At 41.2% G+C, this 70,137-nt stretch overlaps 5 protein-coding genes and 1 long non-coding RNA gene across 6 annotated transcripts; 1 reads left to right on the top strand and 5 right to left on the bottom strand.

Annotated features, from left to right (window-relative positions):
* Positions 1-12,114: 12,114 nt before the first annotated feature.
* LOC110560482 (C-X-C motif chemokine 15-like) lies at positions 12,115-16,732 on the bottom strand. Its single transcript, XM_021656437.2, has 5 exons — positions 16,600-16,732; positions 15,908-16,037; positions 14,009-14,092; positions 12,822-12,878; positions 12,115-12,661 (listed from the first exon to the last, which is right to left on the bottom strand). The coding sequence occupies exons 1-5, from the start codon at positions 16,655-16,657 to the stop codon at positions 12,559-12,561; spliced, it is 432 nt and encodes a 143-aa protein (XP_021512112.1). The 5' UTR covers positions 16,658-16,732; the 3' UTR covers positions 12,115-12,558.
* A 5,050-nt stretch (positions 16,733-21,782) lies between these two features.
* LOC110560483 (C-X-C motif chemokine 3-like) lies at positions 21,783-23,693 on the bottom strand. Its single transcript, XM_021656438.2, has 4 exons — positions 23,420-23,693; positions 23,210-23,333; positions 23,037-23,120; positions 21,783-22,398 (listed from the first exon to the last, which is right to left on the bottom strand). The coding sequence occupies exons 1-4, from the start codon at positions 23,487-23,489 to the stop codon at positions 22,353-22,355; spliced, it is 324 nt and encodes a 107-aa protein (XP_021512113.1). The 5' UTR covers positions 23,490-23,693; the 3' UTR covers positions 21,783-22,352.
* Positions 23,694-34,693: 11,000 nt separating this feature from the next.
* Positions 34,694-35,610, bottom strand: LOC110560485 (platelet factor 4-like). The gene is made up of 3 exons (XM_021656440.2): positions 35,388-35,610; positions 35,027-35,159; positions 34,694-34,902 (listed from the first exon to the last, which is right to left on the bottom strand). Exons 1-3 carry the CDS (start codon positions 35,488-35,490, stop codon positions 34,800-34,802), a joined length of 339 nt encoding a protein of 112 aa, XP_021512115.1. The 5' UTR covers positions 35,491-35,610; the 3' UTR covers positions 34,694-34,799.
* Positions 35,611-37,940: 2,330 nt separating this feature from the next.
* Positions 37,941-39,418, bottom strand: Ppbp (pro-platelet basic protein). Its single transcript, XM_021656439.2, has 3 exons — positions 39,180-39,418; positions 38,756-38,885; positions 37,941-38,620 (listed from the first exon to the last, which is right to left on the bottom strand). The coding sequence occupies exons 1-3, from the start codon at positions 39,313-39,315 to the stop codon at positions 38,530-38,532; spliced, it is 357 nt and encodes a 118-aa protein (XP_021512114.1). The 5' UTR covers positions 39,316-39,418; the 3' UTR covers positions 37,941-38,529.
* A 7,818-nt stretch (positions 39,419-47,236) lies between these two features.
* On the bottom strand, positions 47,237-49,355 carry LOC110560486 (C-X-C motif chemokine 5-like). The gene is made up of 4 exons (XM_021656441.2): positions 49,149-49,355; positions 48,888-49,023; positions 48,678-48,761; positions 47,237-48,376 (listed from the first exon to the last, which is right to left on the bottom strand). Exons 1-4 carry the CDS (start codon positions 49,255-49,257, stop codon positions 48,316-48,318), a joined length of 390 nt encoding a protein of 129 aa, XP_021512116.1. The 5' UTR covers positions 49,258-49,355; the 3' UTR covers positions 47,237-48,315.
* Positions 49,356-50,378: 1,023 nt separating this feature from the next.
* Positions 50,379-59,543, top strand: LOC132652818 (uncharacterized). The gene is made up of 3 exons (XR_009590374.1): positions 50,379-50,527; positions 52,059-52,203; positions 58,056-59,543. It is a non-coding gene; the product is annotated as an uncharacterized LOC132652818 (long non-coding RNA).
* Positions 59,544-70,137: the final 10,594 nt, after the last annotated feature.

The raw sequence follows: 70,137 nt of genomic DNA, 5'->3' as shown, positions 1-70,137 counted from the left end.
TATTTTGCTTAATAGTTGTTCTATTCATGCAATGCCTTGTAGGAGTACTTTACACTCAATAAATTTTAAGTATTTATTTTGTCTCAAGTATAAATTAGAAACTTCAAAGAATAAAGATGTCTGCTCCTGGGAGTCTCCCATGATAGAAAATGTGAGTTAATGGATGCACAGGAGAATCTAAGAGGGTCCAAGAGAGTTATGCAGATGGTGAAATAACACATGTTCAGAAATCATGAAAGGCTTCATGAAAGCAAGAGAAGAAGTTTGAAAACTTGGGAAATCTTTTTATTCAATTAGAAATGGGATTGAAATCTCCAGGTTCTTATAATTGATATTCCTAGGCTGTTTCAAATTACACTTATACAAAAAACAAAACAAACAAACAAAAAAATAGTTTTAAAAGGTCGACGCTGCACTTGTGAAAAGTTTTTAAAAGTTAAATAGTCAAAACACAACAACAGCAACAAAAACCACGATATCCTGTGCGTTCTCAGGGCCACTCGATGCTTGTGAAGTTACTTTATGTGAAGTGCTTTTCTGGACTCTCCTCCCCTGGGTCATCTCCATCGTTTTGGTCACAGCCACTTTCCTCATCGAAGTCTGCAAACCTGCCTTCTCTAAGCTGCCCTGGTCACACCCAAATCCATCCATGGCGGCTGTTTGCATTCCAAGGCTCAACTCTTCCTTCTCCCACTGAATTGATGTTTGACTGTGTTTCATGCCTTTTGGTTACTTCCTATATATTGTCTGCCTTTCCTTCTTGAGTGACAATTGTTTATACTTCATAATCTTATTTTCAAAAATGCTTTGTAGTCTTATCACTAGGCCCACAGGGAGGCACCACAAATCTACTCCTTGCTGTGTGTGTGTGAGCCTAAAAACCAATGTGCAAAGAAACAATTGCAGGCATGCTCTATAAGAAGTGTTACGATTATTCACTCAGCGTGGTGCTCATCTGTGACTTACACGGTGTCTAGGAACTGAAGCATCCAAGTCATGCGGTTTCCCAATGCTAACATATCCCACTGACTAAATTTGTGCCATGTTGTAGCAGTGACATTAGTTAACTAAAACAGTCTAACTGAGGTTTGTGTGTGTTGGAATCAGAACAATACAAAATAAAAACCGCTAATGAGTGAGAGTTGCATACGATGTTGACCCTTTTGTGAGTCAGGGTCAACCCTGATTTGTTGACCCTTTTGTGCTGCATCCATCTCACCCCTCATCTAAGATGATGCACTTGGAATCGTGGCAACATCATTAGGGGATTTCCAGAGTCCCTGCTCTTTTGCCTTAAATACATTTCACAAAGACAGACAGATGTCACAGAGGCAAGTGTAAAGAACAAGTTACTTGTGACCTCTTCGTTGGAACCAGTGTGATGCTCCATGGTCCTTGGTGCTCCACAGGTGTGCAATACTGGCGTTCATGAAGTATTCGTCAGCTGTCAGGGAACTGACCTGATATTCATGTTTTACAAACTATTCCTTAATGTTTTTAAATTTATTCCTTTAACACAGATCTCTTTGAAGGAGTTTGATTACACATATCTGAAATTTCAAACCCAGATATACTATATATCTGTCCCTGCCTTGGGACCCTTTGGGAGGCCACCAACCACATGCTGGTAAGTCTTCCACCATCCGGAAACCAATTGTTACTTGCCTCCATATTGGTCAGTATCATTCAGGTTACTGCCTGGCTACACCTATCCTTGTTGCGTAAATCTCCCTGATGGGCTGATTAAACAGCGCATACAATGGTGTTGTGAAGAAACGGATATTCATGTATAACTGGTGCAGTCAGACCATATAGAAAAATCTTATGCCATAGGCAAAATTAAGGTATCAAATATAACACATGAGAAAAAAACTTTTAGAAGGAAACTTAGGGGAGATGGTTAGTACTAGTCAGAGCAATGATGATCTTCTGACTGTGGCATCAAAAACAACAAGAGCCAATTATACAGCTGTTATGCATCAAGCTAAAAAGCCTCCGTGTAGTGGAGGGGCAGTCAACCTAATGGAAAGGCAAGCCCCGAATGAGAGAAAGCATTTGCAGGCCTATGTTCTGTAAGCAGTTTATACCCAAAATATAGGGGCGTGTGCGTTCCAATGGCAAAGAAACAGATGAAGCAATTAAAACATGGCCAGAGTGCCCCAACTGGCATTTTCCCAATGAGTTCATGCTAATGACTAGCTTGGACATGACCAGGTTCTCAGTGTGATGGTGTGGGCTGAGAGGGATTGAGAGAAGGGACAAACTGGTAGTCAATTTCAGGATACTAATCTCTTAGACAACTACTAAGTTATAACTCAATACATATTTATTATCTCTAAGGAATGCATGGAAGACAAGACTTGGTGAGAAAGCTATAAGAGTCTGTAAATCAAAAATCACAGCTAGGTAAACAGACCTAGGAAGCCTCCAGTAATGCTTGCACTTCAAGAGGTCGGTCCTCTTGAAGTGAAAGAGCTAAGAAGGATGCCCAAATAAGAGTTTGGGCACCAGTGACAGCTCCTATTTGTCATTAGCTGGCTCCTAAGGAGAAACAAATAACTCTGTTAGGTGACCTTGTCTTCCTGTCATGAAACAATTCCTCTGAGCAGAATACAGGCCAGTAGTTACTTCTGTTAAGCAAATCCCAGTCCTGTATGAGCGCAGAACAACTATGAATGCAACCCAACACAAAACCATAAACTTACTTAAAAATGTGAGAGTTTTGTGATTATTTTAAATGCATATTCATCATGGGTTCTTAAACATAAACTTTATGGGTAACAAGGCCATGTGGCAAGGTTGAAAGGCTGGACACACGTGTAGATGGGCACACTTGTAGAGTGAGATGTTTTTCTTCTAGACCTAAATTTTAATCTTGTTTTGAAAAATTTAACTTCAGCGGAAGTCAGAATCAGGCCTAATGGCAAAAGATCCAGAGACTTATTAAAGGAATGAAGATTAAGAATGCTTCCAGTCATCAATATCAAATAACAGCACTCTGGAGAACTACCAACTTCAGGGGAGGGAGGAGAGAGGGAGAGGGGGAAAGAAAGAAAACAGCCTATAAAAACACAAAGAAGAAACAAAAGTGTTTATGAGTTACAGATGTCACTGTTATGTAACCAGACAAAGCAAAGCAGAGTCGGACACAATGTTTACATTCAGTCAGCATGTTTTTAATGAATATGCAAATGTCAAAAGTATTTCTGTAGGAAGCCAAGTGCATGCTAAAATATAAGGGAGGAAAGGATGCCAATTACCCTCATAGTAGCTATGCCCATGGCGAATGCTAAGAATAAACTACACAAGAATCTGGAGAATAGAATGAGAAAACTGTAGAGTCCTATTAAAGCATATATTTGACCACACATGTATGCAGAAGTGCATACACACACACACACACAGTTATATCTGATCTTTAGATTTAATATTGCAGATATAAGCTTTGCCTATATTAATCCATAAATACAGAATACCAGTAAGATGTGAATGAGTTTGTTTCCTTGGATGTGGACAAGTTGATTCTAAAGTTCGCTTGGCAATATGAGCATTTGAAAAATGACATAAAATTTTTACATGCAGTTACAAGAGGTGTTTTACCACTCCCAGATACCAAAGTATGCAAAGGCATAAGATTTTTAAGTCCTAGATATCATCTGAGAAAAACAAATCTGGGAATTAAATCTTCACAGAAAGTGAATAAATGCTGAAAGGAATATTAAAAGCCAATATAAGGGGAAGGAGGAAAGAAGCAAAGTTGGAGAAAGTTGTAGAAAATTTGAGCAAAGATGAAGCTAAACTTCCTCTGCCTCCTTGTAGCAAAGGACACTGCAGATGGATCAGACATTGGAACCTGGAAAACGAGTTTTGAAACCAGAAAGTGCTAGGTGAACATACAGGGTTTAAAACCCACAATTTAATGATGCTAAACATAAGTCTCCCGCTGTTCAAAAAAAACTAAATAAAGCTGGCAAGTACATGGTGAGTAAGTATATTACACAGGAATATGTTTATTCTTATTAATATAAATATACACTACAGACTTGGGCGAATAATCAAGAGGAAGATTTCCATGGAAACAATGACTACAAATACATGGAAAGAAGCCCAATATTACTCACAGAGAATACAGACTCAAACAAGGAGTTCATAGATATTGATTAGCAGCCAGGCAGAGCCTCAAGGACAGCCCTATCACAAGCATGCTGGGAAACAGGCATTTTCCTAAGCCGATGGAGGGAGGCTGAGCTAGTAAAAACTGTTTGAGAAGGTTGGGAAATCTTCATCAAAATCTAAAACATCTGTGGGTTCTCTGACTGAAAACTCCTGTTTGTGAAGTTAGCCCATAGATACCGTTGCACTGGTGTTCAAGGAAATTAATTCATGAATAGTCACCCAAGTCTGGAATGAGCCAGGTGTCTGTGAGGTTAAACTAGCTGAGGCACAGAATGTCCTGTACTGAGAAAGTGAATGATTGTCTGAATGAATGAATGAATGAATGATTAAATGAATGAGCGAATAAACTGAAAAGGGCTTGCGTGTGTTATAGAGTTCACTTATGCATGCAAAGACCATTTCTAGGAAGATAGACACAATAAAATTGGCAAAAGTCATCTCTAGGCAAGGAAACCAAATAATTAAGGGCTTAGGGGTAAGAGAAATTTTATCTTTAGTTTTATTTCTTTTAACAACACTTATGGTTTGAAACTAAAATGTTCGCTGCCCACTCCCGTTTTGAATGCTTATCACCTGGCTGGTGGGGTTGGGGTCTTGCTGGGGAGGTAGGCCACTAGCAGTGGGCCTTTGAGTGCTACGTCTTGGATCCTGGTTCTGACAAGCCCTTCCCTTTTGTTCTGCCACAATGTAAATGTTTTTGCCACACTCTCCAGTCTCCACAGGTCAAGAGGCCAAGCACTCTTTCCTCCCTGCCCTGCCATGGTGTACAAAAATCATTTCAGGCAAAAGACATATTCTACCCCCCACATACACATATGCAAGTTGTTTCTTCCAAGCATTTTCATGACAAAAATGCATAAGTAACTAATACAGACTATGTAACCCCTACTGCTTGAATTTTTACTGTGAACGAGTTTCTCCCAACAAATATAACATATGCACCTGTTCGTGGGATACATTTTCTTCTTAGTTTAAAAACTTTTGATACTGTTCCTGATTTCCCCCCTCTCTCTACAACTCTTCCCATGTGTCCCTACTCCCCCTTAAGTCCATGACCTTTTTGTTATTGTTATTACCTACTCACAGGAGACAGATGTCTGTCCAGACTGAAATTGTGTTACCTGACATTCTTCTACAGAAGACTGACAAGGAGCAACAATCAGGATGTCTCAGTCAGCGTGAGGATTAATGATTGTGTCACCTAGAAGAAATACACCTACATCACCCAGGCACACAGAGGGTCTCACAGAGGGTGGGTGTAACCAGGATTGGGCTTGCCCTGTTCACTGAAAAGGAAATAGAGTTGTACTTGCAGATAAATATCAGAATTCCTGGCTTTGTGCCCTGGCTATGTTACTAGCTGCAGGGTTTATAATCTTTGGCATGATACTTAGACTTTGTTGATATGAAAGCTTTCTTTACAAAATGAGGTTAAATAGGAAGCAACTGGAACTCACAGTGTTAGCTGAAGTGTAGATACTTTGGACTTGAGAGGTACGGGAAAGCATTCCGGAGTCGAGTATTCACTAACTCAAGAGTCAGTAAGTGCAGGTCAGGGGAAGGGCCAGGAGTCAGGGCCAGGGGAACTGACCTGAGTGGGGGTTATAGTGTAGAGTGGAAAGTGAGCTTTTAGGAAGGCTGAGAAAACTTAGGACTTTTAGAGAACGCACTGGTGAACATTTGCTTCTGTAATCTTTTAAGTCACCTTCAATAAAGTACATTTTTTAAAAATTTTAAACAGTTTATTTTTTGGACTTTTTTATTTTTACTAATTATAGTTTATTCACTTTGTATCCTCCCCTGTATCTCACTTCCTCATTCCCTCCCAATCCCACTCTCCTTCCCCTTTCTCCACCCATGTCCCTTCCCAAGTCCACTGATAGGGGTGGTCTTCCTCACCTTCCTTCTGATCCTAGTCTATCAGGTCTCATCAGAAATGGCTGCATTGTCTTTCTCTGTGGCCTGGTAAGGCTGCTCCCCCCTCAGGGGGAGGTGATCAAAGAGCAGGCCAATCAGTTCATGTCAGAGACAGTCCCTGTTCCCATTATTAGAGAACCCACTTGGACACTGAACTGCCATGGGCTACATCTGTGCAGGGGTTCTAGGTTATCTCAATGCATGGTCCTTGGTTGGAGTATCAGTCTCAGAAAAGACCCCTGTGCCCAGATTTTTTGGTTCTGTTGCTCTCCTTGTGGAGCTCCTATCCTCTCCAGGTCTTGCTGTCTCTCCCTTCTTTCATAAGATTCCCTGAACTCCACCCAAAGTTTGTCTATAAGTCTCAGCATCTGCTCTGATACCCTGCAGGGTAGAGCCTTTCAGAGGCCCTCTGTGGCAGGCTCCTGTCCTGTTCCCTGTTTTCTCCCTCTTCTGATGTCCATCCTCTTTGCCTTTCTGAATGGAGATTGAGCATCTTAGCCAGAGTCCTCCTTTTTGATTAGTTTCTTTAGGTGTACAGATTTTAGTATGTTTATCCTATATTATATATCTAATATCCACTTATGAGTGAGTATATACCCTGTGTGTCTTTCTGTTTCTGGGATACCTCACTCAGGATGATCCAGCTATACCATTCCTAGGCCTATATCCAAAATATGCTCATGTATACAACAAGGACATTTGCTCAACCATGTTTGTAGCAGCTTTATTTGTAATAGCCAGAAACTGGAAACAACCCAGATGCCCCTCAGTTGAGGAATGGATACAGAAATTGTGGTACATCTACACAATGGAATATTACTCAACAATAAAAAAACAAGGAAATCATGAAATTTGCAGGCAAATGGTGGGAACTAGAATAAAGTAGATTTTAATGCTGACATTTTACAGAAGTCTGAGACTAAGAAGGGACCTGCATGAAATTATGTAAATTAAAAATCACAGAATGAGAACTTGTCTGCTTCAAATAATTTTAATAATAAATTTTTAAGCAATTCTTCCCGTTAACTCATTAAGACCAGTTGATGGGTAAAGTAGTAAGAAGGATAGATGATTTCCTTCCATATGTTTAACAGGTTACATTTTGAAAAAACAAGTCTGAATATTGAGAGAAAAAAATCACGTAAAATGTGTCATTTTGTACATAGATTCCACACTGCAAGCCAAGAGGCTGGAAAGGTTGCTCCAGGGCTAAATTGATGCTATGCAAGGATAAGTGTATAAGTTTGGCTCTCTATCACCAATGTGAAAAGCTGGACATGTTGACATTTTCTGTAATCGAAGGGCTGGGAGGGCAGAGAGACAGATCCCCAGAGCTTGCCCACCTTATCTGGGTGAGACTGTAAGGTTCAGACTAAGAGAGAGAGAGACTGTATAAAGTAAGGTAGAGAGTAGCAGATGGAGATATTCAAAGGTAATCTCTGGTTTTCACACAGGCATACATGAGTTCACACATGCATATGTGTCATAGACACACACACACACACATGCATGTGCACACGCACGTGCGCTGGTGAAAATAGATTATGGTAAAAGTCATTAATAAAGTCCAGTAACACGTCACTGGACTGAGTGTTGTTCCATCTGTAACCACCTCACATTTAGGCTTAACTGATGACGTAAAACGACTCCAGTGACCTGAATATCATTTAGAGTTCTGCATCTAAAGAGAACGTATCAAGCATAGCAATGTGCCATTGTTAGCTAGGTTTTTCTGTTGTTTTTTGTTTGTTTGTTTGTTTGTTTTTGTTTTGTATGCAGTGGAAGCCTAGCATAGCTATCTCCTGAGATGCTCCAACCCAGCAAAGGATAAAAACAGATGCTGAGACTCACCTCACCGTCAAAGATTGGCTGGAGTTCTGGGAGCTTTGTGAAACAGTTGAGGGAAGGATAGAAGGACCCAGAGTAGACAGGAACTTCACAAGAACTCCAACACAGCCAACTAACCTGGGCCCAGGAGGCCTGGGGAGACTGAAGCACCAACCAAGGGCCACTCAGAGACTGGATTTAGGCTCCCTACACTTGTATACCCGATGGGAAACTTGGTCTTTATATGTGTCTCCTAGTAAGGGGAGTGGGGGCTGTTTTTGATCTCTTCCCCTTGGTGGGGTTGCCTTGCCAGGCTACTGTGGAAGAGGCTATGTTCTGATCCCACTTGAAGTGCTGGGTGGGTTAGTGGGGGAAGAGTTCTAAGGGGTAAGAAAGGGTAGAGAGATGAAGAGGGAAGAAGGGTGAGATCAGGAGAAGAGGAAGATGGGACTAAGATTATGATGTAAAATGAATAACTAAATAAATAGAGTTAAAAGTCTAAAAATAAAAATAAAGAAAGAAAGAAAAGAAAACTTGGCAATGTGATTGTCGTCAGTAAATAACAAGTAGCAGTCACGTCTTAGGAAACATTTTCTTTTGTAGAGATTTCGCGTCTCCTTGCATCCCCTTTCTAGAGCACAGACTCCATGGCAGATTTTGCTTAATCCTTCTGTGGTATTTTCTTTGGTGGTTGGAGCCTTCAAATTCGTGACTCTGTAGCAGAGTATGAGTTCAGTTTTTATGTTGTTTCAAGTCTATTCAATTTCCCACTCATAGGGTTTGTCTATCCCAAACAATTTCCACCCACTATTGTTTCAAGTGTCTCTTTCTCTCTCTCTCTCTCAAACTCACTTGGTAGAACCCTTTTTGTAAATAAGTTAGATAAAAAGCTCTCATGCTATGCTTTTATTCTTGCATTTTCTTTTATTCTTGCATTCTTCTCTGTGTTTGTCTTTCTTCTGCGTCCTAGATAATATTCTCAGATCTCCCAGAACAATTGTTTCTCTGGTTTAGTCACATCTGCTGCTGAAGCCATCCCTAGAGATTTAATCTTGTTTAATTGTGCTTTTACTCCTAAACATTCTCCATAGGTCCCCTCTGTGCTTTGTTTGCTGTTTCTTTTCCTTTTACCTTTCTGGTTGGACTTCTGCTCCTGAACACTTAGGTTTCTTACTATCTTGTCAGTTTTATATGTTTCTATTTCTTCTTTGATCTCTAACTATTTGAAACATTTAAAATGGGCTGTTTCAATGACTGTAACCCTTGCGATTTTTAAATGCTATGCCTGTTGTGGGTTTGGCTCCTAGTTGGAGTAGCTGGTACTTTCAGAGTTTAATGAAACTTGAACCATCAACTCCTTCAACATGGCATTACTTGGGAGTACCCTGTGAGGTCCATGGTGAAGGCATGCCTACAGCTTTGGTTCATTTTTGTTAGACATTGTTCTGAGACCCGTCGTGGTCCTAAGGTGTTCCAAGACTACACAGGTGCCATAATGAAATCCCAAAGCTATTTACTAAAAGATACTACATAGAAAGCTGGTTTGACTCCCCCACCCCTTGTTCATGCTGAGGCAGGCTTGCTCTGTTTGCTCTAGTAGGCATGTTTAGAAGGCTCTGACTTTTAGAGAAGGGTCTTTGGTCCAACCTTTCATCTTGCTAGGACACGCAGCTCTGCTATCCAGCTTAACATGAGGTTTAGGTGTCAGGGGCTCCTTCAAGCCTCAGCTAACTATGACTGTACACTGTAAAATGCCCACTCTTGTTTACAGGTTTCCCCTTTTTGAAGAAGATGAGAGAAGATACTGGGTATTTTTTTTCAACATTCCAAAAAATCAAGCTATTTATTTAAAAGAAAATGTTTACATTCAGTATTTCCGGATGATCTGTAGTATAATGGCTTCCCCGTGGACATACGGAGATCTCCTAGAGCCAAAGTACCACACAAACCCTCTTTAACTTTAAACATGTACAGGAAGACCCCACAATGCTGCCTGGCAGCTACCTCGGGAACTGCCTGTCTTACCCTGGGAGTCCCAGTAGCCATGTTCCCGCTCTTTTGCCCACAGGGGGCCTGACCTGTGGTTCCTGGCTCAAACTGTGCCAACTGATCCCTTGCTTATAAAAGATGGAACTTCACGCACTGCAGTACTTAGAGTGACTACAGTGCTCCATTTTGGCTTCTTTTGTTTGTCTCGGTCTCAGTTGTTAGTGTGTAGCTTACATGTATGATTATCATTTTTGATGTAATAATAGCAAGAATAATATTTCCTACTTCCTTTGGACAATTAAGTGGTTTAAATTGTACATACGCTTGTGGATACAAATCTGAATAGATGTCATAACACTGGCTTCACCAAGCACCAATTAGAAAATCACTACATAATTTTGATACTAATACTTGTTTTACTTTTTATGTTTACTTTCAAAGCAACTTCAGTATCTAGTCTCAGCCACTCTATAATGGACAGAGATCATTTTTGCCATGCCCCACATTTATAACTGAGTATAAGACAGCTCCTCTGAATATGAAGGAGTTCAGAATTCAAGTCTCTGCTTTCTTACTGGCTTTTTTTCATGTATGTATCTCATCTCTCTGATGTTTCTTCTGGGGCTAGATTGCTCAGTCACTTGAGTGCTTTTTTTGCAAGTATAAAAACCTGAGTTCAATCCTCAGAATCCACACACACACACAAAAAGAGCTTTCATGAATATAACTTTGACACATGGAAGTGTCAGGCAGGCAGATAGATCTCTGGGTTCACTGAGCTTACCAACCCTGACACTATTTGATGAGTTTCAGGATGATGAAATAACATGTCTGAAAAAAACCAAAAACAAAACAAACAAACAAAAAAACCCCACAGCATTTAAAGAGATAAGATTGTCCCCTGGCAGCCATATGTACCTGCACCCAAACACACACACCCACACCCACACCCACACACACACACACACACAGACAAATGCACCCATTTATACACACAACCTTAAGAACAATACAGTAAAGTTTCTTCTGAGGAAGTATTTTTTTCTTACCTACGGTATCATTAGGATGTGAAATGCCCACTATGTCATTAGAATCTGGGAACTATTTCTTTATTCTGCAATAACAGACCACACATGGCCTCACTTGAACCATCGGGTCACAGACACTGGGCCACAGGTAGTTAGACCAATACTTTCAAATGAATCAACTCAATCAATAACATCTCTTCTAAGAATTAAAAATGGAACTTTAGGGAAAGGAAGTGAGTTCTGTGAATCACTTTCCTTGCAGAACAGAGAAACAGAAAGGCTAAGGAGGAAAAGGGGTAGCAATGGTTCTCTGGAACAGACAAACATACAAGAGTTGACTAGAAAAAACAAACAAACAAAAAAAAAAAAAACAGAGGTTCCAGTGCCTATAAACAGTTCTCTCTTGACACAGTGTTTCTGCTGTGACACCAAGATAATATCATTCATCAGTTAACACTCTTCCATCAGACACAACAAATAGAAAGCATATGTTTGTTCATTCAATATTTATTGGTGTTCTATACGCAAAGTTAAGTGGTCAGAGCTGTGCCTCTCTTTCCCAGCATGTCACGTGTCTGCAGTGGTGGCCTTGATGTCACCCTTAAGTGTGGAAAGTCTTGAACTTCCTAGTTTTGTTCCCATCCACTGTGCTCTAGTTTAGTTTGCCTATAATATTGGCCACTATCATCTAGAAAGGTTGCTTAACTTAAAAACAAATTATTGGTCTGGAAAGATGACTCCCTGAAGAATAATAGTGCTTCATGGTTCATTAAAACATGCAGACGTGAGCTCCAGTTCCTAGAATCCATGGAGAGGCGAGGGCAATCATATGTGTAGCCTCTCTTCCCCTGTGTGACAAGAGAATGTCTGGGACACTGGGCCAGCCGGCCTGGCATTCACAGTGGAACATCAGTCCAGAGACCCTGCCCCGAACAAGGTGGAAATCTGGAACTGATACATGAGGCTCCACATACCCCCACATTCACACACACAGACGCTTATGTACATACACAAACACACATAAACGTACACACAGAAAAACTTTAAAAATGAAAAGTAAAAACTTTTACATTTAAAATAATTATTCTATACAATTGATGATGTTTTCATCTGGAGAGTTTTGTCAGTCAACAATAGCCATAAATAGCCTTGGTATGTTTGTGTGTGTGTGTGTGTGTCTGTCTGTCTGTGTGTCTGTCTTTCTGTGTACATTTTTGAGTGAGGGTCTCACAATAGCCCAAGTTTATGTGTAACTGGATGTGTAATCCAGGCTAGCCTTGGATGTATGATCTTTTTGCCTTAACTTCTCAAGTTCTAGTATTGTCAGTCAACAAAAGGGTGTGTGATGCTGTTAAATGTAATGTGGAAATAAAGTGAGAGAAGGAAAACCGTGACCTGTGATTGTCTGCCAGGAAGTCAAGAAGGTAAAAAAGACAGTGGTCAGCTGTGGAAGAGGCTGAGTCTAGAGAGAAAGGCCCCACCTACTTACTAAGAGAGACTTGGGGTTAGTTCTTCCCACATAATAATAATTTCATCATCTCCATCCCCACATCTCTTTTCATAAGCTAATCAGGAGAGTATACACAATGATTTGAGAGAGGAGTTCATCGCAGTCCTCAGTTCACACAAATGGGTTTTCCTCTAGAGAATATTCAAACTTAAAGAGGTGCAGAGATTTCATTTCTGTTGGATGTCCCATTCCCTGGTGGTCATCAGTAAGGAACCTGAAATACAAACAGATCAAATATAACTACACAGCTGCTTAGGACATGGGGAGGGGGCATGGGAGGAGATGAGGGAGGGAGGGTGGCATTGGGAGGGGGCTACAACTGGGATACCAACTGAATAAACTGTAACAAATAAATAAATAGAAGGGACAGAGACCTCCTCTCAGCATTCATTACTGTTGGATGTATCGTGTCATTGTGGTCCTCAGTTAACCTGAAACACAGACGGATCAAATATAACTACACAGTTTCTTAGCATTATTCACTCCTGCTTAGAAAACATACACATTAATAAAAAAGAAATAAAAGATAAAACAAAGCCCATTCTGTTAGTCAGTTGAAAGTAAAACAATAGCCATAATTAGCCATTTTGTATGCGCATTTATGCTTCCCTCATTGGTCAAATTCAGAATAATCAAAAGCAAACAAATACCTACACGGAGTCAATTATTCAGAACAGCAGGCATAAGCGATCTCGCTGGTGAGTCTGGAAACTAAACCACACCCCTAGGACCGAATCTGGTCCCCCAAGCAGGCTAATGTGGCCAGTAAGGTGGCCATGCTGGTTACTTTTTGTCACCTTGGCTCAAACTAGAGTCACCTAAGTTGGGAGAATCAGTTGTTCTTTTGTCTCCACAAGAGTGGTCCGTGGCCATGTGTGTGGGGACGTTTTCTTGATTAATAATTGATGTGTGTGGACCTACTTCCTGGGGTTTGGGCCACTCGTAAGCATGGTCCTGATTTATATAAGAAAGCAGGCTGTGCAAGCCATGCAGAACAAACCAGTGACAGCTTTCCTGCATGGCCTCTGCTTCAGCTCCTGCCTCCAGAGTCCTGCCCTGACTTCCCTTAGTGATGGGCAGTAACCTGTAAGCTTAATTTAAATAAATGGTTATGTTTTCTCCCACAAGTTTTTTTCCCTTAAAATTTCCTTCAACAACTGGGCCAATAGCCTACCTAGTTGGTTGACACGAGACACATGATAAACAAGTTTACATCACCCTTACATTCAGTCAAGATATTTATAACAGAGGTCAAGTTGCTGTCACCTTCAGTAAAAGGTGTGGACTAGTGACTCTCAAGCTTGGGAGTGCCATGGAGTTATTTAGAGATGCTGAAGTCGGTGTTGGGGCTCCATCCCCATCATTTCTGAGCCAGTAGATCTGAAGGGAGGCCAGAGATGCTGGTCTGGGGATGCTTTGGGGGTCTCTAGATTATGTACATTCTAATCTCATCATGGATTTGTTTTCATGTGCAGCATATCTGTGTACATCTATGAATATATCTGCCTTTAAAAGGAAACTGACAGAACATGAATATGAAGATTCTCGTCCTTCATCTTACCTGTATATAATCTTCTTGATAAGAGCCTCCACCCATTTAGCCTTAGGATCCAAACAAATTATATCCCCATATTTCAGTATCGCTCTGCAAAAATAAAGTATTCTGGTTAAATAGTAACTGAACTTATTTAGTAATATATTGTATACTCAGTATAGAACTCTTCATCATATCAGTACGCCTCACTAATTTTTTAAATTTTCAATTTACTTATTTTTAATCTAAAAATATAGTCTTGTTTTACTATATCCATACCATTTTTTCAGAGATGCAGTTTAGTTATGTATTTGTTCATGTGTATATATGTCATAGTGTGGGTTGCTGGGTTCAAACTCACATTGACAAGCTTGTCAGCCATGTGCTTATATATTCTTTATTGATGTATCTCCACTGATTTTGTTAGATTTTAGGGACCCACTTAAGATTCTTTTATAGCACAAATTTTGCTAGTTCTGTACTCTACTTCACAAAACTGCAAAGCTCTACAAAGATATTAGGATCGTTTTGTAGTTTCTTATATAAGGCTGGATGATCTTACCATATTCTGAGTCAACGCACATTGCAGGAGTTTAAAAATTGAAAGCAATATGACTCCCGGGCATATACCCAAAAGACAGTCCACCATACAACAAGGACATTTGCTCAACTACATTCATAGCAACTTTATTCATAATAGCTAGAATCTGGAAGCAACCTAGATGTTCCTCAACCAAAGAATGGATGCAGAAATTGTGGAATATTTACACAATAAAATACTACTCGGCTATTAAAAACAAGGAAATCATGAAATTTGCAGACAAACAGGTGGAACTAAAAAAAAGATCATCCTGAGTGAGGTAAACCAGAACCAGAAAGACGTACACAGTATATACTCACTTCTAAGTGGATATTAGCTGTATAATACAGGATAACCATACTACAATCCATACACCTAAAGAAGCTAAATAACAAAGACGACCCTAGGGAGGATGATTAATTCTCATTCAGAAGGTCAGATAGAATAGACTTTGGAAGTGGTTGAAGAGAGGGAACAGGAAGGGAGCCTATCATAGATGGTAGGGGAGCAGGGCTTCCCCTTTCTGAGGACTAAAGGAGGGGAGTAGGGGGGAAAAGGGAGGAAGCAGAAACTGGAAGGAGATGAGAGAGAAGGCTACAATCAGGATGTAAAATGAATAAATCACAAAAAATAAAAAATAAATAACACAACCTAAAATTTTCTAATCATGAAAAATAATATGATCAAATTCTTATTGATTAACCAACATAAGCAAAGTCAGTTACAAAGCATTATACATAATGGTGCAAACTTGAAAATATCCCTATTAAAGACAAAAGCAAGCCAAGGAAGCCTGCTGTCACGACAATCATCTCAACAAAGCCGGAAAGACAAGCAAAAGTAATAAGGTTTTCAGAGGAAATGAAACTGCCTTTACCCCCAGAAAGCAGGAGCACCCAAGTGAAAAGATGATGCCAACAAATGCAAATTAAATGCTGTCTAAGCACAAATAGCTCAAATTTTATTAAACGTCTTTTGTAATAACATTAAATTATGCAAAGTACCTAGAGGTAGTTTTGTGATTTTGTGAAGAAAGTATGGAGAAAATGATAAGCATTTTTAAGGATATTAAATAAGACCTTATAGATCATGAGGTGCACACGTGTAATCCCCGAAATCAGGATGGTAAGTTCAAGGCCATTATCTCTCTCATGAACACTTAAAGTGAGCACACAGAGATGTAAAGGGAGGCCCTGCCTCAAAGCATAAGAGAATGTAAATATTCTCAGTAAATAAGGAGCAAATCCATATTCCTGAGAACCACTGAGGCACATTCTGAAAGGAGATAACAGCTAGCAAACTTCCCTGAAAGAAATTTCTCTTTCTTCCTTATCTCTACTACTTACATGACTTCATCTCTGCTGCAGTAAATAGTCTGGGGTATCACCTGGATGTTTTTAATGCATTTTAGAGGAATCATCTCAGACACCATCTTAGCACAACGACACCGTAACTCTTGAGGGTCACAGGGTTGAGCTGTAGGGAAAAGAGTAGAAAACGCCTCAGCAAGAACAAATACATCACTAGTGCCCAAGTCTTTCCTCTGACTTGGGAGCTAATACAGCAGGACACACGGGCTGATCACATAATCTTATTATGACAGGGAAATGGTTGTTAAGTGCCTACCGTGTTTAAGAAAACTACAAATCAACTAAGTGACTGGTACATTGCTTAAAGTTAGACATGGTTAATAAGAACTTAAGCCTTAGTAAGTATGTGTAAATTTCATCAATCTAGCAGATTATTCTAATTAAATACCCTAAATCTGTTTGCAGGAATTCTCCTACTGTCCTCTCTACAAAGAAAGGCGCAGGTTGTTATAGGCAGCTATTTCTAGTAAGCCAAATGCATTCTTTCACTCAACTCTCAAGGACGCGCTATGAACTCCACAACTGCAATGCGCACCTTCCTAGGCTTTAATTTAACCATTTCTATGATTTGCTTAATGGCCAAAACACCTCATACTATTTTAAATGTGCCTTATTTTTTCCCAGTACCTAGATGGAAAAGGAAAAAAGAAAAAGCCTCCCTAGCTTACCGAAGAGGCCTAGGGAAAGGACAGCCATCAAGAGTGCAGGCCAGCCTTCAGCAGCCATGTCTGTCTGTGGCTTGACTCTGGTCTGGATGGTAAAATTGGTACCACTAAGGTGCCTGTTTATATGCTTCCTGCACCCCCTGGGGATCTCTTTTCCCTTCATGCACTCTCCCCACTAAAGAGGGAAAAGTGGCCACTTCACAAGCCAATGAGGAGGCTGGGCTTAGTTTTCAAGCTGTATTTGAGAAGTTGAGAGCAGGCTGAGAGGAACTTGATGCCTACGGATACAAATCTCTTATTTCTTGAAGCTGAAACTGTGTAAATATAAGGAGTCAATGTCATTGCAGTTGATAAGTGGAACCATAAGGATAATTTTTACACAGCCTACCTTGTGCAAGGAAGGGAATTAAATATTTGCTTTTGGCTCTTGTATATATTTGTATGGACCTGCTTGGGGTCTAATAGAATTTACCATGCTGAAATCATATTTATAGTATCAACGACAAAGGAAATAGAGTCCAGACTAAAACAAGCCAATACATTTTATCCTATTAAGAATAGCAAATGACAGCTCTCTGGGGCTTAAGTATGCATAAGTTTCCTGGGCTTTAATATTAATTAAGCAGCAAAGGACTATGAGTTTTAGTCCCCTCCCCCTTAAGCAGATAACTGATCTTAACTATCTAAAATGGACTGCTCTTTGTTTTAACATATAAAACAATAAGATGAGCTACCACAGCCAGAGATATGTGGCCTAAATGGCAGGAATGTCCTGACTTAACATCCTGGGGAATGCAAGTCCAAGATCAAGGTGTGGACAGGTTGCTCCTTTTTCAATGCTGTGAGGAAAGAAGATGCTACAGGCAATTTTACTTGGTGTGCTGGCGGTTGCCTTCCAGTTTGCAAGAACGTTTTCTCTGTACAAATGTCTGTCACCTTTGTGAGATGTCATCTCAAATTCTCCAATAGGTTGGGATCTTACTGACACTTATCCTTCATTTTAAAACTATTCAGTATTTTCTTTTGAAAGTGACACTTACCCTTCATTTTAAAACTATTCAGTATTTTCAGGCAAGTTAGAGATGACAGGATTTGTAGCTAGGAGATATTGATGATTACCGTTCTTTCTAGTAGTGCATACATTATCTTTCAGTGCCATGAATACCAGCAGGTTGTGAAGTGTGACCAACAGCCTTGGCAATAGCCTGTGATGTTTGGGGATTTCCATGGTGCTAACCCTTTGACAAATTACTCAACAAGTTACAGCCCGCTCCTGCCAATGGAGGTTTTACTTGGTGGCATAAGATGCCTGATTCCAACATTATCTTCCCTATTAGTTTGGTGACTCCGTTTACATCCCTCCCATACGTGTATATATTTTAGGAAATATCTACAGTATTAGGTTTCTGTATGGCTTTTCAAATGGACCTTGGTGTTAGTTGTCTATCCCCATATTCTCTCCTTTACCTTCCTCTTCCACCCCCACTCCCTATTTAGTTATCCTATTGTAATTTTCCACTTGTCTCCACATCACAATATAGCAACCAATTCCATCAGCTGCGTGTTTAAAGACAGGATCTCCAGATGAGCTCACATTCTGAGGTATTGGGTATTGTTCATTCTCATTGAGAATTCATTACGTATGAGGACCTTTTGTAGACACTATTTATTGAAAGAGAACTTAAATTGAATTTTGTTCTTGAGACTGTCACAAACTGTTTTGGAGAGATAGACTCCCCCCAGCCCGAAAAAAACAACTCTTAAGCCCAAAGAAAAATGTGTGTTTACTATAACCCAGATCTGGAATGTACCTCAAAGGCACCTGTGTTAAAGGTTTCATTTCTAGTTTGGTGCCATGAAAAATAGTGGAAAGTTTAAGAAATGAGGTCAAGTGGGAGTTTCAGGTTATTGAAACCAATTTCCTACCTAGCTGCAAAAATATTGGAGTTTTACTCTATATTTTTCACTTCTCTAAGCCATCTGTGCTCTTCTTTTAATGATGACTAAAAACAATGAATTTTAACTAAAAACAATTATTTCAACTATTTCTCACTTTCAAAAGAAAATATTGAATAGTTTTAAAATGAAGGATAAGTGTCAGTAAAATCCCAACCTATTGGAGAATTTGAGCCTGGCTGTGGCTTAGTAGACCTGCTTTCCCCTATTTTAGGGACTAAAGATCCAAGTTCAGATTTCAGCTTTAAATTCAGCCAAAAAATATAAAAGAAAAGGAAGAGAGAGAGAGAGAGAGAGAGAGAGAGAGAGAGAGAGAGAGAGAAAGACTAACACCTGGTTTCTTAGGCAATTTATGAGCTTAATGTAAATTATGGAAACTTTGTTTTCTTGGTTTAAATTGGTTTCATATTCTCTTCAGAATAAGAATTACAAACACTCCAAATAGCTCCACAAAAGGCCAATAGCTCAGCTGAAACTGACCATGGAGTGCTGCTCCACCCTGACCTCGTTGGCCATGCTACAATGTGTGAAATCTCCTACCAGATTTCATAGATTTCCTGAATCATTTCACATTCCCTACTCCACCCCAACTCCCCAGTCTCAGGTAGTCTACTCACTAACAAAATATATGTTTTGCCTTAAGGTCTAATTTCTGGGAAACCCAAGTGTCCAAATTCAGTTTCCTTTGAAATCGGAATCCAAGGCAAAGACTTATCACAGAAAGAAGCAGTAAGAGAAAGCAGAGCTGGAGGGAGAGGAAAGCAGCAAAACAGCACAATAATGAGGAAGCAGTGTGGACAACTGAGCCTGGGACATTTGTAAAACATTCCTCCCAATGGTCCCTCCATTTAAGTTGAGGAGTGAAGGCAAACTGCCAAATCTCCTTCAGCAAAATACACACACTATCAGGCCAGAATGAGTGTACTCTCCAACTCCTAACTGCCCTCCTCTCGTGAGGGTTGAAGGATGCTTTTGAGAGCCTTTACATCACAGGTTTTCCTCCCAGTGAGCTCAGCAAACCATCTGTCATGTCTGCTTTTCCTTCTGATGAGGACGCCTCAGAAGAGAAGCCAGAGGACAAGGACCTTAAAGTTGAAAAGTTGGTGATTGGGGAACACATGGAGTGGAGCACCAAGGATGATAATCAGACAGGCTCTTTTGCTTATGCTTTGTTTGGGTAGAGAAAGGGAATTGTTTGTTCTCCTGGACTGCCACACTGTACTGTTGTGATCTTTCGCCTCTACCCTCTCTGGTGGTTCTTTGGTTACTTCTGGTAGGCTCTGGAGCACTCCTGAAGCAGAGTTCCCAAGGACAGGGTGATGTCAGCCATCTTTCTCCCTCTTGGAAGTCTTACTCAGGAGCCCCATCTACCTTGCCCTTGGTGTTCCCAGTGAAATGGTGCTGTTGCATCATTTTCATTTCCTGTTGCCTTCAACCAGTGACTACCATTTCACATGCCCTGTGTACCACTTCTTAATCATTAGAGCATTCCGGAAAGGAGAATCTGGCAGCTTCTAGGTCTCAGGGAAATGGATGGGGAAACTGCATTTTGTATATGCATTTCCTTGGAAACTGAGATATATACTTGGGATTGGGTTTAGGAGGAATAGCAAAAATCGTAGTTTTGAACCATTAATATTTAATCGCTTCCTTACTTCAGAAGATCTGTTCTTGCTCTTTCTACATTCTATTTAGAAAAATAAATCAATAAAGCTGAGTGAAGTCAAGAAAGTCTCCCAAGGTTGTGATCCAATTGTCATTGACTCCAGAGTCAATCTCATCCTTTGAAACCTGGTTTTAACCACCCTATGGATGTCTCCTGCCCTTCATGAGTCCTATGTTTACTACTGACAAGGACATGGCAGCCTGAATAGCAAGGTCTAATATTGGAGGGTCTTAGGTATGAATTATGGCTTTACTGAACTCCTGGTTTCCCTCTTGTAATGTTTTCCAATGTCCAGGCACTTTGAGTCAGGGAGGGAATGCTTGTGTTACGGAACTTCTAGATGGGCTTCACTGCATTTATTTCTGCTCAGTTTACAAAACGTTTCTTCCTTCCTGAATCATTTGTAACCAATAACCTTGTTGGTAAGAATATTATTATAAAATTCAACTCTTAGGTATGAGATGCAGGGAAGCCCACAGATCTAGTTTCTTGCTACTTTGTGGCCTTATTCTTTAGGATACTTGGAACAAATTAGAAGTTCTCAAATATTCAGGCTGCTAGCCCTGCCTTCTTGCCTCTGAGGGAGGCCTTTACCGAAATTCAAGGTTGTCTAATGAATTTAATTCCTAAACAGGAGGGAAGCACAAACTTCCCACGTGCACACACAAAAGGCTCTCATTTCCAGATTTGGAGTTTAGCTTTTAGATCAGTGAGATTTTTTTCCCCACAGTTTCATCCTTAGAAAATGTAGTGTTGTCTCCATCCTGGGCTGAGTTGTACACAAACCACTTAAAGACTTCCTTTCAAGGTCTATACAATGCCACTAAGAAGGGTCAGGGCTGATATAGTCAAACCCAATGTATATATACCAGTGTTTTACATATTGATATGAAGAATTAGAGCATTAAGTTGCACAGTAATTTCATACATATAAGATAGAAAGTTGAATACAAATCTCAGACCATTTTGTAAAGTGAAGTACTCGGCCATGTTTTTTCTACTTTCAGTGACACAAGTTGAGTTTCAAAGGAAAAAAAACCCAAGTTTGCCACCATTTCATTCTCAACTTCATTAAACTGCTCATAGTAGTTAGAAAAATCACTTTTTCTAACTAAAAAGCAAAAGCAATGGAATTAGGTCCTTGATATGGCTACAAGAATATGCATATTTTAAGGAACAAACTCAGATGGCAAGATAGCAGGCAACTTGTCTTTCTTTTTTTAAATATATGTTGTTTGTATCCATGTATGTCTGTGTACCAACCAAGTGCCTAATGTCTGTGGTGGAGAGAACAAGGGATCAGATGCCCTGGAACTAGAGTTGGAGAGGTGGGGATTCTCCTAAGAGTCATCCCTGGGAAGAGCATGTCCTTGAGTGGAGAATGAGAACCACCACCATGTGAACAGAGGCGTGACTTACTATGTGATTTATTTTTCTAGCCAAGCGAAAAAGAGAGACCCTGATGTAAATCATTGGATTATCTTTTAGCGATCGCCCCACAAGGAAATGAAACAAACATTACTTTTAAGTATTTTATTTTCAAATTATTTGTAAAAATTCCAATAAATATTTAAACCTCTCAGTTGTAAGACATGGAGGCATTAAATAGGCATTGTCCCTTACTTAAAATCACTTACTTAAAATGTCTAAGGAATATATAGAACATTATATGCTTAAAGCTTCAACAGAACGTTGACCATTCATTGTGACACTGTTAAACCATGTTAATAAAGAACAACCGACAGTCTTTTATAGTCACAAAAGTAGATGTGCACATACATTCTTCCAACAGACCTTACTTGTCTGTTTCTTGACTGTCCCAGCTGCCATCAAATAGTCAGCATGGATTGGTTGCCTGAGAAATATTAATACAATTCCCTGAGAGAATCTGAAAACCTTTAACCTTCAAATGATATTAAATAAACAGTAAATAGAACGACATCTTGCAAGTAGATTCTATTTAACCCTTAGATATTTTACACGTACAATATTAACATAGAATTTTGGGGGAAATAAATAGATGTGAACTCTCAGGAGTCGATCAAAACAAGCAGATGAAGGCACATCCAGATGGCCTTAGGAAGGATGCTTTTCCTCCTCTCCTGTTTGCTTTAGAAGGCGGATCCTCCGGGGTTCAAAGGGCTTCCTCCTTACCAGGCTCAGCTGTAGCCGCTGCTTTCCTGAGAAAACAGATGTCATTAGGTGCATGGCTGAGCGGGGTCTGTGCCGTAGAGCACACACCTCACTCCTAGCGGATGCGCGCCTTCAGGATGGAGGTGAAGTGCGGAGCCGAGGTCGCAAAAAATCTAGAACGGTTGCCTCTCATCTTTTATACCAGTCCTCACTTAGCTCATGAAGTACTATTATTTTCCATTTTTACTAAGTCTCGAGCTAAATTTTCCTGAACTATATGGGTAATAGGTTTTAGTGGATACATACATACATACATACATACATACATACATACATGGATGCATGCATATTTTCTGAGCCACTGCAAAATCCCTGGTTTTCCTAACTTATTATTATTATTACTATTATTATTATTTTAGAGCTAACTGGGAGCAGGAGGCCAAGGCAGATGAGAATGTTTTAAAAAGCAGGTTACTCCCTCTTATACAATGGAGATAGGCTCCAGGTGGGGATAAAGGAGCCTGGAAAAACCCTTCTTTGCATCACAGTAGACGATTTATCAGAAGGATCATTATAACTGTGAAGATAACAACCACGACTGTAGTTCTGTGACTATCTCGGCTATAAGGAGACGGATGCCAGTCCTCAGATGAGGGTCACAAAGTGCAAGCAAAGCATCACTCACATCTTCAGGATCTTTCGGATGATTTTCTGAAGCCGAGGGCTTTCGGGGTTGAGACAGACTTCCTGACCGTTCTTGAGAGTGGCTCTGCAGAGAGAAGCGGAGACCCTGGTAAGGCAAGAGCTTCCACCGGGGTGGGCCTGAGGCAGGAGGAGGCTGCCCTGAGGGACACTCACATGACTTCAGTCTGGGTGCAGTGGGGTCCCGGGGAGGTCACGGTCAAGCTCTGCACGTCCTCAAACCTAATCCTTTGCAGGCTCCTCAGGCACTGACAGCGCAGCTCACTGGCCACTGGAGTCCCTGCGGGAGAAGACAAGGGGTCGGCGGTGCTGAGGGTGGCCGCGCCCGCCGAGGCTCGTCCCGGGATGTCAGCCCGCGGCCCCCACCTGTGGCCAGCAGCAGCAGGAGCAGGAGCAGCAGCGGAGCGCGGAGGACCGGGCGGGAGGGCGGGGTCATGGCTCTGGGCAGCGGTGAAGCTGGAGTCTGCGGCGTGGGAGCTGGCTGGAAGAGCTGTGGCGCGATCTGGGGCTCCAGGGCCCCGCGAGCCCCTTTTATGCTGGAGAGCCCGAACCCCAAGCTGGGAAAATCCCCCGGGCTGCAGGTCTCTGTGTCAGAAGATAGTGCCACACCCCTGAGACACTACCGACTCTTCCTCCCGCCCTGTTTGCCCATTATGAGACCCTGGGATGTTCGAGTCCCGCCTCAAGCCTTCCCACTCCCCCCGCCCCTCCCCCGACCTCCTCCAAGGACTGCGAGTGTGCCCATCGCTGGAGTGACCTCCTGTGAGGTGACCCTTGATGCGGGGACTCCGAAGCATTGGTGCGAGATAAAGGCTGGCAAGAGCTGAGAAAGAAATCCGCCACTGGGTGGCGAGAGGCCAATAGAGAAAAAACAGTTAAGTGACAGCTTGGGGCTGAAGGGTTTGCGCAGCAGAAAGAGCCTGAGGAATTGAAGTTCCCACCTTGTCATCTTGTATATACATCCTTTCTTAATTGTGTTTTCGGTGAGGCTTCAAAGCTAAAATCTTAGATGGACACCCAGTGATTTGTTTTATTTTGACATTTACACACACACACACACACACACACACACACACCATTTTATACCCTCACATCCACCACCCCCATTACACTCCCCTATTGCCTCTCTCACTTCCAGCTGGTTCCTTACTCCCTCTCTTTATGTCTGACATCATACAGGAATCCAGATCCTCATATGGGAGAAAGCATGCAATGTTTGTCTTCCTGCAGCTGGCACTGCTTGACATGGTCTCCACTTGACATGGTCTCTGGTCCCGTTCATTTTCTGGCAGAGGGCAATTTCATACTTTAGGACAGAATAAAATCCCACTATGTGTACATTTCCTTATCTCTTCGTTTGTTGAAATAAGCATCTAGGCTGCTTCCACATCTTGCCTTTCCATTTTTTTTTAAGACTTTGCATACTTCACATACATCCGAAACTAGCTCTGTCAAAAACTCAGCCAACACTGCAAGCTCCGGAGAGCGTCCTCAGTGCTCCACCTGTTTCATCTTTTCAGATACATTTATGGTATCCTTTCTGCTTGGTGGAAACAGAGATCACAGGTGCATTGTGTTCGTTTCAGTGAAAGGGGAGTGAGGGGGGGCGCTTGTAGCATCTTCTGTATGTACCCTACATGCCTTCCTGCCTCCCTCCCCAGTGTAGGAGCTTCTGAAGTTGAAATTGTCCCTGGACCCGCTCCTGTTAATACAAGGTGTTCAGTTTCATCTTTGACGTGTACAGGACTGCTGGCCAAGCTCAGGTCGGGGTGCAGGCTGTGGTACTCCCCTCCTTTGGTCTTTCTGAAAAGCGGAAGCCATGGGCAGGGAGTGGACACTTGGTATACAGCAACTCTGTCCTTGGGGCAGAAAACCCTGATGCAGGAGCCATAGAAAATAAATCACACCTAAAATCCCATTCCATTTACTTCAAATCTCCTGAAGTCTTCAAGCATTGGGTGTTGCCCCTCTTTCTCTAGAAATACTGATGGGTCTATTTTTCTGAAGGAGAATTTCATGATTTTTCAACTTAAGACCTGCATCATTTTTGGCCTTAGGTTTTAGAAAACTTACACTCAGCATCAGGGTATGGAGATTTTAAGAGTAACTCTACATGTTGGCTTAAACCTCTCTCACAGACATGTGACAGGAGTTGGGGGGATGAGTATCCTATTTTAGAGGTTCACCTCTCCAAGACAGTGTTCCACACTGCCCAGAACAAGCAGGACAAGCCAGAGCCCTCAGGCCAGCACGGGACATGGAACTCTGCCTGTACCAGCCTTACAGGCTGGCTCTTTACAGGTGTGTGTTAAATAAATAAAAGAGACGTAGTTTTGTCCAATATTTGACTAAAGGCAGACCCAACATGTCATAATCCCTTCCATGAGAGAAAAACAGAACCTGACAGAAAGGTGCGTTCCCTCGGTTGCTTTCACGTGTGATTTTTTTTTCCTATTATTCGTTGGCCCTAGCTCTCAGTATCTGCGCAGAGTTTCCTGTGGGGGCAGCAGTGCGCCTTTAAGATGTAGAGGCAGACACTAGAGCAAAATGTCCCTACCAAGGCTGAGCACCCGAAATTCCTGATTGTGACTGGTGCTCAGAGTGGAAACACAACCAGACAGAAACCCTGGTCAGGAGGGGGAGGGCGTGCGGGAGCGTGGTGTTGTGGTGGACACTAAGGATGTCATGTGCTCTCCAGTACCTTTTTCCACTTTCCTCTTAAACCCTTCCCCATCACTCCAGTTCTTCACAGAGAGCATAACAAAACAGCAACAGCTAACGGAGGTTCTCAGCTATGATAAGTGTGGCAGCCTTTTAAAAAATAAATTGATTGACTGACTGACTGACTGACTGACTGACTGACTGACTGACTGGTTGATTGATTGATTGAGGCAGGATCTCTGTTTGTAGCCCAACTGGCTTGAAATTTACTATAGAGTCTAGGACAACCTTGAACTTGTGATAGACTCTTGGATCCACCCTTTCAAGTGCTGCAAGTACAGACATGTAACAATTCTTCTTAACAATATTGACACTTTCTAAAGTAAAACAATCAATCAGAAGTTTACAAAAAAAAAGACAAAAAAGATAAAATAGATTGTGTTTAAAAGTTTTCTGAAAGAAATGGTCATGTATACTCCACTGGATTAAAGGTGTGCCCTACCACTGCCTGGTTCAAAATTATTAATCTTTTTATTAATCAACGTAGAGGTTTTTTGTTGATATAATTCATGTATAAATGCATTCTGATTACTCTTTCCCCCAGCTCTCTCTCCTCTCCATCTTACCTATATTATCCCCCCCACACACTCCTAACCAATCTCTGTCCCAGATGTCATTCAGTAAGATCCTATGAGACTGATTAGAAAGGTTAGAGCAAAATTAAAATTTGTATCAGGGAAAGGGGAGTGAGAAAAAGTCTGAAGGCAGTGAAACGTGTGACTAGCTCATGAATAATAGCACACAAATGCCTGTCGCTCGCTCCTCTTCTCATCACACGCTGTTCCTAAGGCTGAATGGCAAATTTGCCAAAAATGCAGAAGTAAGTTCTTTGAAAGTTGAAAGGTACGGCACATTGTTTTCTAATTGTAGTTGTAATGTGTGCTTATTTTTATAAAGATTAGAAAGTCAGAAAGGCCTATCTATTTTTCCTAATCACTCTTAACTTTTCTCCCTCACATTTTTATCTAATTTACATTGTTATATTAGTCCTTGGAAAATTCTGGGGTCATTGCTCATTTTTAGATAAGGAAACTAAGACTTAAGGGGGCCAAGCACCTTGTTTAAGATTACATACATGATATCCTAAAGAGAGAGTGCTTGATTCAAGTTTTTTTTTTTTTTTACTCTTATGCTTATTTTATTTTAAATTTTTTGATTGTTTCTTTTTGGGTTTTTCATTATACTATCTCTCTCTCTCTCTCTCTCTCTCTCTCTCTATATATATATATATATATATATATATATATGTATGTATCATCTAATCAATAGCTTTTCCCTATGTCTCCCTTTTGTATCTCTTCTCTTATACACAATTACATGTTTATATATTTCTACTAAATATTTGTTTAATAGTATATGCATACCCACAGTGTACCAATTAGACAATTTCCTGAAATGAAGGAAAGAAATGTGTACTTGAAGTGTCTTATCTTAACAGATAGTAAAGGCCTAGCAAGGGGCCTGTGACCCCAGCACTCTGGAACCTGAGGCAGAAAAGATACTTAAGGCTCAGTCTGAGCTATATCACAAGTTCCAGGCTGGCCTAGCACACACAGCGAGATGATGTCTCAACTTATAAGGATAATTGCACAATTGTTACCTCACGGCAGGAGTCCACAGGAATAGGACTCATTGTTCAGTAATGAATGACTGGTCCCTTTGCCTTTCTGTTCCACAACCCAGGAAGTCATGTCACCCATGGCCTGAATTGACATTTTCCCAAAGTAGCTCTAGTAGTTTCAATATAACCACATTACATGAGAGAAAGATCTTATCTTTTCTTTTTTTTAATCTTTTTTATTAATTCTTTGTGACTTCTACATCATGCGCACCAAGCCCTGTCCCTCATCTCCCTGTCCCTCCATAACTGCCCTCTGCTCTTGCAACCTCCCTGCCCACAAACAAAACAAAACAAACAAACAGAAAACATCTTGCCGTGGTATCTGCAGTGTGTCATGGTGTGTCACAGTACACCCGTTTGTCTCAGCAGCTTCATAAATGTTCATTGCAGTGAGTCATTGTTCTGGTTTGAGGCCGCTACCTTCTGCTACAATATCAATACTGGGCCCTCACTGGACTCTTGTAGGCTATCCTGTTGTTACCCTGTGCCATGGAGAGCCTACAGCTTTAGTTCGGAACGACTGGCCTCTTCATGTGCTCCAGGAGTGCACAGATGGAGTAGATGTTGGGGTAGACAAATTCAAAGAGTAAAACTGGTTCTGGGTAATAGCTGAGTCCATCTATATGCTAGCCCTCCTGTACCTGAGCAACTAGAGCCAGCTTCCAGGCACCTTCCCAGGGACAGTGGGGCCAGCACACCACTGCAGGGACCACGGGGTTGGGATGAGGCCATTTCTCCCACACTGCTTGGCCAGTAAAGACCTGGTGGGCTCTCCTGTTCTCACCTGCACCCCTGCCACCAAGGTTAGCTCTACTCCGCTGTCCAGGCAAGGAGCTGGGGGTGGGGGGTGGAGGGTGGGTGCTCTCCCAAGTACTGAAGCCAGCTAAGGGTGGGACTGGCTCTCCAGCCTAGCACAGAGGTGCACCTCAACTGCGCCCACACCACCGCATGCTTATCTGATTTAAATGATTGAAGTCATAACTTTTCTATTATTGAAAATAGATTATTTTCTCACATAATATGTTCTAACTACAGCTTCCCCTACGTCTATTTTTCCCACTTTCTCTCCCATCTGGATCAACCACTGTTTTTTCTGCACCTCAATAAAAGAAACCAGGCTTCTAAAGGATAATCATAAAATGTAACATACTAAGATAAAACGAAAAGTAACACACTGAAATTAGAAGAGAATAAACAGAAGGAAAAGAGCCCAAGAGAAGGCACAAAAAACAGAGACTCCCTCGTTCACTCAGGTACACTATAAAAACACTAAGCTGAAAGTCATAACATATACCCAAAGGACCTGGTGCAGACCAGTGCTGGCCCTGTGAGCGCTGCCTCAGTCTCTGTGAGTTCATGTGAGCTTTGATTGTGTTGATTTAGAAGGTCTTGTTTTCTTGGTGTCCTCTCTCCCCTCTGGCTCTTGCACTCTTTCTGCCTTCTCTTCTGCAATGTTCCCTGAGCCCTAAGGTGAGGGATTTGTTGGAGTCACCCTGCTTTAGGCTGTGTCTTTCAAGGTCTCTCATTCTTTGAATAATGTCTGGTTTGGGTCTCTGTATTTGTTCCCATCTGCTGCAGGAAGAAGCTTTTCTGATGATGGCTGAGCAAGGCACTGATCTATAGGTAAAGCAGCATGTCATTAGCTGTATTATTATTATCATCATCATTATCATCATCATCATTATTATTATTGGTAGAACAGTAACAATTGATTTTACCCCACATCCCTGAGCTATCTAGCCACAGTTTCTTGCTTGCCCAAGCACTATCAGGTCTGAATTCCATCCCCTGGAGTGGGCCTTAAGTCAAATAAGATGGAACAAACATGGATGGGTCTTGAATTGTTCCACTCTTTGATAAGGAAAACGGTTAGGTTAAAACAGCTAGCTACAAGACTCTGGGTAAGCATGGCACATGCTGTTTCTTTTACTGAGTTGTCACACACAAACACACACACACACACACACACACACACACACAGGGGCATGTTTCACCCACCCACGACAAGCAGGGTTTCTTTTAAGCTCTTCTAAGCATTTTACAAATATTGGCATACTCAGTCATAAAAACAACACTCTAAAGCAAATATTATTGTTATCTTTATGGAATTTCAAATAAGAAGCTAAAGCTAAGAGGTTAGACTATTCTTCCCTAACGTGTCATTGGGCCTGAAAACCAAACCCAAAGAGAAAAAGCTCTGTGATATATAATTAGTAGTTTCAGTGATTTTAAAACTCTGTTCAGTGATACAAACTTACCCATTCTAAAAGGAAACACAGCAAATGGTTGTACAATTCATAGTTGTGTTTCAGTAACTGCATAATTTTTCTTCTATAGCAATGTGTGTATACTTTGATTTCTTTAATTTGATCACAGCAACTCCCATAGTCTTTGCAACTTTTATAAATTTAAAATTGTGAGCTCTTAAATTGACTTTGAATGGCACCCAAAGAAAATTAATGAACATAAATGCTCTACCACCTAGCTTTCAGGAAAGGAAATCAGATTTTTTTGTTGTTGTTGTTGAGTACATACTTAGTCAAATACAAAACTCCAAAATATCTTCTGCTTTAGTTGAGACACTTCATCATGTTTCATAGGATTAAACAGTTTGCTTTCAGCATTAATCATGCTGTCTGAATCTGTCATGTATTTCTTGTAACTGTAATGGTCTTCAAAACCGACTCAACCCTGACGTAAATGAGAGTTCTTAGTGGATAGCCAGGGTCTGGGTCATCCACAGACGCTGCCAGAAGGATGAAGCATGTTGTGAACAGCCAACACTTGCAGATTTGCAGGGGTAGACTCCTGGGAATAACTTAATCAAAATCACCTGCTTTGTAAACGAAACAAAGCAAAACAAAAAGTTGGTGTCGAAATATCATTACTTTCTCATTAACATGCCATGTGAATCAATGAAATCTCCACAAATCAAAATTAAAATGTTTTAAGCACGGGAATGCTGTAGCCTAATACAATAGACAAATTCACCTTCTTGTTTCACCAAGCACTTCTTAGGGCACGTGCTTTGCAAGAATTGAATGCTAGACTGTTGGGAAGTCTCTTAACCTATATAAGCAACATTCCCTACAGTTGTCTCCTAACCTGTGCATGGTGGCCACTGCATGGATAAGATCATGTCACTAGACTAGAAAAAGAAAAGAAAAGAAATAGAGTATTGCCAGAAGTTACAACAGAAAAGAAATAAGAAAATTTCTCTTGGGAAATATTACATAAGAGATTTCTCTTAGACATAAAAAAGTATTGTGACTTTGATATTATATAAATAAAATTTTGGGACTTGAAAAATGAATGTATTAAACCTCAAATGAAAGCTGCACACACAGCATGGAGGCTGGACTTTTATCTAGCAAAAGTATGAATCATTATAAAAACTTGATTTTTAAGTGTGTCTTTACAGTATTTTTTGACATTTATTATCTACCAACTTCTGATAAGAAATAGCTTTGCTGATTTTTTTTTTTTTTTTTGCTTCTAGTATCTGGGAGGGGGGGTCAAGGAATGTGAGGCTCAAGCAGTGTTTTAATGAAAGCATATTTATTAAAGTAAAGTGAAAAGAAATGGGAGAAACAGTGGGAAGGACTCCAGGAGAGGCAGATCCTCCAGCTCTTTTTGAAATTAGGTCTATCTGATACTCGTTTCAAAGAACTGGAGTGTTGTTGAGTTAAGACTGAATTAAATCTTGGACAGACATTTCTGACTAGCTAAGAACACTGAAGATATTTAAGGCATAGTAGAAGCTACCCTGGAAGTCGAGAAGTGATGGCCTGGCTTTGCTTTCTACAGATGTGTTAAGCAGAGCAAGGAGATGTCTGAGCTCATGTTAAGGTACTGGCATGTGATTGGAGGATGTGGACGGACAAATGGCTGAATGCTTGGCAACCAAAGTGACATGAACCGAAGCACCAAGCAAACCATGGGAGGTGCTGGGGAAGGCTGTATTCGATGTTATGAGTAACTTGGTGCGCTCTCTGGACATAATAAGATCATCAGTTGAAAACAGTGTCGTTCTGTTCAGTTGACTTTCCATCTGTTAGGTATTTTGCCTTCAACCCTCAACGATGCCTGACTAACCACCGTTAGTGTTTCTCTCTTGGTAGTTACTATTTGATGGATATTTACTCAGTGGTATTCCATCAGGCATTCATCTGCATCGAAAATGAGGAAGGAGGATGAGACCCGATGCCCATGGACTGGTTTAATGCATTGCGGTTCGGGTTAGTAGCTATTCTGAAGGTAAAGGAATACATACAAGGCCTCATTTCTCATTTCTGAACAACCCCTGCAGTTTTGTCCAGAATTCCTGGGGAAAAATAGGGATTCCCCAACACAGCTGATAGAATGGATTGTTCTAACTCTGTCTGAAGACTGTGCTCCTTCAGGTTGGATTCCTTTGACCACAAATGCTTACATAATGACACAAATATTGACAGAAAAATTGTTGTGTCATATTGCCTCAGGGAGGAAGATTATTTTAGCAGTTTGAACATGTCTCTCTGCCCTATACTGAACACTTAATCCCCAGTGCTGAGAGATCGGGGTTTTAAGAGCTGATTACACTATGGGGGCCTGTGTCTCACACAGGGACAGTGCTGTTATCACAGAAGGGCCGCTGTAGCTGATGTGGTTACCTTGGGAAGGGTGAGGTCAGAGTGGTCTCTATTTCTGCCTCTGAAATTTTCTCTCTGTCTTCCTCTTCCTCCTCCTCTTCTTCTTCTTAGCTCTTCTCCTCCTTCTTTTCCTCATCCACCACCTCTTCTCCTTTTTCTTTTTCTTCTTCTCCCCCTCCCCCCCTCCTCCTTCCTTTTCCTTCCAGAATGCTATGGGGCAACAAGAAGACCCTCAGGAGGTGCAGCCCCTCAATCTTGGATGAGGAAACATCCATAATTAGAAGCCAAATACATTGCAGTAAATTATGATTCTGTAGTATTTTGTTACAGTAGCATAATATGATGACTTGACCTTGTTACATTAAAAGTTTGTCTTGCCCCATCCCTGTTCTTTATTAGAAAGATGGTTTAGCCTCACAGCCAGAGTCATACAAAATCATGTGTATTTTATAAAATTATGGTTTCATTATTTGAGTATTTCAGTTATTACTGAGAGTAAAGCAAACAAACAAACAAACAAAAAAAACACCATTAGTGTCAGAAATATCTGCAGGAGGCTTTACATTGAAATTTCCAGTTTAAAATATGTCCCTTTCTTGTCTCATTTCTATTATCTGTAATGAACATGAGAATACTATCGATGCTTTTCTTTAAGCCCAAGGAGCCCCTCAATGCACCATGCGTTCCAGAGCAAGTTGTTTTTAACCACAAAAGCCTTAGAAAGGGGAAATAAAAGTAAAGATTACACAAACGAAGATGTGTGGAGGGCAGCAAATACTTGTGTGGTTCTGTTTTCTCGATAGGGGCCATGAGTGTGCCATGAAGGCTGCGCCCGTGGGCATTTTCCGCTGATTGGCTGCAAGTGCCACCTGGGTTGCAGGGTTGGGGGCAGGGGAGTTCAAGGGCAACTTAGCTCTACCGTTCCGTAAATGTTTTTGGAAAAGCAGGAGACTGCTGCATATCTTGGGATATCCCAGATGCCACAGTCCTCTTGCTGGTAGAGGGGCTACTTGAAAACGCTGTCAGGATTATTAGGCCAGCATGATTCTGAAACAAGGATTTGTGAGACCCCATTAGTTGACACTCAAAAGCTGGTTTGGTCTCTTTGACACATTGAGTCCTGTCTACTTAGGGTGTCAGAGGCAGGAAGCAAAAGGGAAAATGAACAAAAACAGGCATTTGAGCCTCATCTCATTTCTAGGGCTTTCTCTCATAAAGTTCACTTGATTTGAAGAACTCTTAGTGTGAGTGTAACCTTTTCATTCCCCGACTCAAAACTGCCCGAACACATGCCTCACCGCTCTAACCTAACTGGAATGGTACTTTGAGAACAATATCAACAGCATTTTGTGATGGGAAAGTGTCATGCTTGTATCTGTGATATGTGTTTTGGAAAGATGATTTGTGTCACGGTGCTTAAAAGCAGCACTGAAAGTAAAAATCACCAAGAACCAATTGTGAGGTCACTGTATATTCCCCCTAGGATAGCTGTACCTTGAGAGCTTATATGAACTATGACTATTTATCTAGAGCTATCTGCTCCCTTCACAGACACAACCGCACATGTAACTGTTTTCTCTTAGTAGTTTAAGCCCACAGCTCTGCACTGCCCTGTTAGGTTGAACGTGATTCTCATGTTAGGTTGCGTTCACTCCTGAGCTACTGTCTACACCTTCTTCTTGGGTCAGTTAGATTTTGCCTTCCTGCCCATTAAAGTAACTTGAACAACACTCTCACCCCCAAGATTTTCATGCCCTATGAGTGTCATTTCACATGACGAAAAGGCTTCAACAACATATGAAGCTTATTGAGATAAAATGTTTATTCTAGATTATCCAGCAGGGTGCTAAGAACTTGCAGAAGTTTTTATGAGAGAGCAGAAGAGAGAGGAAATGAGAGATGATTATTGAATATACACCTATCCCAGAGCCTTTCTCTCTCCCCAATGTGTGGTAGTTGTCTTTTGAAGTACGAGTATAAAACCAGCTGGTACCTCTCCTGGTTCCTGTGGCTGCTTAGTAAATATATTATGGTAGGATGTTAAGGAAAACTGAAATGCAAATAAGGTTCTTCTGAACCCGAGAATACTGGGGAAAGTCTACAGGATTAGAGCAACAGTGAGATGATATATTAACAGATCATCGTAGAACTCTAAGTTTGCCAGGTAAAGAACACTTACTGGCAAGAATGTGAGAACAAAGCTGTTTTTAATAGTTCTTTTTTTTTAAATATAAACATTCTCTAAGAACCAATTAATGGAAAGATGGTCTCACATAATTTCTTGAAAGTATCAACATATTAGCATTATGTATTCATTCTAATTTTATTTTTGTTATTTTCATGATAAAATAGAGTATAGATCTTAAAATTAAATCAAATTTTGATTTAGATGCTTATTTTAAAGGCAACTTAGTAATGCTTTAGCCCCATTAATTGTTTTTTTTTTAAAAAGCTAATTAGAACATTAAAACTAAAACGTAATTGTGAGGCAATGTAAATTGAGTAAATATGGAAACAGTCGACACCTGGAATACAACCCATAATGCCAAACAAATGCAGCCCTTAGAAGAAACCTTCCTGCCAAAAATCTGAAGATGTTTTCTTATACGTGACCTGTCGGCACTATTTTGGCTCCATTGCGAAGAAATGGCTTCACTTTATGGCAAATTGGTTCTATGCATTTATTTAAGTCTTGAAGGATAACATAATCAGAAGATCGTAGTTACATTAAAAGTAGACAAAAGTCCAGTCCCCCATGTGACATGTTGCAGATTCAGGCAGTTAGCACCCGTCTCTCCAGTAGTTTCCTGACTACTTTCTTGTATAGGGGTGCTTGCCTATCCAGGCAAAATTTCATCCCATTCTTCAAGGTGGCTCTGTCCGGGGGAGAGGGGAGAAACGTACTTTTCAGAGCCTTGGTTGGAAGAAGGGAAGAGACAGAGACGGGAAGGAAGGGCGGAGGAGGAGAGGACGGGCCTGGAAGGTGTGGGCAGGACTCACATGAGCTGGGGAACTGCGCAGTGGCGTCCTGCCTTGATCACCTCCAGGCTGGTGATGTGCTTGGGATGGACCCCAGAGGAGACGGTCTTCGCACACATGCAGTTAAGATGTCCATCGCTTCCTTCAGGACTAGCTGAGGGCAAAGGGGGAGGAGAGAGGAAGGGGAGTAGAGGAGGTTGTGGTGACCGTATCATCGGCCAGTGGGACCTCCGTACCATTTCCACGGGCTTGGTTATAGCATCACCTTCCCACTCAGAAGGAGGGTGAAGCGCAGTTGGCAGGCCTATACATCATCACAGATCACCTCCCCACCCCTGACACTCCTGGGCTGTGCCCCTAGGATCCCTTCACCCTCTCTCACCGCTGGTGACGGCAACGGCAACCACGGCTGGCAGAAACAACAGGCCCAGAAGCAGTAGCTCAGGGCTGGGCCGGAGACCCCGAAACACCGCAGCAGCACTCATGTCAAGAGGATGCCACTAGATCCAAGGCCTAGCGCAGGGAAACTGGGGCCTGGGGCTCTAAGTGCTGGCCAGTGGCTCCTGGAACCTTCCAGGCACTTTTTATCTTCACTGCCAGCCCAGCCGGAAACCTGGGATACAGGATGAGGAACTGCTCTGCGGAAGCAATGGCATTTGGGGAACAGTAATTGGGCTCTGGCCAGCCAAGATTAAAAAGAAAAACAGCAGAAAAAAAAAAGCTGAGGTCAGCTCTCTTGACTAGCAGCTGGAAGCAGGACCACATCCTCAGTGTGAATTTATATGAACCGTTACAGAGTTAGAAAGAGCAGGACTTGAATTTGGCAAAAGGTATGCTGGATGTGACAGAGAAACTTCTGCCGTCACCATACGGTTTACAGAACATATACACCTTCAGGACCGATATGTTGCCTTCCCAGCTTCCGGTTGCATTACCCCAAACTGCCCCTTCTCCTCTGCCTTTCCTGCTGTCACTCTTTCTGCTGATTACTAGTGAGTCTGACTGCTGTGTGGTTAGAGATGTGGGTTGGAAAATTATTTTCTGCCACTAAAAAGGTTAAACCGAGTGTCTAGGCAGTGACCTCTGAATTCCATCCTCGTGTGGAAGCATTCCCTCTGGAAGATTCCAGAGGATCTCCTAACTCCTGTCCAGTCTACTGCAGGAAGCGGGGTCGGTTGTCATTACTCTCTAGGAAAAACAGCAAAGTTAAACTTGAATGCATTGCTCTGATAACATCTTTGAGCCTAGCTATTTCTCTAACCAACTCTATTCTAGATAATACTGGATAAGAGAGTTTGCGGGGACAGTTGGAGATCTCGGTATTAATTTATGTCTCATATAATTATGCGGCCCTTTATCTGCCCCACCCCCCTAGTGATATTGTCAAGCATAATTCCCTGGGACATATGTTTCTGAACACTCAGCATCAGCTGCAATGGCGGCTGCAAGACATGCCATAAGCCCTCTCTAGTTAGGGAACTGAAACCCAAGGCCTGTGCCAGGTCAGCAAAAAAAGGAATGGATTTCAGCAATAACGTCAGACAAGCCTTTCTCGACACTTAATGGAAAGAATCCAGATGAGTGACACAAAGGTAAAAGAAAAAGTCCTCTCGAGAAGAATAAGAGAATAAGCATAGTGCAGACACTGCCACGTGGAGAACCAGCCTTGCTGGCTCTCATTGGGAGACCGTCTCAGAGAGGCACGAGATGCCACAGATGTTCTAAATAATTGGAGCAACGTTAGCAAAAATTATGCCACTTTCCGTTCACTGCTCTGGCACACATTTGTGGGCACTGGTGTAACTGTTACTGAGTGTTCATTTTACAGATGGGATATCCTAGGGCCTGAGGCTCTGGTGGTGAAGAGACAGGACAGGAAGCCAACCACCATGCGGAGTTTGAGTGAACTATGTGCTTAGCCTGTAAGTGTGCCCCAAAGTCCATACAGATTGGAGTTGGTGAAATTATCTCTTCCTCCATGACCCCCAATGATTCTTCTTTGTAGTAGGAGAGTCTATATCTTGTGTACCAATTTACCATGATATGATATGTAATGTCATCTTCTTAGAGAAGAAGGAATCCATGAAAGTGTCGTGCTCTGGTGGTTAAAGACTAGGATTTCAAATATGTGCTCTGATCATTTTAATTTCGAAGGCAGGTTTCTTTTGGCTCTGTGGAGAATTGAACCCAGGACCCCTCACTTGCTGAGCACCCACTCTACCACAGAGCTACATTTCCAACCCAAGGCAAGTCTCATGATTTCTTAAACTTCAAGTTTCCTCCCTTTCTGTTCTGTAACATGGGGAAGGCTAGCAGTTTTGATAATAGCAAATTCCTGTCATTATGTGGGTTATCGTGTGACACACAGTATTTAAAGCATTTTGAATTCAGTTCTTTTAATTCTCACATCGGTTCTACTAAACAAGCAAGAGGCCATTCCCATTTTAAAAAGCAAGAGACTAAGTCACAGAGCAACCTGACCAAAATGAAGCCACTATTATGTGGCTCTAGAGGATGGACTTAAGCCAGATTAACAGGGACCTGGTAAGATTAGTTAATTAATATATGTGGGACAATTAATATGCCTAGCATTTTTAAAGTGATAGATTCTTGCTAGTCTATGACATTAAAATGTCATAGATCATCAGCTTAATGACCTTACCTGACTATAATGTGAAATAACAAATTTTTAGGGCCTATGACTGTGGCCCAGCGGCAGAAGACTTGCTTTTTATACATAATGCCCCAAGTTCAGTCTAAGAGAGAGAAATAGAAGGAATATAGTGGAGCATTAAACAGCAGATAAGACCTATCACATTTCCCTGTTGTAGACAATAGTGGCATTTTTATAAACAGAGTGTGTTAATCCCTTTTTTGTTTCACATTTTTGGTGCTACTGATGTTCATTATAAAGAACAACCATGACTTACAGAACTTAGAGTCTATGACTTTATTATGTTCAGTTTGAAGGTTAAAACAAATGTTAGAGGTTGCTTGGAAACAGGCTTTGTAGGGCTAAGGAGACTGTAAAAACTCAAGAATCCACTGAGCAAATATACCCTACTTGGCTACAGGCAATTCCTATTTTCACTGACCACTGTGAAATTTGTCAAGAGCAAGCAAGGAAAGGTATACTGAAGGGCTTGGAGGGAAGAAAGGAAAGGGGAAAGTGGTGCCATTATAATCTCAAAACTAAAAGAAATAATTCAAAAAAACACAGAAAGAAAACTTAACGCAATGTGTCTGGAAAGAAAGCTTCAAATAAATAAATGCAAAATATAGCACAATGTTTAGCCAAGAATTGCAGAAATAAGCCATAAATTACAACTTAGTGTGTCATTTTCATCTACTTTGTGTCATTCTTCAAAACACCTTCTTAGAATACACTGTGATTTCTGAGAAAGAATGAAAGTGTATCCCAATTCCAGAATGGAAAATGACTCTAGAAAGTCCGGAGTTCAAAAACCTCACCCCTCCTCCCCCCTGAAATGGTTTGGCAGGAAGCCGACATTTGCAGCAGCTGGTCAATAGCCTTCCAAGATTTTCATGACCAGTTTCTTGACGGCAGGAGCGTCTGGGTCCAGGCAGGTTTTCCTCCCATCCTTCAGCGTGGCTCTGCAACGGAGAAAATGATTATCTGTGTAGAACAGCCTCTCCGTCAGAACCTGTCCGTGAAGCGGGAGGGAAGCAAGTAGGTGAACAGGAAGGGTTCCCTAATGGCAGGGACAGAACAAAGAATCGGGGACTTACATCACTTCCAAGTTGGCACAATGAGCTCCTGGCTTGAGCACATTCACGGAGGCGATATTACGGAGTGGGATTCCAGAGACTACATTGGGACATCTGCAGCGCAACTCAACATACGGTTCCACGTCATCCGCTACGTTGGAGCAGAAGATTTAATTCGAGATTATACATTATTTTGCTCCCTTTCCTAACTTGTAAAGGCCGTTGTCCCTCTTTCACACAATGTGACAACGACCTGTAAACTTTTAATGGCACGTGTCTTTCGCATACGAAATGCCCGTAAGTATATATTAGAGTCTTAGCGCATCCTCCAAACGCAGAACCGCTGACGCAGTCCCTATGCGCACAGCCCCAGTCCCCCCCCCCACCACCACCACCACCACCACAAGCCTCTTGGATACAAGCAGCCTTCCTCATTCATCTTTACCTAAATTTCCCTTCCGTTGTCCTGTGGTCATGGGAGCCAGGGCGACAAGGAGCAGCGCCAGCAGCGCCAGCACCCGTGGGTTGTGAAGTGGGCTGGCCTTGACGGAGGAGGGCGTAGGTCTGGGTCTGAAGCCCATGGTGGTGAAGAGTGAGCTAACTGTGTCCTGAACCAGGAGACTCGATGAGAGGACCAGCTGCTGCCCACAGCACCGCTGCTACGTGCCTTTATATGCCTCCTGACCTCTTTTTTTTTATACCACTGAAAGAGGTGGGGAAGTGAGTACATGTGGTTATGTAACCATAAAAGGTTGGTCAAGTTGCACCCAGCCCACACAGACCAGACGGGTTAAAAACCCTGCAGAATTCGCTGCAACTTGTGCGTCATTTCACTCACATTCCTGCTGTCACTCTCAACTTCTGACTCTTACAGATGTGTAAGCACCCGACTTAGAGGTAAGACCCAGGACAAAAAAAAACACTAAGCATTTTCTCTGTGTGAGCAGGTAGCCATGGCCACGCCCTTCCTACAATGCAGTTTTGGGGCTTAATAGACACCAGGCATACTTTCAGTCCCACGCACGTGGTCTTTGAGAAGAGCTGCCCTTCTCTTACCAAATAAAAAAAGAAAAGTCCTGTGCTAGCTCTTAATAGGTGTCAGAATTGTGGGGTGAAACTAGGAGTCACTTGCTATAAAGGAGTCACTTGGGGTATGAGTTTATGGGCATCTACCTGCCTTCTGAGTATATTACCATTTTAAAACATCATCCAATAAGCCCATTCTCCTTTACATAATAAGCTACTTGTTACTACTGTACGGGTGTACATGAATATCAAGATCAACATATTTGTTGTTTCTCATTTTTAACAAAATATTCATACATTACAGAGATATGAAAATTAAATATGTTCTTTCTTCTTCATAGTTACTCTCTAATACTGCTTTTCAAAGGTAGGTGTCAGTAGCTACTATTGCTAAATAGAAATTCGGTATTTCCGTTCTATCTACATTTATGTGTATAAGTATATAGCCATGGAGACACACATTAAATGCATATACATGGAAACATCTCTCTCCACAAAGGAATGATTCTATAGGGGTCATTACATCATGTGCTCATCTTCCAAAACTCTGGGTGAAATATGAAAGATTTTAACATTATTCATAATCTTTCATTTTCTGGCCACCACAAACAATATTTATTGGTTTCACTGTACATTTTTTCTCCATATTTAATGATACTAAACTTCTTTCCATGTTCAGTGGGGAAGAGTTCTCTAATTCTTTGAGAGGATCTATATGCCCCTCAGGTACATGGGGCTGTTACTCAGTGTAGACCAAGCTGGCCTCAGACTCACTATAGAGGAGTGGTTCTCAACCATGGGTTGTGACCTTTTGAGAGTCAAGTGACCCTTTCACAGGGGTCACATATCAGATATCCTGCATATTACAAACTACATTACTATTCATAATTAATTACAAAATTACAGTTATGAAGGAGCAATAAAAATAATTTTACGGTTGGGGATCACCACAACATGAAGAACTTTATTAAAGGTTCACAGAATTAGGAAGGCTGCTATGTAGCCTAGGATGGCCTTGAGTTCATAATCCTTTTCCTTCAGCTCCACACCCCCAAGTGCTAAGATTGCAGGCATGTGCCATGATGACCCTTTTTACGTCAATTAATGAATGTATCTTGTCACAAAAAAAAGACATTATCAGCAAAGTTTATGAGGACAAATCAAATTGTCATGCAAATTTTACAAGCCTTATTCATCAGCCTCGACACAAAACATCTATTTTGTAGTTTCTGTTTATTCAAGAAATATTAAACAACTATTATGTGCCAGACATTACAAAGTTCTTGTGTGATTATTCATCTAACGTTTACTTTCTCAGGAAAGAACTAAAATATTTGCCTAAAGCATTGGGATTAAAATAATACTCTATATTCATTACTGTTAATTGCTAGGCCTAATGGTGATTCATTGTGACAATGTAGAAAACATATTTTATGACAGCTTTTCAATTAAAAGCAGCTAGTTTATATAAAATTATAATTTTTATAAATACTAAAAAAAATTAGCAGATAGCAGAGACTTTTAGGTTTAAAATAACTTTATACCCTTTGTAACTTTGTCTTTCATTGTCACCCTCAGTTATTAAAATGTGTGGTAAGTTATTTTATCTATTTTCCCCCATGAGCTACCTTATAAATAGCAATCACTCAGGAAACAAACAAGTTTCTATGGCCCAAAATAAAGTCTATCTGTTAGCTATTATTTTATGGATACTGGAAGACCATTTACTCATTAAAATAAAGACATATTAGATCCTCTCTGCACAGAGTATTTTGAAGTCCTCTCTCTCACTTTCTCTCTCTCTCTCTCTCGTAGCTCTTCTAAGTATTGAGTAAATAACAGTTGGCACAGAAGATACTAAGGTTAGTAAAATTTTCCATTTGCTAAAGTTCCCTAACTCATTGAAAAATGAGGCAGCAAAAGATGTTCTGTGAGAGCTGGAAGGAAAGTGCTCTCTGTTTAATGTGGAGTTGACAGAAACTGTGGGGATCTCAAAGAGCATTGACATTCACAATAACTGAGGGTTCTCCTTTTTGCCCAGAGGGAAGTTCAGATGAGGAGGGGTGTGTGTAGGGAGAAGAATCTTTCCAGACACTGCTGCTATGAATTTTTTCAGCACTGCTATGTCTTCTAGGCCTAAGAAAATTTATTTTTAATAGCGGCATTTAATAACAAATAACTCAAATAAAAAACAAATAATGCGTCCGTTGAGCATCGAACTCATGAACATGACTCACTTGTACTGCATGGTCATTGTTGGAGGGCATTGCAACCTAAGATTATTTCAGAACCTGAGATCCTATCATTACTCAGTAGCACTAATTTTCTTTTTCGCTGGATGCCAAGTCCACTCTTAATTTAGTGGCTTGAAATAATTCTTCTTTCTTTGAAGGTTGATGATGAGGATGATGATGATGATGATTGGAGAGCTGCTTGTTTGTCAGGGTGCTTTGTTACTGAGTTTTCAGCAAAAAATATGTTCTCACCCTGGCCTTCACCTTGAGACAGAGATAAGCAGGATGTTTTTCCAAGTTCCTTCAACCTGTTTGAGTGAGGATAACACAGAGAAGTGGTAGAGGTAAACAACTTTGACCTCTCAATGAACCCCTTCATTGTATTGAGGCAGTTTGACTAAAGACAATAAATTGTGGAATAAACCAGGTGTGGCAGTTTTTACTGACAGTCCTCTTGAGCTGATCCCATGTGTTGTGTGGTTTTGTTGTTGTTGTTTAATTTTCTTTTCAATCCTTGCTCCTCACTCAGGAACTGTTTGACTCTGCCATCAGGTCCCCGCAAATATTATTATTATTGCATTTGAATATTTGGTGTCCTCTCCCCTGTGCTTTGTTTTTTAGTAGTAGCAGGTATGGTTAACCAGCCATAGACATAACTGAAAACTCACAATGGCCACCTCTGCTTAGGAGCTGGCTGGTGCTGGCTGCTGGCTGCTACCATGATCCTCTCTTTCTTCTCTTCCCTTCTCTCTCCTCTCTGCCCCTCTCCTCTCAAGAAAATCATAGTCTTATGCTGGTGGGATTGTTCTATGGATAAAAGTGCTTACACCAAAGTCTGATAACTCATATTTGATTCCTAGAACCCATGTAGCAGAGGGAAGTATCAACCCTCACAAGTTGTTCATGTTCTTCATGTTCTTTGGGACATGTGTGCCTCTTCCCAGAATGAATAAATGTGTGAAAGAAAGAAAGAAAGAAAGAAAGAAAGAAAGAAAGAAAGAAAGAAAGAGAGAGAGAGAAGGAGGGAGGGAGGGAGGGAGGGAGGGAGGGAGGGAGGGAGGGAGGGAGGGAAAGAAACCATTGCTCCATGGGAAAACACTGTGTTTTCTAGAAAAAGATCAAAGTCTGACTATTTCATCATAAGCTTCCTCAAGCCGCCAGGATCCTGCCCAATGCCTGGTCTGCTATGTAATGGCATTTAACTGACAAATGGTTATAGGCAGAACAATTGGCCATACATTTGATATTCAGAACTAGACTTGAAAGGCACTGGCTCTGGTTGTGTACTATACCACAAGCTGTAAAGGGGAAATAGCCAGACCCTTCAGAGAAGTGAATCAACTGTTTCTTTTTATCCAGCCAACAAGGAAATCAAACAAGTATTGCTATGCATTTGAGAAACATCCATTAGGATTATTTTTTCACAGTGGACATGGGAATGGCATGTCTTGGAAGACGTTCTAAATACGTGGAACAAGATACTAATATTAATAGAAACAAAATCTTACACTTAACCTGTAGGTCTCCCCCGTCAGTATTCCTCTTTACATATGTGAGGTATGAACAGTTCCTCTCGGGACATGAGTATTAATTCTGCTGACTAAGAGGGAATCAAGTATCAGTCCAGATCATATACACAGTACAAATTGTGCTTCTCTTCCTTGGTTTAGTCACAGAGGTGACTATAATTCCCCCGGTGCTCCTTCTGTGTGGTAAATTTCTCATTCTGTGACATGCAGGAAGGATTTTCAAGTTAAGTGTGTGAGAGTTTACCCACAAAAATTTGTTTCCTCATGCAAGCATTAGAAGCAATGATAGAAATACAAAGCCACTAGTCATATTTTACCATAAATCTGTCATACCTTCAAGAATTAAATGTGTCACACCCAGAGGCAAGCAGAAAGTCTGACATAATGAACAAGAACATTACAAACTGAAAATCGCCTGAGCCAAGGCAGGTACATAGACTTAATTTTAATCAGCCACATGAGGCCTATTGGTCTCATGTGTATGGGAGAGTTTCCAAAAGATAAGAGAGTGAAACAGTATCTAGAGGTTAGTGTGAGGAATCAATGAGGCCTATCCTTAGAAGATCAATGTTAGATTAATTTCTCCCAGATATGGAGGAAGCAGCTGTCACAGCTGCTTCTGTATAGACTACACCATGGTACTGAGATGCTATGGTTTGGCTTTCCTGTAGACACGGGAAAAAGAGGCACAGTAATCAACACCTACCACGAACCAGGTTGCTGACTTTAGGACAATATCCAATAGCTTGGGCTAGAATGTTATTAGCTCATTTATTCAGTCTGCGCCACACATTGGGGATGCAGAGAGAAGTAGACTATGGTGGCTGATTTAGAAAAGTTGTTTGTAGATTATGATGGATAAACCCACAGACAGTAACGAAGCCCATTTGTTCCCAATAGAAGGACCAGTTGTAGAATGTCTATGATACCTACAATTGTCAGTAAAATACAAATTCCAGTGAGTCAGTGGTCTAGAAACAAACAAAACTTTTAAGTTTCACATCTGGAAAAAAACAACATAGAGTCCTAGGAGAAAAAGAAGGAGGGAGGGTGGGATTGGAAGGGGATGAGAGAGGGGGTTACAACTGGGATACAAAGTGAATAAACTGTAATTAATTAAAAAAATAAATTTGTAAAAAAAAACCAACAACAACAAAATTATGCAGATAAGGCAAAAATAATTGGGAATGTTCATTTATTCACAAACTTGTATTTTGTCATTCAAAAAGTGTTTGCTATGTTTTCATTTATTACTCACAGACACATAATAAGAGAGCATTCTATTCAAAGACTGTTCAAAACACTAGAATTTAGAGTTCAAGCATTCATGGTATTTCCTACAAGTTGGCATTTCCTACAACTCATGGGATAATTACACACATTATCTGAGAGACTAAAGAAGCTACTGTGCAAGTTTAATGGCTTTTTAAAACTTAGAGGGATTTTCCACTTTCCTGTATCACTGAAAAACTTGTCAACAAAGGCATACCTTTTAAACTATTAGACTGTCTCATATCCTTGTGTCTCTCCCTCTGTCTTCCTCTGCATCTTTTGCACAGACACATCAGCATATGATGCTAGAAAAACATATCAGGTGAATCAATATTTTGTACGTAATGAGAGAGATTATATGATAAAGACAAGTAAAGATTTATATAGCTAATAATATATTAATACACAACAATGTGTGAAAATTCACGCAAATATTAATATATAAGAGTTCAGTTATAGCTGGTGTATATTTGCGTATGAGTTAGATTAATACACCCTCCTTTTGCTGTTACTAATAATACAGCAATTAGTATTGCTATTTATACAAATCACTGCCTCATGCTGGAGAGAGAATGACACTTCTTTGGCCTAGATCATAAATATCTACTGTGCCCTAACTACTTTTGTTAGGCACTGCGGTGGAGATGGTAGACACTACCCTTGCTCTCGTGAAGATCACAGTGACATCAGAATAGACAGACACTAAACACTTCTGTGTACAAAATGTTACAAACAAAAAACGCAAAATTCCATGAGAAAACAAAGAGCAACCTAATCTAGGGCTGGGTGATAGAGGTTGTTCTGAGGAAGACTGCCAAGTGAATGCTGGGAGAGATGCTATGGGTTGGGAGTTTTCTTGTAGGCAAGAAAAGAGGCAGGTTAACCAACACCTACCAGAAAGTGACTTTCTGGACAGTAGAAAGTCAAGTTGCTGACTTTAGGACAGTAGCCAACTGCTTGGGTTAAGATGTTATTAATTCATTTAGTTAGTCTGTGCCACACATCGGGGATACAGAGATGGGTAGACCATGGTGGCTGCTCTAGGAGAGTTCTTTGTAGATTAGGATGAAAAAAAAAATAAACAAACAAGAACAAAGCAACATTTGTTGTAACTCAGTGATCTGGTATCTGAAAGATGTTGAGTTGGGAAAGGCAAGGAAAAATGTCATAAAAGAGGCATTGCTGGAACCAAATGGTGAAAGATGAGTAAGTCTGGTCTTGTGGGCAGAAAAAGGAGCAAGCCTCTTGCAGGTAGAGCCATAGCAAATGAAACAGGGCACCAAATGCCCAACAGCACAGGGTGTGAGAGAGATGCAAAGTATGAGACAGCCTTATTTGGCGGGCTTTTGTAACTTTTATTTTATGTCTAAGAAATATGAAGTATGCTAATTAGCTCTGTGTCTAACTGAGACAATGTCTTCTATGCTTGACCTTAAAAAGGCAAAAGGAGGCACATAATTTTAAACTTTTGTGGTTTGGGTTCAATTCTTGTTTTCTAATTAATTTTTTAAAGTTATTCACTTTACATCCCAATCTTAGCCCCTCCCTTGTCTCTTTCCGGTCCCACCCTCCCTCCTTCTTCCCCCCAACTCCCTCCCCCAGTCTTCAGAAAGGGGGAGCCCTCCTTTCCTACCATCTGACCTCAGCATATCAAGTCTCATCAGGACTGCCCGTATCCTCTTCCTCTGTGGCCTGGTAAGACTGCCCTGCCAAGGAAAAAGTGGTCCAGGAGCAGGCAACAGAGTGCAAGTCAGAGACAGCCCCTGCTTCCCTTACTAGGGAATGTACATGGAGACTATGGGCCACATCTGGGCAGGGTCTTAGGTCTGCTCCATGCATGGTCCTTGGTTGTTGCTTCAGTCTCTGTGGGCCTCCAGCTTTGTTAGCTCTGTTGGTGGCAGAGAGGTCTGGGTACTCCACCATGCACACCTGCCAGAGATAAAGCATTAAGACTTGAAACCAACCGGTTGGTTTATCTCTGGCAGGTGTGCATGATGGAGCACACAGACATTTCCACACACACATATCTTGGAGGTTGGGGAGAGAAAGATGAGGAGCTGGGGTCCCCGCATCCCCTTTAAAGGAATGCTCATTATGATCTAAATTTCCCATCTGGGCTCCACTTCCCAAGGCAGCAAGCTGGGGTCTCAGCCTTCCATCCACGAGCTTGAGAGCTGAACTAGAGCAGAGAGCTGGTCAAGGATTTAAGGTAGGAAGCTCTTATCATCTTTGTGTTTTCTAAGGTCCCCAGAAGCTTCTGATGTCCAGAATGAATAGCCAAAAGGGGATGATCTGAGAGGTTAAAACAGTGCAAGGAATTAGAGGAATGGGGCTTTCTGAAAGCTGCCGGAGAAAGCTGCTGTGGTGTTAACTTGCAGATTATTTTTGTGGAATTCAGGGTAATGAGATTCACCATCATAAAAAATCAGAAACAACATAAATGAAATTTAGAGATACTTTATTTTTTCTCAAAAAAGTAATATGAACAAATGAGACACTTTAAAATGTATAATCTTAAAATGTGTAATGATGCATACATTAATTTCCTTATAACAAAGCAATAAAATTCTTTAAAAGACACTATAGACACCTAATTACCTCAGCAATGAAACATATGTTTGGAAGAGGCAAAGCAATATGTTCATATTCAGACATATTAAGTATGTTTTCAAAACTCTTAAGTGTATATATATTGCTAAAGTTTCTCTCACTAGAAATAACCTTTAAATGTGTTTCTTATGAAAAATAGGTAAGGATTTTACCTACTTCTTACTTTCTTCACCTACCTAAAATATATACTTCGTGATCAAATAGTAATACTAATAAGGAGTTGATAAATAGTGTACAGCTTGATGAGTAAGTCATGACATTATGCCATACTAAGAAGACATCAAATGTCTAAAATTATAAGATGAGAACACATTAACCCTTCTAGAACTTACACTTTTAGAAATTCTAAATAAGGGAATGTATTCTGCACAGATTTCTGCAAGACATACCAGCTTTCTAATATAAAAGTTACATGCCACCCCAGCCTCATACGTTAAGAAAGCTCCTTAACACACCCAAGAAACAACACCAAAAGAGTTCCCATTTCTTGAGAGAGAAGGGATGACCATATCTCCATCAACAGCTTCTGACAGAACTTCATTGGTCTGTTAACTCCACAGCCTTCTCATGAACACTACAAGACACACCACACACACACACACACACACACACACGTTTTCTAGAGACACAATGCAATAGTCACCTTCAATTCAAGGCATTCTGAAAGGTTAACAACCTATGATTCTTGGCTTACACACTAAAGTGCCACATATTCCAATAGTGTAACAGATAGTGAAACAACAATAGGAAATGCTTTGCTAAAATAAACTTGTAAGATGAGCAGAGAGCTTCCAGGACTACAGTTTCCACTTCATCTTCAAAGCAGGGGGTTCACAAAGAAAATTATTGGTGGGGGGGTTTCAGCTCATTCTTCTTGTCTTCATTGGAGACAGACTCCTCAGAAATGTTTCTATTGACTACTGGACGATTTTTCCAGAACTCGTGCATTCCTCTTAGTTTTCTTATTTCCACTGTTGAGAAAAACAGTTTTATTAGTAACTAAAATTCCTCACTGTAGCCTAACACACCACACCACACACACACACACACACACACACACACACACACACACACCAATAATGTGTTCTGGGTTATTGCTCAAATATGTGGAATTTGCAATAAATACTTTCCCCGGAACACCTTTCCTTCTGAATCCTTTTATTCTAAGCCCAGTTTAGAATGTGGCACCTGAATCTCAAATCCTACAGAGAGAATAAAGACTTTGCCAGTCTGCAGAAACTAAGAAACCCCAAAGACCAAGGTAGCAAGTACCTGTCCAATATTTTCTGAATGATTTTCTTTATCAAAGGAGCTTCTGGGTCCAGACAGACCTCCTTCTGGCTCTTCAGTTTAGCTCTGCAGAGGGAAAGAAGAGGATGTGCAGGTGAGCAATGGTGACTGGAGACCGAGGCAGGGAGGAGGGACCCAAGTACTTCCTTCCCCCAAGATCACCTGCCGCGCCAGGGCAGTATCAGAACTCACATGACTTCCACCGTGGGGCACTGTGGACCTGCCGCGATCACCTCCAAATTAAGGATCATTTTGGGATTAATTCTTGAAGTTATGGTTAAGCAAACACAGCGCAGCTCTGTTCTGGAAGCAACGGCTGAAGGAGCAGCTGTGGAGGAGACAGGGTTAGAGAAGGGTGCTGGGAGAGCCTTTCCCTGCTCCTGGGACCAGGTGACTGCGGTGGCCCGCTGGGTTGTGTCAGGCACCCTGCGTCCCCGCAGGTGCCGCTCTCACCTTCAGCTAAATGCTGCAACACGGTGAGCATCAGCAGAACCGCCAGCAGCGTGAACTGCGAGCCGGAATGACCAGGGATGCGAGCAGAGTGGCGGGGCAGGAGGCTCATTGTGGACAAGATCCTGGACCCGCGAGCACCGGTTCGGGATACGCTGGAGGAGGTGTGGAGATTTGAGGCTCTAGAGCACTGTGGTGTTCTCAAACCCGCTGGGCCCCTTTTATCTGCCCTTGCCCCTTCCTCCAGGCAGGAAACTCAAGCTTGGAGATGCTCGGGGAAATTCCCTGGACTTGGAGTTGATTGGGGAGGGAGGGGTATGGGGCGGGGGGAGGGGGCCAGAGGGCCTGAGCTGGGGAGGAGGACGGCTAGGAGGAGTGGCCCTTTGCCAAATCAGAGGAGAGGGTTGTAGTCCCGCCCCTGGAGCAGAAGGCTGCTGCTGTGTCAGGGCTCCCTAAGGACAGCTTTCACAGCTAGAACGGACCTCTGCTCTGCGGATATCCTTCCTTTCCATGTAGAAGACTGGAGCCAAAGGAGTGAGGTTTGACTTTAGAAAAACCTTGCGTGGGATTTTAACCGTTATTATTGCAAACACTATTGTTGGCCCTGGGGAGATGGCTCAGCAATTAAGAGAACTGTTTGCTCATGCAGCAGACCGAGGTTTGGTCCCTCCAGAGCCACATGGTGGCTCACAAACTCCTCTAAGTCCAGTTCCAGGGGATCCCACATCCTTCTGGCATCCGTGGGGACCTGTACCCACTTGGTGCACATACAGATAAGTAGACATGCACAGACACTCATGAATAAAAATAAATTTAAAGTGTATGTTTAAAAATATGAAGACTATTTTTCATTCAGGAAATGTAAACCCTGACTAGAACTGAACTAAAAGGAAAAAAAAAAAGTTTTCCTCCCCTTATACATGGGTTACTTAATGATTCTTTGGGATTCTGCCAGTTCTGAAAGCCAAGAAAATATGATGACAGTGTCTTTACTTTAAACCAGCAGCAGGAATGCCCTTCAAAATAAAAGCTGCTTACTGAAAGTCCTATGCCTATAATTTAGCAAGTGTGTGTGTGTGTGTGTGTGTGTGTATGTGTGTATGTGTGTGTGTGTGTGTGTGTGTGTGTGTGTGTGTGTCCTAGTTGGCTTAGTAAACAAAATCTTCACAAATCACGCAGGAAATTGCTTTGGAAGGATGAAAAATACTTCTTTTTGCTTGTTCAATTAGGAGTGGTTTTGTTCTTCATGAGCAAGGTGATTCCAGACTGAAGAAGTACCAGAGGTTCCTTGGTGTGCTTTCTGGTGAGGCTCCTCTGCCAGGCTCAGATTTGATGAAGTTTGTAGAAGCTGAAGGAGGTGCAAGCAACAGAGACCCTCATCTGTGAGTTTGCTCCCTGGATTAAATAAATTCGCCAGCAAGATTGCATCCATCCCCCAACCAACTTCTTGGAGTAGGGAGAGATGCTTCCCGGAGAGCCTTCTGGGGGCTTGGGTGGGGCTTCAGGCTTTTCGCTGTTCATGGGAAGTTAAAGATGCTCTGTAGCCTGAAAAGACCTCCTGACGATGAAAGATGGGTGACTTCCAGTAACTAAAGGTCTTAGCACTAGGGCAGCCATGGCTATCACAGTAAGTGCTGTGTTGGCTTTCTTTTTCAGAGATATCACCACAGCTCCTCTGGATAGTTCTCAAAACCTCTGGCCTCATACTAGGCTGGCAGAGGTAGTCTGTAAATGATAGTAGAAAGACTGCAGTCCCAGAAGGAAATTATTTTACTTGTCCTCTGTAACCGTGAGAACTTCTATCAACTCCACTCATCTCATTTGGAGTAATACCACTTCCATTGCTGGGCAGGAAGCTGTCTTAGACTTTTGAACTTCCATTCTGGAAGGAAACTTGTTCCAGCTGAAGGAAGTTGGGAGGTTTGGAGATGGCCCTGTCAGAAGCTAATGGGAAGTTGTGAGTCCAGCAGCTTCCTGATAACTATCAGCATCACACCTGACTCAAGGAATATAATCCTTCATCCTGGGGAGTGGCAATCTGTAGCCAGCAGCACGTAGATATATTAAACTGGCCATTTAGAGATTAGACTGTATCTACAAACAAAAGATAAGCTTAATTTCAATTTTTTTAAAACTGACTATTGACATTGGGCAAACTCAACCACAGAGTATAAGCCACATTATGCTAAGACTTCTAGTTTAGTGACATAAGCTGTTGAGTATTTAGTGTGTCTATACATGTACACACATACACACACTTGTACATACCCAGGTGCGTTCCAGTTATGCCATTTTAAATATAATCATGGATACAAATTAGTTTTGGCACAAAGTGATAAGATTGGGTAAAGGCCACAAAATGAGGGTAACAATTCCCCTTCACACTGTTAGAGATGTGTGTTTTTTACCTGGTGTGTACTCTGAATCCATTTTTCGTGGATTACTTACAGAACCAAGGAGAAAAAAAAAACATATGCCCGTAGCTGACACTCTAGTGATAGAAAGTCCAGTCTATAAGGACATGGTTGGGTTGCCCAAACTCATCAGGAAGCAGTATGTAACCTTGCCTAGCCTTCCAATGAAATTGTTCCGGCCTTCTGCCATGCCTGGCTCCTGTGTGGGCATCTCTGACATTGGCTTATGCATGGACAAGTAAGAATGTGGGTAATCCAAAGATTCTTTGAGTTTGAGAATGACAGCTTTAATGCCGGTGAGCCCAAAGCACTTTAACACAATTGCTTGGTGTTGCCAATTTAATGGAGTCAGCTGTGGTAAGTACACTGCATCCAAAGAGTAGAAGAAAGCTGTGTGTTAGTTATTCCCAACAATAACAAAGCAACCAAAAAGTCTACTGTCATCCTTTCAGCCCCAAGTGTTTCCTTTTATGATCTAATTTTACTTTTAATGTCACAGTTACTTAACAGGAGTGAAGACATTTGAAATGGCTCACAGCAATCAAACCACTTTAAGGAGCATTCTTTTCTGAACCACACACTGGATCCGTTGAGAAACTTTCTTCACTCTTAATTAGCCACAGAAATCGAGGCCAGTAAAAGAAGTAAGTGCAGAAGTGGAAGCTGAGCCACTTTGCAAATCTGTTACCAGAACGTTTTAATGGTTTCCAGGTTCCAAACTGCTTTTTTCATGGTTGTTGGTACACATCCCCCAGGCACTCTCCACAATCTGATAAAGCTCTTTATTGCATTACTGAATGGTACATTTACAACTACTGAATTCTCAGCACTCAGGAAGGCAGAGGCAGGGGGATCTGTGTAAGTTCAAGGCCAGCCTGGTCTGCAAAAATGAGTCCAGGACAGCCAAGGCTACACAGAGAAACCCTGTCTCAATAAAACAAAACAAACAAACATAATACTGAATTCCTCAGTCTATCTATGCTTGTCTTTGACTAATAGTCTCACTATAACTGCTTCATGAAACAGAGTTTATAATCCCTTATTAATGTCCACTGTGTATTCTACCTCAAGGCTGATTGCCCTCTACTCCTCCAATAACCTGTCCGAAGTTTCAAGTTCATTACTGAGTTGTCTATGAGAATCTTATCATGTGGAATGAGGGTAGCTTTTTATTTTCCGAACTCTTAAAGAGAAATTAAAGAGAAAAGGTGAGGAGAGCTGCTTGTCCTTTAACCCCTCTACTTTTAGAAGTCTACTGCTTTTGTTTGGCTTACTCTCATGTTGGAAATTATTTCTTACTTATTCCTAAAGACAATTCAAATGATAACTTTCATTCTTTATAGTCTGCCCTATTAAGCCCAGACTACTGAGCCCAGATAAACCCTTGATATTAAAGAAAGGAAAATACTATAACTAAAATATTGATCACGTCACCCATTTTCTGTGACCTTGCTGGAGAAAAATGACAGAGGTGAAAATCTAATGAAGTCACACTGTGCTGATTGTCAATAATGTGATAGGGTTACTCTAATTACCCTAGTGTAGTAATTAAAGATGCTGCTATATCGGTATAAGGAAAAAAGTATGTGGCTGTGGAAAAGCCACTTCCTCATATGCAGAAGGCAAAAGCCGGTACCTATCGGGTTAACTTTGCAATGTCAGTAAATCTGTTCCTCCCTCCATCTTGGGCTTGACCACCAGTGAAGAAGCAGGATCACTTGGGGAATAAATTTGTTTTAAATTTTTTTTTCAGCATTAAGGTTAATATCAGGAACATTTCCTCCTTTCTCCTCCTCTTCTTCTTTTGTTCATTATCTATTATTTTCTTTCCATTCATTTCTGAGTAATTCTACTTGAGAAAAGAGTAAATCAAGAAACCTTGACAGAGCCCACACTGAGTGAGATATACAGTAACTATAGCTAACCAGATCCTTGCCAATTTCTGCTTAGATGCACACTGCCTCTTTTTGCAGACATGCCCAAACCTAAATGCTTTTTGTGAACAATAACAGCTGATAAATATGGGGAAGGGGAAAGATAGGAAATAAATTTTTTAATGTTTCTGAAAGCCTTGGGCTTCTCAGAAAAGGAAGAATTTATAGCTTTCCTCAGAAATTTAGTCTGTGCCAAGCTAAAATAACTAACTAAATAGATAAATAAATAAATAAATAAAGATCTTTTTTAATGGTAGCTGCTCTATTTAATTTTAAGAGCTAATGAGGTGGCTCAGGAGCAAAGAACATTTGCTGCTATTGCAGAGGACCAAGTTCAGTCCCAAGAACATATATCCGGCAGCTCACAACTTCCTGTAGCTCCAACTGCAAGGGAGCCAAGGCCGCCTTCAGGCCTCCAGGGTTGCTTATATGTACCGGGTACGTATACAGACATGTAAAATAATTTTTAAAATGTTAAAAATATTTACTAGCTTTGAAAAAGAACTTGATGGTTCTGTAAGAGTCCTTCATTAGGAAGTTAGATATTTAACACTGTGTTTAGTAATGGCTGTTTGCCGTGTGGTTTCCAACCACCATTGCCACGGCTTCTCAGCCTCTTGGCTAACATCAACTGCAGTATCTGATAACCACTACCTGCATATATATATATATTGGCAGAGCATTTACTTCTGCAAAGCCTCACAGTGTAAGTCAATATACGTCTCCTGTTTAATACATAGTAAAACTTCTTTACTGCTCTAACAGGAGAGATTGGGGTGCATTTCTGTATTTATCATATTATTCGTATTGTGCATATTTATGCATATTAGGTATCTATGCATGATCTATGTATTTCCTTTACAGTCACACATCTACTTTTCTTATTACTTAAAAAATCTATATATCAAAAACTTTGTACTTGACAGCACTCAAGGCAGTGACTTATGAGCCTGAAGTGTGTTTTATGGGCGAGTCATGACTACTAATCTTTTGTTAATCTGGTTACAAATTCCTAGTGAGTAACTACTCTCAAGGACATTCAAACGTTATTTTACAAGAACCTGGAATTAGGAAATTGCTCTCACTGACATTAAATGTGTTGCAACACCAAGCCCCAAATCACAAAATCCTAGAAATTTTGGCTAATGTCAAATTATGAATACCTTGTTAGCCACCTGAACTTTAGGGCACGGTTCTCTCTAGAGAATAAATTGACTGACTTCAGTGTCAGACTTTGAGTCATTTGGTTTCCAAAAAGTTCGCTATTAGTAAATCAGACTTTTATGTCATTTGCTTTGGAACAGAATGTGCTTTGGGGAAAATCCTTATTTGTTGCCTAATTTAAATTTGAGACCAATAAATGTTAGGAGAAAGTATTATATCATAGAAAATAGAAATATAATAGTGGTTGGTGTATTAGAACGAACCATAAAAGACTGGTATCTGTTACAATGTGGCTACAAAACATAGTTTGGGGTAATGATATCTAAATAGATAGGTAAAAGAAATTTTATATCAAAATGTATAGTCAGAATTCTGTGGTGAGTTGAAAATAAAATAATTACTCAAGATGAGAGCCTATATAGAAAAAAAATCCTTCTTCATCCATAAATATTTACATGACTTCCCATTTTCTAGTCATTCCTACAACTTTATATTGAAAGTCGTAAGAGCACCTTAAAAAACGGTCCCTGTAAAACTGTTGAGAGGAACAGGTGGAGCAGCTATAAACACTTTTAAAATAATTGTATAGCACATTTAAATTAAGGTAAAATTTACATAATGAAATGCACACATCTTCCAGGTACAGTCTGTGAGTTTTTAAAACTGTCAATAGTTACTCAAGACAGAACATTCTCACTCTCCAGTAAAACAAGTGTTATTTACACACACACACACACACACACACACAATCTCTCTTCTGAAGAAGAAACCACTACTATTTTCAGTGTTAGTTTTGCCACTCCTAGCTTTCACATGGTCTTTTGTGCAGGGCTACTTTTGTTCAGCTTAATGCCCTTGAGATTCATTCATGTTATCATGAATACTTGTAACACATTTTTTTTTTGTCCCATTGACTAGTCACTGAAGAATTCAATGAAGTGTTCAGTTATACAAATGTGTCAGTATTATTTACTTATCCATCTATGCATATAGATCTGAATAATTTTCCTTTTACAGTTAAAAGGTTGGCTATTATGGAGCCAGTGAGATGGCTCAGTGAGTAAAGGTGCCTATGGCCAAGACCGATGGCCTGAATGCAAGACCCTAGGACTCACGTGGTAGAAGAGAACGGATTCCCCAAGTCATTACTTCCACAAGTGCATTGCACTATACTCGTGATCATAAAATTTCTTTGGTGTATGGTAGGAAAGATATCAGCATAAAGTTATCACCACTTTTCACTGTGAGATGTGGCATCTAATTATATATGTGCATAATTTTTAATTTGAATAATCTCCGTGGAGCAATATAATTTCAAAGAAATGCTCCTGTTTAACGTGAGAGAGGATCAGCAGTTTAGACCTGCAAAATCCCATGTGTTTTTGGAAAATGTCTTTTAGGAATCCACCTCCTGTGCTATGAGAGGCTCAGTTTATGCACAGAGCCCACAAACAAAGGCACAAGGGCACTCCAGCTAAAAGCTCCAGTTAAACTCCCAGCTTTTTCCTTCAAAGCAGATCCAGTTTCACATGACTGTAACACAAGCCACAGGAAGCAGAAGATCAGTCAGATGAGTCTGTCCTCTAATAAGCCTAGACTGTAAATATTGCTTTTATTTCCTCAACTGAGGGGATGAGATAAGGGCCATTTCCAAGCTGATATAGTGCTTTCTGAATGCTCGCTGGCTGGTTCAATTCAGCAGTTCTAACCTAAACTCCTCTCCAAGCTGACTAGTTCAAACTGTCTTCTCTTGGCTTCTGACTGAATTGCTCTGCCTGGCCTCAAACTAATCCTGGCAATATGTTTTAATCTTCTGGGTCATTCTCTGATCCATAGCTTTGTCTAGCCCTTAATCAGACATCATTTTCAAACATGGCTGCTTCCTTCTATAAATTAACCTTACATTTGTTATTTGGGATTAAAGGTGTGTATTAAGGGAGTGTCAGTATTCCTGCCATAACACATAGACCTAGAAGGTGATTGGTGTGATTCCTTGACAGAGCAGCCATGGATTAAAATTCTTCTACACCAGACAAACACTAGTGCAATGTAGTTGCATCTGTGAATCAATATTGTTTTAAGCCACTGAGCTCAGAAATAGATTTCCACACAGCATTTTCATTTTAATGACAAATGCATAGTAGTAGAACTGCTAAAGCATAGAGTATGTATATATTTACTCTAATAGATCTGTAAGTAGTTTTTAAAATAGCCTAACTTGCTTTGGCTCCTGTAAAATCTTTAGTAGCTGACAACTCATGTTGATTTATTGTCTTTCAGTTAGTACTTTATGTTTATTGCTGATCTTCAACACATTTTCTTATTATTCACTTTACAGCCTGATTGCAGCCTCCTTCCCTCATTTCCTCCCAGCCCCACCCTCATATCCCCTCTCCCATTCCCCCATCCCTTTATCCTCAGAGAAGCAGGAGGGGGAGCTCACCCTGGGTACTAACCCACCCTGGTACATCAAGTTGCAACAGGACTAGGCACATCCTCTCCCACTGAGGCCAGTCAAGGCAGCCCTGCTGTGTGAGAGGGATCCAAAGGCAGTCAACAGAGTCAGAGACAGCCCCCCTCACTCTAATTGTCAGAGGATTCGAATGAAGAACAAGCTGCACATCTGCTACATATGTGTATGGGGTCTAGATCTAGCCCATGCATGCTCTTTGGTTGGTGCTCTGTGAGCCTCCATGGGCCCAGGTTAGTTTACTCTAGGTCTTCTTGTGGTGCCCTTGACCCCTCCTTCTCCCTCAATCCTTCCTTCCCTCCCCACTCACCCCCAGGGACTCACAACACTCCCTGAGTTCCACCTATTGTCTGGCTGTGGGTCTCCGCATCTATTTCCATCAACTGCCGGATGAAGCCTTTCAGAAGACAGTTATGCAAGGCTCCTGTCTAAATTCATCTTATAGTTTAGTTAATTTTGTACATTTAAATTTTTCTGCATAAAATATTATTTTCCATTCAAAGAAATATATTTTACATCTTCCTTCTGCTATTTATTGATTCTTGCCTTACTGTACTGACAGTAGTCAATAGCATAATTATGGGGCTTACATGGTACAGTAGAAGTAACTGTCCTGTTCTCCTAGAGTACGTAATATTATTTGTAGTTTTCTCTAAGCGATTAAATGCACACAACTTCTTGGGTTCAACTAACAAATTTTGGTGACTTCTGAACGTTTGCTTTTTACCACTCTTTCTTGCTCTACTTCTGCAACATCACACGACATCTTCATAGTTCTATTGGCGATTGCAAAATACTTATTGCTATTTAGGACCAACAGGTCCTTTGTGCTGAAGTAGGAAATTGTACTTAGGGCTTAATTTCAGTTCTAAAAAAGCCAGTGCTGTCTACAAGATGTTAACAAGATTTTCTTTATCTTTTACTCCAGGTAGATCACTTAAGAGCAAGTACCAGCAGTTTCTGGAATGTCACAAGCAGTGATGTCATTGTCTGTGATGTCCCCACAGGCATTTATCTCCATTTCCAAGATTATTTTTGAAATTTTCCAAGTTGACTTGGAGATTTTTCTTGACATGCTCTATGTCTTCCGTGTGACACAATCAAATGTCCATGATGTAAGAGTCGGCAGCGTTGATTGCTAGAATCTTGTGTCTGTCCAGAGGGCCTGTTAAAGGTTGTTAAAATCCATCTTCTGGTCATGAAAGTATACTGTGGCCCCACACTAAAGAAGCCATTCAGATGCTGTCCAATTAGGGCCAACACTGCTGATGCTTCATAACCACTATATTAAGCAATGTATTCAACTATTCCCAGAATTATCTGGAGTTCCATGACCATAAGAACTTCATTAAGCTGCACAGCTGCCCCAAAGTTTTTCAAACATCCTCATTTGATGGCAACCATCCATACCAGCTGTTTCTCACTAACAGGACCCTCACTCTCTGCTTTGCACATTCCTTTCCTGTCCTAAGGATAAATTCTGCTTTTCGTATATAGGTTCAACTTCTTGTGCTTATTCGGTGAATTCATCATTTCTGGCATACTTCTCCAGAATCTTTACTTTCTGCCACTTTAATAATATGTTCCTTTCTTGTTGCCTGTTTTCTCCCTCTTCCAATGTCCATCCCGTTTGCCTTTCTGAGTGAGGATTGATCATCTTACCCAGGATCCTCCTTCTTGCTTAGCTTCCTTAGGTGTACAGATTTTAGTATGTTTATCCTACATTATATGTCTAAAATCCACTTATAAGTGAGTATATACCATGTGTGTCTTTCTGCTTCTGGGATACCTCACTCAGGATGATCTTTTCTGGTTCCCACCATTTGCCTGCAAATTTCATGATACCACAGAGAACTATTGAAAGATTCTACCCAGCAAGGAATCAAAGGAGATGCTGACACTCATAGCAAAACTTAGGGCAGAGTGCAGGGAATATTTTTTTTAATTCTTTATTAATTACACTTTATTCACTTTGTATCCCCTCTGCAGCTCCCTCCTCCCATCCCCTCCCAATCCCTCTGTTACTCCACCCTCTGCATGCATGCCCCTCCCCAAGTCCACTGATAGGAGAGGACTTCTTTTCCTTCCTTCTGATCCTAGTCAATTAGGTCTCATCAGGAGTGGCTGCAGTGTCTTCTTCTGTTGCCTGGTAATGCTGCTTCCCCCTCAGGGGGAGGTAATTAAAGAGCAGGGAATCTTATGAAAGAAGTGGGAGATAGAAAGACCTGGAGGGGACAGGAGCTCCACAAGGAGAGCAACAGAACCAAAAAACTGGGCCCAGTGGTCTTTTCTGAGACTGATACTCCAACCAAGGACCATGCATGGAGATACTGTAGAACCCCTGCACAGTTGTAGCCCATGGCAACTCAGTCTCCAAGTGGGTTCTCTAGTAAGGGAACTGGGACTGTCTCTGACATGAACTCAGTAGCTGGCTCTTTGATCACTTCCCCCTAATGGGGTAGCAGCCTTACCAGGCCACAGAGGAAAACAATGCAGCCAGTCCTGATGAGACCTGATAAGCTAGGGTCAGAGGAAAGGGGAGGAAGACCACCCCTATCAGTGGACTGGGAGAGGAGCATGGGAGGAGATGAGGAAGGGAGGGTGGGATTGGGGGAGGAATGAGTGAGGGGGCTACAGAGGGGATACAAAGTGAATAAACTGTAATTTATAAAGAAATAAATACATTTTTTTAAAAAAAAGAAAAAGAATTTTTAAAAGAGACCACAAGCCAGCTCCCAGACAATGGCTTGTTCCAGACTAAGACCTAGAAGGATCAGCCTGTGAATGTGGTCCATCATCCAGGGAGGACAGATTGTCAACTAGAAGGAAATAATTAACTATTGGAATGGCACTTGAAAAGTCAAGGAAGATTAGAGCTAAAAAAATCATCCGTTGGACTGGACGTATATTGAAAACCTAAAGGTGCAGGCTTTAACTCCACTTGCATAAAGCAACTGAAGAAGACTCTTGCTATAAAATATGAACATGGTTGGATTTGCATTTTACAAATAATTTATTATTAAAGATGGCTGCAAGAAAAAAATAATAAAAGTAAAAAAAAAATATATGTTCCACTTGTTGTGATTTTAATTTCCTTTAAGTCCTTTAACATATCTCCAGCTCTACAATTGTTCCCTGATGATCCTAACACCTCATTTAATGTGAGTCCCACTGTAAAGACATAGTTCTCTCGATTTGTGTCATAATCACATATATCTAGCACTATTTGCCTACTATATAAAGAACTTGATGTACTGAGCCCTGTCAGGAATCTAAGTAAAGTTATTTGCTTGTATTAAAGGCGTGGACTCGAGTTTGAGGCTAGCGCTAGCATTCCCAATGCTATGTGAACTTGAGCCTTACCATCTTGCTTACAGTCACACAGCAGCCCATCCCCAGGAAGTCTCATAGCCCTAAGCTACAGTCCAGACTGCACAGGACAGCCTTTAACCGTGCCACCACACTGATCCTTGCAGAGTAAGCACATAGGTTTATAAACTCAATTTCATTCTCTTGTCTCCTATAAGAAAACGTAAGTTGTGGTCTTTATGACCTTGGATTAGGCAATGGTTACTTAGCTATGACTCAAAAGCACATGCAATCAAAGAAAGTTTAAAGGTTTTCAAAGGACAGTGTCAAAAAAAATTATAAATAAGGGCTGGAGTAATGTTTCAGCATTTAAGAGCACTGGCTGCTTTTCCAGAGGAACTGGGTTCAATTCCTAGCATTCATATGGTGACTCACAAACATCTGTAACTCTAGTTTCAGGAGATGCGAAGGCACTGTATGCTGATGGTGAACAGATTTACACACGAGCAAAATGCCCACGCACTTAAAAATAATAATTTTAAAACTTTAAAATAAAAAAATGGCCCAGATATTTGCAAATCTTTTATATTAAAAAGATCCAGCATCCTGAATATAGAAAAACTCTTACACTGCATCAACATAGCATCCCTACGAAACACAAGAAATTATAGAATATATATTTCTATGAGAAGGTCCAGTAGTGAAGGGTGTAACTTAGGGAGAGAGCACATATGTGGCACATGTAACCACCTAGAATAGGGCTCATATCTCAGTTTTCTTGCAACAGAAAGCTTTCCAGGTATTTGTTTCAGAAGCTGTTCTCTCAAACACTAAGGAAAAGACAGAAGTTGTCATGTTGTGATTTGTAGTATTCTTTCCCTCACAGTCTTCAGAGTGATGAACACAAACTCATCATAATGATCTTTCTCGTCATTCTCTAATAGTCCTGGTATTGGTCACCATACACGTCAAACAGAATTTTTAAACAGTTCAACCACTTAGGTCATAGCACTTGTGTTTCTGTTTCTTTCCTCCAACTGAATGTCATATAAACTCTTATATTTGGTCTTGGTCAGTTTTTCCTCATGTTCCCTTCAGCAATAAATTCAACTTTTCCTAAAATCAATCTCTCTCTCTTCCCATCCCCCCTCTCTCTCTCAGAAACCTTCTCAATTTATTCTTCCTGCCTTCAAATACTTCTATAACGGTTGTAACAGACACTGTGTTCTGCAAAGCAAAAACATTTACTATCTGGTCTTCTACATTAAAAAGTACATCAACTCCTAACCTGGCTGAGAAATGAGGATGGATTGGACTAGGATCATGTAGATGAAGCTTTACAGATGTTGGAATATTATATATTTTGTAAATTTAACCTTTAGGACATGGTGATAGGTTGAATACAGGTGAAGAAATATTTGAAAACATTCCTATTTTTTGATGTACATAATTGAATGTATATTAATGACAGTCATTGAAATATGAAAGACCAAAGAGAGATGTGCTTATTTTTAGTGGAATTAAAAATTATTAGGTACCAAGGTGACTGTGGCTTCATAGAATGAGTTTGGTAGTGTTCCTTCTGTTTCTATTTTGTGGAATAGTTGGAAGAGTACTGGTGTTAGCTCTTCTTTGAAGGTCTGGTATAATTCTCTGCTGAAACCATCTGGCCCTGAGCTTTTATTGCAGGGGAGACTTTTAATAACTGCTTCTATTTCCTTAGGGGTTATAGGACTATTTAATTGATTTACCTGGTCTTGATTCAGCTTTGGCAAGTGGAATCGGTCAAGAAAATTGTCCATTTCATTTAAAGAAGTTGTGGAGAAAAGAGAACCCTCCTTCACAGCTGGTGGGAATATAAACTTGTACAACCACCTTGGAAATCAATCTGGCGCTTTCTCAGACAATTAGAAATAGTGCTTCCTCAAGATCCAGCTATACCACGCCTAGGCATATATCCAAAAGATGCTCAAGTATACAATAAGGACATTTGCTCAACCATGTTTGTAGCAGCTTTATTTGTAATAGCCAGAACCTGGAAACAACCCAGATGTCCCTCAACTGAGGAATGGATACAGAAATTATGGTAAATCTATACAATGGAATACTACTCAGCAATAAAAAAAAAAACAAGGAAATCATGAAATTTGCAGATAAATGGTAGGAACTGGAAAAGATCATCCTGAGTGCAGTATCCCAGAAGCAGAAAGACACACAGGGTATATACTCACTCGTAAGTGGATATTAGACATATAATATAGGATAAACCTACTAAAATCTGTACACTTAAAGTAATCAATAAGGAGGACTCCGGCTAAAATGCTCAATCCCCATTCAGAAAGGCAAAGAGGATGGACATCAGAAGAAGGAGAAAACAGGGAACAGGACAGGAGCCTGCCACAGAGGGCCTCCGAAAGGCTTTACCCTGCAGGGTATCAAAGCAGATGCTGAAACTTATGGCCAACCTTTGGGCAGAGTGCAGGAAATCTTATGTAAGAAGTGGGAAATAGTGGGAAATAGACCTGGAGAGGACAGGAGCTCTACAAGGAGAGCAATGGAACCAAAAAATTTGAGCCCAGGGGTCTTTTCTGAGACTGATACTCCAACCAAGGACCATTCATGGAGATAACCTAGAACCCCTGCACATGGCATGCCCATGGCAGCTCAGTGTGCAAGTGGGTTCCATAGTAATAGGAACAGAGACTGTCTCTGTCTCCCCCTGAAGGGGGAGCAGCCTTACCAGGCCACAGAGGAAGACAATGCAGCCACTCCTGATGAGACCTGATAGACTAGGATCAGAAGGAAGGAAGGGAAGACTTCCCCTATCAGTGGACTTGGGGAGGAGCATGCATGGAGAAAAAGGAGGGAGAGTGGGATTGGGACGGGAGGAGGAAAGGGTTTATGGGGGGATACAAAGTGAATAAAAAGTGTAATTAATGAAAAATAAAATAAATATTTTAAAAAAGAATTATTAGACATAAAAGTATGAAATGTCTATGAAACAACCAAGTTGGCTGTCGTGGAAGAAGTTATTCATAAAGTTCTTTACTCAGAAAAGATACTGTCTATGACTCATATGTGAAGAATGTTGTATGGACTCCTTATTTTGAGACAGCTAGAAAGAAGACCACAGCTGGAAAGACAACGTTTTTAATAACCGTCACTTCTTTTTGTGTTTCTCAGCATTTTCCAGCTTCTCTGGAAGCTTGATTTGTATTTCACAAACATTTTCTATAACTCTGCAAAATGAGAGCCTGATTTGTTGTACACATGCAAGAGAACAAATGTTCCAGGGATGTCACATGGATGGCTGCCAATCTTTCAAGTAAGGCTTTATGAATTTCAAGCCCATTTTTGTGTTTTCGTTTTACCAATTTTCTTGCCCCAAAGTGTCTTCCTACTGGCGACTGGCGGGATGTCAGGTGTCTTTTCTCATTTATTTCTCTAAGGCTCTAATAGGGCAGGCTCACGGTAATGCTGCTACAAGTGATTTAACATCTTCGTAACATCTTTATAGGTAGCCAACTCTTGTTTCACATAAGAATGACAGTGATTCCACCCGGGAACTCTGCTTCCGTATTTTCTATTAATAGATTTGAAATGAAAAGAAGAGAATATTGAAAATTGATGCTCTCCTTAGTTAAAAGTTATTAGCACTTGGATCATGAATTCTTCTAAAATTTCTCAAGACAAAAGGAAAATAGTACAACTAAGGCATGAGCTACATTGGCTAAATGATTATTCAGGGTCTGAGCAGTCTGCCCAGTATGACTCATGGCAAATGCCCCGGTGGTAGCTCCAACAGCCGCCAATGAGATGGTAGTAACTATGGTGGCTGTAGTTCCAAGATCCCTTTTTCTGTCTGAAGAGAGTCATAGCGTGAGGGGCATCAATGGGCACAGGCACCCAGTGAGGCATGCGAGTAACCAGGACATACATAAATTTACTAGCATTCCAGCATTGGGCAAAAAAGCAAGTATCATTACCACAATTACTTGGCTCTATCTGGCTAATAATGAATAAAAATGGGGGATATAGACAAACAGGTGTGGGCTTATAGGAAATATTATGAGAAGCCTTAACCCCCTCATTGAAACATCCTGCGTCAGTTCTAGAACTAGCAGTGGTGGTATCCGAGGTCTGAGTAGGTTCAGGAGACCATTGCCCCCAGGAATTAATGCTCAACTAAAAGAAAGCTTGATGGTGTTCAATCAGAGGATTGACCTCGGGCAGGAGCAAATTGATACCCTATGGCAAATCGCTCAACTTGGCTGTCAATGAAAATATGCTGGACTTTGAGTCACTAGCATATAACATGAGAATTTTTCCTGTGCTGCAAATCTGTCTAAACAACTGTCGAGCTATATTTTAGGTAATTGGACTGGAGAATTTGATACTACGAAGGAGCAGCTGAGAGTGGCCATTGTCACAGTAAATTCTACCGGAGTGGACGCAGGACTAGCCACAGGATTATCATCATGGATTGCTGCAGCCATGAATCATCTGAAGGAATGGGCGGGCATGGGAGCGTTAGCAGGCCTTCTGGTGTTGGTCTCCTTGGTTTGCCTGTGGTATATATGCAAGATTAGAGTCTCACAACAGTGTGATGCAGCCATGATCATTCAGGCCTTTACAGCCATTGAAGCAGGACATTCGCCCCAAGCATGGTTGGATACCATAAAAAGCTAAAATGTTACGCTCAGGATGCGAGGCTAAGCACTGCACTCAGGGTCAGCCGCTTTGGACCCAGAGAAGAGGATGTCTGATTGCATGCGGGTTGATACCCCAGGTCCCGCCTCTGAGAAAAAGGTATCAGACGGGTCTGATGCTCTTTGGGTGGATGACACCTAAATGAACATCGGTACAAAGTCCCAATTTATTTCTAATATCAGAGATCAGACCTCTCCTCTTGCCTGATGCGTCTAAAACAAAAAGGGGGAACTGTAGAGAGCTGCGGAATGCTGTGCCTTAAAGGTGGAGCTGGTTTCCGCCTTCCACCTTCCCGATGGTGAGTGCTCTCTGTCACAAACAATTCCACATTTGGCTAAGGCTGAGGATCTGGCTTGCTTCCATGTATGTGGACCTATCTGCATTGCCCACGTGGCACGCCTGGGTTGGCTACCCAGAGGCTATTTAAGCTGTGGGCTGGCTTTCCCCAGGGTCCGAGGATTGTTCAAGGTTCCTGAATAAACTGCATTGAAAAAAAAAAAAAAAAAGGAAAATAGTGCACATTTCAATTTTCTCCCACCTTTAGCTTCTGGTCACGAAGAAGACTGGCTTTGACTAAGGTACTATTGTGATAACTCACCAGAATTTTAGAGGGGACATTAATCACCCCATGTATGCTATTGTCACTACAGCCCAAGCTGAATCTTGGGCCCCGCCCCCATTTCTATCTGTTCTTTAAACACTACAATTTTATAGTTTCCTCAAGGAATCTCATCCTGGTTACTGGCGCTGACCTTCAGAAGCTGTTTCAGTTAAGTAATACATGACCACATTCACTACATAGATATCAGTCATCAACTGTATGAGTAGCAATCTGTTCTCTTGCAATGTTAAGCTGTAACAGACATAGTCAAGAGCCAGAAATAGGCTGTAAATTTATTCTTCCTTCTGTCCCCAGTTGGCTATTAAAGGCATATTGCTTAGAAATGGTCTTTAGTAAATTCTGAGCCTGACTTGTGGCTAAGAGACTGAGTCTAGGTGCATTTCTTACCCTGTGACCCCTCTCTGACTAATCCTTTGTGGTCATCTTCTTGGTTTCAAACAGTTGTCTCTCTAGTGGGGAACCAGTTGGCCTCACAGTGGGAGGTAGGTAAACTACTTCATCTTGAGTTTATACGAGTTGAGATTAGATGAATTCCACTTAGGAACTCTGGCTTCCCACACTCTTCAAAGCTTTTAATACGAGGCCATGACCTCAGTGTGCTGTCATGACCACATCAGCTTCTATAATCAAGATTTAAGCTGAGGTTCCAGGACTGATGTGACGGTTCTTTCATTTTTCCACAGGTTAGGCTTGTAGTACCACTGCCCTCTCTGGGTTTTGTTTAGGTCCAGTTATTACCAAAATCGATGCGAGTGATGACTCACTTAGCATCACCCAGCTCTTCACAGAAGCATCTCACTGAGGTGATCATCTGCTCCCCTGTTTTCTAAGTGAGCCTAACCTGTCAGAATCAGCTCCATCGTGCCTCTATCTATCTATCTATCTATCTATCTATCTATCCATCCATCCACCTATCTTTCTACCTACCTATTACCTGTCTATTCTCTCTCTCTCTCTCTCTCTCTCTCTCTCTCTCTCTCTCTCTCTCTCTCTCACACACACACACACACACACACACACACACCAGGAAACAGTTTCTCAGCATCATTATAGTAGTACTTTCAATTATACTAGCCTTTTGATAAACATCAGGGACTTTTACATTCACTTTCCTTCTTGTTTCCTTCCTCTTCTTCATGTTCTAAACATTCATGCACCAATCTGTACTAGTAAGGCATTAGGAGTAAATCTTAGAAATATTAAGGATCATTGAACATCCTCCTAAGCCAGACCTTGTCCACAGATTTTCATCACTTTCCTTCTTTCAAACGATTGATCCAACTCCACCTCCCTGGGGTGGTGTAGCCTCTCCTGAGAAAAGCGTAGTTCTGGAATCATAGTTTTGACAGATCAGGGACACTCTTGTAGTCATTAAAGACCTCCCCTCTCTCAGCTGCAGCACAACCTTCAAAACGGTTAGTCTGGGGAACTAAGGGACACTTGAGGGGGACAAAAAAAAAGAAAAGAAAAGCTAGAGGAAAATTTTTGCTTTAGGTTAATTTCTTAGACTAGGGACTATAAATGTCAATTTTTAGATGAGTTCTCAAGTGTCTGCCAACCCTAACACCTTGCAGAGTTCTCACATACCTTTGAATCTCACTACCACCACCCACTCATCGTCGGGATGTTCTATGTAGGAAGAAAGGTACCTTCACGGCTCTCGCATCACGTCTGTGTGGCGCTCTCAGTTCTAGCAGGCAGAGGGGGAGGCAGTATAGCCGTGTGAGTCTTAGAACCACTCGGTTTACTGTCTGGCAACCATGGGAAAGGTGCCCCATCAATTCTATCTGAGCATAGCAGTGACTGAGGATTTTTGGACTCCTTTTTTCTCTACGCCAGAAACATGGAGGGATTTCAGTGGGCTCTAAGCAAGGCGGGCATTGGACACGTGACAAATGTGTCTGATTATTTTTTTTTTGTCAGGTTGGCCTAGAGTTACCTGGGAAGAGGGAGCCTGAAATGATGATTATCTTGATCAGATTGGCGTGCCATCAGTGCTGTAGGAGATTGTACTGATTGATGACTAAGGTGGGAGAGCGCAAGCCACTGGGGGTGGCACAATGCCTAGGCGGGTGGGTCTTTGCTGTATAAGAGAGCCGGTTAGCAAACCAGTAAGTAACATTGCTCCGTGGTTTCTTGCTCAGGACTTCTGCTTGGCTTCCTTCAAAGATGGCCTGTGCTCTGGAAGCATGAAATAAAATCTTTCTTCCCCTACAATGTTCTGAGTCACGGTATTTTAGCATAGCAACAGAAAAGCAAGAAAAGCAAAGTAAAGCAGATACTATGACAGTGTCTGTGATTTCTAGGAATGTCTTCTAAATATTCTCTCTGATTCATTACTCCTATTCAGGTGCCTTAGTCTTCAGAGACTAAAATCAAGTTGAAAAAAAAAATGTGTCTAACACTTCAGAATCAAGATGAAGCATTGCCTGGCGATCACCTGCTGTTGCTGTGCCATTAGATACCATGCTTGCTTTCTCTTACCCCTCCCACATCGCTGCTGCCTTAGTTTCCAGGAAAACATTTCCCTTTGCTTGTGCTTAAACATCATCAGCTACTTGTCCTCCCTGCCGAACTTCCTGGAAGTCTCATCCATTTCCTTCTTTGTCCTCTTCTCATTACTGGAAAGCCTCCTGGGGAAACTGATCCTGTCAGCTGCAAGGGTGGAGCCAGAGCCTGTGCTGCCACTGACGCTGTTTTGCTGATGGTTCTTTGTGGGTAAGGTAGTTTCCCACCACAGCAGGACAACTGGCTTTCAGCCTCTTTTCTTTCCAGACGAGCAGTCTCGGGAGTCACTCTCAGACATTCCTCTTCTCTCTTTCTGAGGAGACGCTTTTCCTCAGAGTCCATCCGCAGATGTGATTTAAACAAGTACTTTTATGTGAAGCTGTTTGTTTCATGTAAAACACAACAAATCCGTGCTTCAATGTCCAACAAAGATTCATTTGTTACTGGTCAACTCATCCAACAGAGGGGCCTACAGAACTGCTCCTTATTACTCAGCGACAGAGACGATGAGGAGGTTCACAATGCATTAGCACTGTGAAATATGAAAAGCGCCAAGTGAGAACCCTCTAATATTTGTCCCCCAGTTGTGCACTTCTGTTCTCGAGACTGCTGCTTCTGAGGACGGTTTTGGCCATCTGGTTGCTTTAATCGAGTTGATATGTGCATCACAAATATTGGCATCTAACATTTTGGTAAATACTGGAGTTGTTAATTGATTCAAAATCCATTCAAGAGCTCTAAGCAGTCCCCCAAATCTAATCTCCAGTGGTCTGACTGACGGGAGCCTATATTTAGATTTACAAACCTCCTGTATGTCTAGTGTTTCAAGATGTTCCATTGTACAAAGAAAGTAGGAATAACAGCAACTATAACAAAGGCCTTCTTCAGTGATTTCTTCACTCCAGTTGCCATGACTGGATGAGCAAATTCACGGCACGCTGTAAATTATTTATTCCATCTGCACAGCCAAGGCTGTCATGCTTTCTTAATCCATTGATGGCCTTATTGCTGAAATTAGGTGTGAGTTGCCTCTGACAACCATTACTGATATCAAGTAAAGTTGATCTGAAATGATCCTCTTGTTGCTGGGACACGGAACACTGGACAATGGCCTAAAAGGAAAACAGGACACGGTGTAACATGACTTCCTAAATCCCTTGCTGAATCAGGCCTTTAGTTTTTCTCAGCTGTTTTCCTCTTTTCCTCTGACATGTGACCTGGTGGTACCTTACCTCCATTCATGAAATGAAGAGGGCTACCCATGTTAACACTAGAAGACAGTGCTTGTCTTCTACACACACATTTTAGCAGTTGAAAAAGCAGAATGGTCCCAATGGCTTGACTGCACTGAGTCCTCTTCTGTCTTTCCTTCCATATCCGATCAACAGTCAACACCAGCCTACCAGATAATAACAACCACTAATAATAAATAATAAGGATTTTGTGTCAAGTGCGTTTTATGAATTATCCTCAATTTAATGCTCCCAGTTTTATTTTATTCCTTGTTTGGATAAAGGTTTAAGATTTAGATACATTGGTGGATTTGACCAAGTTTACCCCAGATGGTGGACTTGGAATTCAAAGCCAGACCAGATCAATACAGGTCACCAATGCCTTGCCTCTCTAAAGGTCTATTTTGCCTATGTACAGCTTTTCCTCATAAAAAAAAGAGAGATAGAGAGTTGACTTTCCCAATGGCAAGAGAAGTATGCCAATGATGTCACTGTATATTTTTCATGATCCCATCACTTGCTCTCTACCATCTTCACCAGAAGCCATGTTTCACTGGCTTCCTTCTTCTTGTATGTCACTTCTTCATTCATGACATTTTATTTTCTAGTTATATATCTATAATAAAATA

The sequence above is a fragment of the Meriones unguiculatus genome, chromosome 3, assembly GCF_030254825.1.
Source record: "Meriones unguiculatus strain TT.TT164.6M chromosome 3, Bangor_MerUng_6.1, whole genome shotgun sequence".
Lineage (NCBI taxonomy): Eukaryota > Metazoa > Chordata > Mammalia > Rodentia > Muridae > Meriones > Meriones unguiculatus.
This window is presented reverse-complemented; position numbering and strand designations above follow the sequence as displayed.

Excerpts from the sequence above, each read along its gene's own strand:
- LOC110560486 (XM_021656441.2), bottom strand. The coding sequence starts at position 49,257 with ATGAGCCTCCTGCCCCGCCACTCTGCTCGCATCCCTGGTCATTCCGGC. Across the intron at positions 48,762-48,887 it reads TGCCCCACGGTGGAAGTCAT|AGCTAAACTGAAGAGCCAGA; the intron begins GTGAGTTCTGAT and ends TTCCCTCTGCAG. Across the intron at positions 48,377-48,677 it reads ATTCAGAAAATATTGGACAG|TGGAAATAAGAAAACTAAGA; the intron begins GTACTTGCTACC and ends TTTTCTCAACAG.
- LOC110560483 (XM_021656438.2), bottom strand. The coding sequence starts at position 23,489 with ATGACCCCGCCCTCCCGCCCGGTCCTCCGCGCTCCGCTGCTGCTCCTG. Across the intron at positions 23,334-23,419 it reads CCTGCTGCTGCTGGCCACAG|GGACTCCAGTGGCCAGTGAG; the intron begins GTGGGGGCCGCG and ends CTTCTCCCGCAG. Across the intron at positions 22,399-23,036 it reads ATCCGAAAGATCCTGAAGAT|GAAAGCAGCGGCTACAGCTG; the intron begins GTGAGTGATGCT and ends CTGTTTTCTCAG.
- Ppbp (XM_021656439.2), bottom strand. The coding sequence starts at position 39,315 with ATGGGCTTCAGACCCAGACCTACGCCCTCCTCCGTCAAGGCCAGCCCA. Across the intron at positions 38,886-39,179 it reads ACAACGGAAGGGAAATTTAG|CGGATGACGTGGAACCGTAT; the intron begins GTAAAGATGAAT and ends GCTCCAACGTAG. Across the intron at positions 38,621-38,755 it reads TGTGCCAACTTGGAAGTGAT|AGCCACGCTGAAGGATGGGA; the intron begins GTAAGTCCCCGA and ends TCTCCGTTGCAG.
- LOC110560482 (XM_021656437.2), bottom strand. The coding sequence starts at position 16,657 with ATGGCTGCTGAAGGCTGGCCTGCACTCTTGATGGCTGTCCTTTCCCTA. Across the intron at positions 14,093-15,907 it reads TGCAGCAGAGATGAAGTCAT|AGCGATACTGAAATATGGGG; the intron begins GTAAGTAGTAGA and ends TTATTTTTGCAG. Across the intron at positions 12,662-12,821 it reads GTAATGAATGCTGAGAGGAG|GTTCCTTACTGATGACCACC; the intron begins GTCTCTGTCCCT and ends TTTGTATTTCAG.
- LOC110560485 (XM_021656440.2), bottom strand. The coding sequence starts at position 35,490 with ATGAGTGCTGCTGCGGTGTTTCGGGGTCTCCGGCCCAGCCCTGAGCTA. Across the intron at positions 35,160-35,387 it reads TGCCGTTGCCGTCACCAGCG|CTAGTCCTGAAGGAAGCGAT; the intron begins GTGAGAGAGGGT and ends CTTTGCCCTCAG. Across the intron at positions 34,903-35,026 it reads TGCGCAGTTCCCCAGCTCAT|AGCCACCTTGAAGAATGGGA; the intron begins GTGAGTCCTGCC and ends TCCCCCGGACAG.